This window comes from Cornus florida, unplaced genomic scaffold (assembly GCF_030987335.1).
Source record: "Cornus florida cultivar Cherokee Brave unplaced genomic scaffold, ASM3098733v1 CherokeeBrave_3.0.0_Hap2_Chr02, whole genome shotgun sequence".
NCBI lineage: Eukaryota > Viridiplantae > Streptophyta > Magnoliopsida > Cornales > Cornaceae > Cornus > Cornus florida.
In genome coordinates, this window is record NW_026775572.1 from 18,004,986 (window position 1) to 18,060,996 (window position 56,011).

General features: G+C 35.8%; 3 protein-coding genes across 3 annotated transcripts; 1 reads left to right on the forward strand and 2 right to left on the reverse strand.

The window, feature by feature from the left end:
* Positions 1-15,690: 15,690 nt before the first annotated feature.
* LOC132294005 (putative proline-rich receptor-like protein kinase PERK6) lies at positions 15,691-20,091 on the reverse strand. The gene is made up of 8 exons (XM_059791708.1): positions 19,555-20,091; positions 18,526-19,059; positions 17,841-17,927; positions 17,686-17,756; positions 17,505-17,581; positions 17,123-17,267; positions 16,808-16,969; positions 15,691-16,288 (listed from the first exon to the last, which is right to left on the reverse strand). Exons 1-8 carry the CDS (start codon positions 20,042-20,044, stop codon positions 16,004-16,006), a joined length of 1,851 nt encoding a protein of 616 aa, XP_059647691.1. The 5' UTR covers positions 20,045-20,091; the 3' UTR covers positions 15,691-16,003.
* A 4,147-nt stretch (positions 20,092-24,238) lies between these two features.
* On the forward strand, positions 24,239-29,863 carry LOC132294007 (ras-related protein Rab7). The gene is made up of 7 exons (XM_059791710.1): positions 24,239-24,415; positions 24,696-24,722; positions 24,875-24,974; positions 26,035-26,181; positions 26,655-26,735; positions 26,845-26,990; positions 29,480-29,863. The coding sequence occupies exons 1-7, from the start codon at positions 24,363-24,365 to the stop codon at positions 29,541-29,543; spliced, it is 618 nt and encodes a 205-aa protein (XP_059647693.1). The 5' UTR covers positions 24,239-24,362; the 3' UTR covers positions 29,544-29,863.
* Positions 29,864-30,702: 839 nt separating this feature from the next.
* Positions 30,703-42,067, reverse strand: LOC132294006 (SWI/SNF complex subunit SWI3D). The gene is made up of 8 exons (XM_059791709.1): positions 41,481-42,067; positions 40,586-41,109; positions 34,421-34,993; positions 33,970-34,136; positions 33,386-33,888; positions 32,703-33,103; positions 32,172-32,615; positions 30,703-31,241 (listed from the first exon to the last, which is right to left on the reverse strand). The coding sequence occupies exons 1-7, from the start codon at positions 42,010-42,012 to the stop codon at positions 32,241-32,243; spliced, it is 3,075 nt and encodes a 1,024-aa protein (XP_059647692.1). The 5' UTR covers positions 42,013-42,067; the 3' UTR covers positions 30,703-31,241; positions 32,172-32,240.
* Between the last annotated feature and the right edge of the window lie 13,944 nt (positions 42,068-56,011).

Here is a 56,011-nt window from a genome sequence, read left to right on the forward strand (position 1 = left end):
TTCAAGTATACGATGTTTCCCCACTTTATACAAGTATTGGGACCGGTTTAATGTCATTTACATTGTCGGGACATGGAAAGGGGTGAATGAGACAGCTTTAGGGAAGGGAATATATTTTTCTCACGTTTTGTTTGGTTAAATGAAATGGACAATAACCAACGGGCCAGTAGTCTAGCGGTATCAGCCCCTGACCTAACAGTAGAAATGATGGATGGGATGACACTTTTTTTTTTTTTTGTTTGATTAGAAGGAAGGAAAAGAGTTTATATTATTTTTACCAATATACCTTTATTATTTAAAAATCTAAAAATTCCATATCAATCCCAAATTTTTTGGAAGTTTAGAAATGAAAAATCCATATTAGTGTTAGTTATTACTTCTTTCTCTCTCCTCTTCCTCCCAATTTTGAGTGAAAAGACAAAATACAAAAAAACGAGGGATGAAGCATTTCTCCTTACTTCCTTCCCCTTTTCCCTTCCCTCTAGCCAAACACGAAAAATTTAGTGCATCCCCCATTTCATCCGTCCCCGCTTTCTCCCTCTTTTCACTTCCCTCTAGTCAAACATGAAAAATTCAGCTCATCCCCCATTTCATCCCTCCCCGCTTTCTCCCTCTTTTCCCTTCCTCCAACCAAACATAGCATAAATGGAATAGATAGAAGAATACACAAATTTTTTTGTTACTGAACATAGCATAAATGGATTAGATAGTGGAAGACACAATTTTTTTTGTTTGATTTGAAGGAAGGAAAAAAAAGTTTTTATATTATTTTACTAATATATACCTGCGTTATATAAAATTATAAAAAATAAGTGCTTTTTAGAAACGTCAAAATTAATATTTTAAATATTTAGGCAATTATTCACTATTTCTGTTCTTTTTTCTGCCTAATTTTGGACTAACAAGAAAACTTAAAACAAAGAGAGATGTTTCTGTTGGGATTTATATGCCCTGGCATAGCAAATTCCTGTTTGGATTAATTGACATATGTTCCTGACGTTTCTGAAATATTTATGTTTTATACAATTGGTGAATTTAATGTATTATATTTCGATTCACTATGAAATTGATAGTGTCCATGTAATTACAAGAAATATTTATATATATGTATGTGATGGCAATCAATGCATGATATATAAATAGTAATTATAAATTGTTCATAGTCGGTAATTATGGATGGACTCATAATTAATTAAGACTTGAACTGGATCCGCGTTAGGTTGAGATATATTGCGAGAGCCGTCGTATGCAATTACTCCCTATCACCGTCATGGTATTTGACTCTTAAGCATGAGAAAAGTATAGACTCTTTTATTAATTAATAATTACTTTGATTTGTTCGGCGGATTCTTCGGGATCCTTAGACCGACACTTCGGGTAGTTATGTAATTAATAGTTAGAGGGTTATATTTTTAATATTTGCATCATTGATACTTGTATTTATTTTGTATTGATTATGGTTGATCACAAAGTAAATTCGAAGGCCTTCGTATGATTTTAGACAAAATGATTTATTATATATTTATTTATTAAATTATTATTTTTGTCAAACAAATATTTTATTGTGATCGAGCCAGAAATAATCAAAGGTATCAAAATAAATATATTAATTAAGTAGTCGGATTGATGGCTATATTTATCCGATAACTAATTATGCATAGAGGGGTCAAAATGCAATATTGACTTAGAGGTTATTTATTATTTAATTGGAGTTCAATTAATTTCTTTTAGTGGAGTAGAAATTAATTTATGAATTAATTTAATTGGGTCCATGGACCGGGCCAATCATTAATTCGTTGTAGCCAATAAAATAATAGGCCCAATGGATTCTCACTCATAGCCCAACTTGATATTGGAATCATATTAGATTTGAGACATGTAAATTAGAGATTGAGAAGGATTCGTTGTTTCCTTTTCTTTACTTTTATGTTGCCTATAAATATACATGGTTTATGTATATTTTAGGGGTGATTTTTAGTAGAAGAAAAAAAGGAATATATTTTCTCTCTCTAGAAAATTAGGGTTTAGGTTCTCATCTAATGGAGGCTCCCACAAGCCTAGTTTTCCAAGGTCATTCATGGAGGCATATGAGTGATTCCTAAAGGCAAACCAATTACAAAGAAGATGGAGATCCAAGGAGAATGCATCTTGCTAAGGGATCTACAATAAGTGAGAACATTCACTTTAGAGGAGAGATCTAAGGTTTACTCAAACCTTGATGTAAGTATTCAATCTTTTAATTGAACGATACATCATGTTTTATTTTTGCATAAAACTTGTCTCTATGTGATGAATCAAGATCTATGAATTTAAATCCCTCGAAAAGTTTTTAAAACTAGCACGTTTTCCAACAGTGGTATCAGAGCATGGTTTGATTAATTACTAGAGATCATGATTTTATGAAAATCATCATTCATGGATCCAAAATTATATTCATATATATTTTTATTGATGTATGTTGATGTATGATTTAATATGTTGATATATATTGATACGGAATGATGTATGAATAATTGTGAATGAATGATGATGTATGGTTGGGCCATGGATGAAGCTTATAGGTTAAATTAATGTAATTTTATCTTTGGATGAATGTAATTAAGGCTTTGATTTAGCCGTTTGAAAGTTCAATGATGTAATTTAATTTTTTCCATTGTATTTCAAATTGTAAATATTTTTAAAGTCATGTAATCTTCGTCAAAGGATGCTATGAAGCTTCAAAAAGGTCCAAAAAGGTTAAATTATGCTTCAGTAATTTTCTGGAATTTTTCCGAATTTTTTGGAATTTTTCTGGAATTTTTTGAGGCTTAATTTAATTTTCTGGGAATTTTTCTGATTTTTCTGAAATTTTTCGGCGTTTTTCCGGTGGCCGGAGCATCACCGGCGGCGAGAAGAGACGTCGGAGGAGGCTAGAATCAAGTGCAGGTCTATGGTGGTGAGCCTGGCGCGTGAAAAGCACGCGCCAGGAGCTGGAGGCGTAGATGACATGCTGGCGCGTGGGTCTCACGCGCCAGCCAAATCCACCTTCCCTCCACGCGCGTGCAGGCGCGTGGAGGTGCGTCCCACGCGCGTGCCAGCGCTTGGGGGCGCGTCCCAAGCGCCCCAGGCGCGTGGGGGCGCGTGCCTTCACCTGCAGCATGCCCCAGGCGCGTGTAAGCGCGTGTGGGGCCCTTCAGGCGCGTTCCAAGCGGTGTTTTGCTTCTCCCGGTGCGTACCAGCCTTATGTGGGTGTTTGCAAGCCGATGGATGATCTTCCCGTAATACTTAGAGTAGTTAAATGTTAAAAGCTGATTCCATTGACCATTTTATTTGTTTTATCTGTCATTTGTTTATTTATGCGATGTATGAAATGCATGGAATATATAATTGTTAATTAATTATTATTCATGCATTGGATCCATGATATTTATTTAAATGGCTTGATTTATATTAATTAAGTTATGAAAATTAATTGGATTTGATTACTAATTAATTTGAGGGCACTTATTGGAAAACGCAAAATTATTTTTTTTGTAAATTAATTTTAAAAGTGTGCTTCAAATTAAATATTAGTGAATCGTTTAAAGTCCAAATATTTTCTAAATTTAATTGGATTAAAATCAAGACGTTTTGAATGCATTATATCATGTAAATAAATAAATTTAAAACCCTACTTATGAATAATTAAAAATTAAGTGGGAGCGGGGATTTTTATACATTACCCCATGGCCTTCGTTATTAAAACCATTGTAATTAGATCTTCAAACATAAGGCCCCACGCATGATTTGAAGAGTCTTAATATTACAAGAATGGTTGTCTCATGAAAATATAAATATTAAATGTTCATTGTAATTAGATCTTTAAAAATAAGGCCCTACGCATGATTTAAAGAGTCTAGATTATAATGACAACATATTTAATGTTTAATTTTTCGTTAGAATTTTAATAACGTTATACACTCAATCTAAAATCAATAGTGTTAGCTTCCCAACGAAGTGGTCTATACTAGGTGATTTTAGAAAGGCTAAATTAAATCGGGAATCATTTCATATGATAGACAAGGCATTATCTTAAGAGATATGAAAATGATGGGATTTGCCCGCCAATAGCAATAATGAATTTCGCCAACCGAATAAGTTATTGGCGCATTGGTTATTCGATTTTTCATGCAGTGGTTAAGGGACCCACATATTATTATTTTAATGGAAGTGCTCGCTTAATAGCAAATGCATCTCAATAATAGTAATAATGAACTCCTCTAACAGGATAAGTTATTGACGTATTGATTAGTTGATTTATTATGCTACAGAGTTGAGGGACCCGCATTAATTAAAAGGGATTGTTCACCAATAATGATAATGATCTCTTGTTCGATTGAGATTAATTGTATTATGTGGTTAACAAGCTCATTTTAATTTTAAATATGCATGACATTATTAATAGTTCACCTTGCATATTGTATGAATGCATTTATATTCAGATTAATTATGTCTAATCCAGTTTATCTGCTTGCTTACATATTCTATGATATTGGACATTATTTATAATGACTGGAAAATGAACTTAGATATTTTATTCACAACGTAAGGGTACAAAATGTGTTTATTACTCCTATACCTATCTCTTTTACTTTGAGATACCAAATTTGACATTAATGCTTTTAATAAATTAGATAAGGCAAATGATATGACTTGGTGCAATATTCTAGAGTTTAGCTCGAATACGCTCCAAAGCTAACATTTACATTATTTTATTTTCTTCAAGCATCATGTTAAAATTTAATAAGATGTTTTGGTGAGATTAAATAGAGAGTATGCCAAAGTACTATGTCAGACTTGAATAGCATCAAGATAGCCTAAGGAACTCCAGTATGAAATCGAATTTTGAAAAATGATTGTTTATTATTTAAAAATTAGCTGGAGATCAATAAGGCTGACTTGGGTGGTAAGTTTCAAGTTGACATGATTATTGCCTTGTTACCAAACTTGTTCGACTCTGTTAGAGTGAACTAAATAAGGAATCAGTTTGAGTTCACACTCGCTGATATTCTTATAGAATTGGTAACAGATGAAGGGATAATCAAGAGTTTGGGCGTTCCTATCAATCTAACCTAGTCTATACCATCTTCTTCTAGGCCCAAGTGGACGGGCAAAGCAAAGAAGAAGGATGATAATAGGACTAGGCTAGCACAAAACATAGGTATCTAAAAGGTTAAAGGGAATAAGGCAGTGTATGTTGAGGGCGAATGAAACTGTTTCTTTTGTCGCTAACTAAAACACTAAAGGACGAACTGTTTAAGCAATGACATGGCATAGGAAAATATATATTTAATCATTGAGCCATGTTATGTGGTTGCGTCTATTAATTCCTGATGGATAGATTCTGGAGCCACTAAGTATGTTTGCAATTTATTGTAAGGATTTCAGGAATCCAGAAGCCTTGATGATATGGGAATATATTTGAACTTGACCTGATGTCAAGGTTGTAGCTAAGTCAGTGGGAGTATTATATCTGAAATTAGAGAGTATAAGGATATTAGTATTAGAGAATTATCTTTATGCACAAAGGTTAGACGCTATCTAATTTTTGTTTCACTTGTGGTTTATAAAAACTGTGTTGTTATTTTCTAAAACTGGTTTTATAAAATTGAATAGATGTGCGATTGCTTCTGGTGCATTGAAAGATGGTTAATATACTATAATCATAAACTCTTAAGATTAGCAGGATGTAGAAACTAATGTTGCATCTTCTAGATTGAATGTTAAGAGAAAATTTGTTATTCCTAACTCATTGTATTTTTAATGTCTATTTTTGGGTGGTTATCAATCAAAATGAAATTCAAAGATTGGTCAAAGAAGGTTTATTACCTAGTGAGGCAGAGGAGCCTAAACCAAACTTGTGAACCCTGTTTTGAAGGATAGATAACTCTAAGGGCTTAATCAGCCAGATGAAATAGACATAAAGGACAATGGGAGTCGGTACACACGGACACGTGTGGTCTTGTGAACATCCAAGCAAGATTACTCACGTTTTGGATAAATTTACCTGTTGCGACACAAGTCTTATACTTTTGGTATATTCCGAGAGGGTCAAGACTGATGTGGAGCACAGATTAGGTAAACTTATCAAGACACTTCGATCTGATCGAGGATATGAGTATTTCTTGGGATAGTGCAAAGACTATATGGTCAATGAGGGTGTTGTGTACCAGTTTTCCGCAATTGACGCTAAATTAATTTAGGTGTCAAATAGGAATAACAGAATTCCACTTAACATGGTTAGATCTATGATCAGTTATGCCACATTATCTCTTTCATTTAAGAGTTTAGCGTTAATGACATCAATGCGCATTATGAACTGCATTCCATCTTAGTCTGTCTCAAGGATACCGTTGAGCTGTGTTTTTGACTAAATCTTAGTTTGAATCACATGCACATATGGGGTAGTCTTGCACATGTGCGCTTGATATGGACAAGTAAGTTGGAAACAGATCATATGCATGATAGATTTGATAGCTAATCTAAAATGTCACTAGGACTGATTATTTTATGATCTCAATGATAAAAGTTGATTGTTTATACTCACTGTTTATCTATAGGAGAATTATATTATGAATCACATACCTAGTAGCATAGTGTTAGAGAATATGGTAAGAGTACCAGATGTACCACATATAAACACACTTATTATAGAAATTGAGAATAATATATGAATTCCCTATTAATGCGTAAACATCATCGATTTCTGCATCGGTACATTGATGTAGTGGGAGGATTATCATCCAATTCGACAGAATCATGTTTTTAGGTGAGACCATTATGGACATCTTGGTTAAACATGAGTTGGACCCAGTAAGCTACACGGAAGCGTGAACCGATGTGGATACAGATCGTTTTGGTGAGTTACTATGAAATCAGAGTTGGAATCTATGTATTTTAATAAATTCTGGGATCTTGTAGAACTTTCTAGTAGGGTGATTCCTATGGAAGGCAAGTTAATCTACAAATAGATACCAGAAGATTTCTTAGTGAATAAATTATGATTGTACAAGGGAATGTCATTATTTTTCTAATTCTATATATATATTGATGACATCCTACTCATTTAGAATGATGTGGAAGTTTTGTCATTAATAAAGAGGTAGTTGTTCAATTACTTTGAAATGAAGGATTTTCAGGATGTAAGCTGGATTCCTAGGATCAAGCTTTTGCAAGATCAGGTTAAAAGGAAAATAGGCTTATCTTAATAATCCTACATTAATAAAGTTTTGACCAGGTTTGGTATGCATAACTCAAAGAATGAGTTCTTGCTTTATTGATATGGATGGCTCTCTCTAGTAAGTAGTTTTTCAAGACTATCAAAGGAGATTGAGCAAATGAGACTGGAACAATATGTTTCGGCATATGAGAGTCTCATATATGCCATGGTCTATACCAAACAGGACATCCGCTACATAGTAGGGATAGTCAGTAAAGATCAGTCCAATACTGGACTTGACAACTGGTCTATTGTGAAAAATATCATTAAGTACCTAAGGAGAATCAATGATATCATACTCATTTATGGATATGATGATATGGTCCTAGTTAGGTATGCTAGTTCTGATTTTCAATCAGAAGTAGATACTATGAGGTTCATGACTTAGTGTATGTTCACTTAATGGAAGGGAAATCAGTTGGTAGATTGTCAAGCAGATTTCAACTGTTGACTCAAACCTGCAAGTGGTGTATATTGCAGCCTTAAAGGTGGCAATATAAGCCTATTGGTTTGATCTCACTGATTTAGAGGTTGTGGAGCATACTAGCCTGCCTATCGAGCTATATTGCGACAATAGTGCAGAAGTAGTCCAAACCAATTACCCAAGGTTCCATAGATGAACAAAATACACTGATAGGAAGTATCATGTTCTACATGATATTGTCCGGCAAGAAAATGTACTTATAGCTAGAACATTGCATTGGAACACAACTTTGTTGATCCATTATCAAAGGTGTCATTGATCAATAATTTTGATCATCATCTGGATAACATTGGAGTTAGGTGCAATTTGAATTGGCTATGAGGGCAGGTGGGAGCTGTTGGGATTTATATGCCCTGGCATAGCAAATTCCTGTTTGGATTAATTGACATATGTTCCTGACGTTTCTGAAATATTTATGTTTTATACAATTGGTGAATTTAATGTATTATATTTCGATTCACTATGAAATTGATTGTGTCCATGTAATTACAAGAAATATTTATATATATGTATGTGATGGCAATCAATGCATGATATATAAATAGTAATTATAAATTGTTCATAGTCGGTAATTATGGATGGACTCATAATTAATTAAGACTTGAACTGGATCCGCGTTAGGTTGAGATATATTGCGAGAGCCGTCGTATGCAATTACTCCCTATCACCGTCATGGTATTTGACTCTTAAGCATGAGAAAAGTATAGACTCTTTTATTAATTAATAATTACTTTGATTTGTTCGGCGGATTCTTCGGGATCCTTAGACCGACACTTCGGGTAGTTATGTAATTAATAGTTAGAGGGTTATATTTTCAATATTTGCATCATTGATACTTGTATTTATTTTGTATTGATTATGGTTGATCACAAAGTAAATTCGAAGGCCTTCGTATGATTTTAGACAAAATGATTTATTATATATTTATTTATTAAATTATTATTTTTGTCAAACAAATATTTTATTGTGATCGAGCCAGAAATAATCAAATGTATCAAAATAAATATATTAATTAAGTAGTCGGATTGATGGCTATATTTATCCGATAACTAATTATGCATAGAGGGGTCAAAGTGCAATATTGACTTAGAGGTTATTTATTATTTAATTGGAGTTCAATTAATTTCTTTTAGTGGAGTAGAAATTAATTTATGAATTAATTTAATTGGGTCCATGGACCGGGCCAATCATTAATTCGTTGTAACCAATAAAATAATAGGCCCAATGGATTCTCACTCATAGCCCAACTTGATATTGGAATCATATTAGATTTGAGACATGTAAATTAGAGATTGAGAAGGATTCGTTGTTTCCTTTTCTTTACTTTTATGTTGCCTATAAATATACATGGTTTATGTATATTTTAGGGGTGATTTTTAGTAGAAGAAAAAAAGGAATATATTTTCTCTCTCTAGAAAATTAGGGTTTAGGTTCTCATCTAATGGAGGCTCCCACAAGCCTAGTTTTCCAAGGTCATTCATGGAGGCATATGAGTGATTCCTAAAGGCAAACCAATTACCAAGAAGATGGAGATCCAAGGAGAATGCATCTTGCTAAGGGATCTACAATAAGTGAGAACATTCACTTTAGAGGAGAGATCTAAGGTTTACTCAAACCTTGATGTAAGTATTCAATCTTTTAATTGAACGATACATCATGTTTTATTTTTGCATAAAACTTGTCTCTATGTGATGAATCAAGATCTATGAATTTAAATCCCTCGAAATTTTTTTAAAATTAGCACGTTTTCCAACAGTTTCATCATCATCCCTCACTCCTTCCACTTTTTCCTTCCATTCGACCAGCACATGAGAAGGCTCATCCATCACTTTTCTCTTCCATCCTTCCTCAGTCTATCCCTCCAATCAAATATGACATTAAACTATTTTTCATTTTCCTTTAACTCCCCTTTATTCATTTTTGGAGGAATACAAAACTTTCCCAAAACATGAGCTAAGAGGAATACTTCATCCCTCCTTTCTTCTTTCTCCTTATCTTTCCTTCATTATTTCAAATCAAAAATAGCATTAAAGAAACAAGTTATCTTTTGAAAACAAACGAAATGTAATAAAAAATTTCCTTTACAAATTTTGTTCAAGGTTTATGGACTTGGATCCTCTAAGTTAAAATTATCTAAATTATCGCAAGTTGAATTTCTTATAAAATGACATGTAATATTAAAAACATATCTACTGCTGGTGTTAAACCACGTTAACTAATTTAAATAAACTTTGAAAACTGCACCGGTCCTCTCTCGCTCTCCTCTTTATTCTTTGCCATGCTTTTTGGCGCCTAGAAGCTCTGGAAATATTTCACGCTAAAAATGAATGTTAATTGCCACGTTTTTTGGTGGGAATATTTTGTGCCAAAAATAATGTTTTTTGCCACGTTTTTTGGCGCCTAGAAGCTCTGGTTCACTCTTTTTTATAAAATCTAAATTACCAAATTTCTCTATTTTTTTGAAATTTAAACTGCAAAATCCATTACAAAGGCTTTTAATTTGCAGTTTGGCAGGCCATCAATTTTTGAAGTTCTGGCTAGGTTAACTCTTTGCCGCTTGCGAGGCTTGCTTTAAGTGACTCAATATAGTGCATCAATCTCTACTGCGCTTGTTACATTGACACTCGGGTGCCAATCGAAGTCGTAGTATGTCAAGTATGTATTATGTGTGTGTGTGTGTATATATATACATGTGATATGTGTATATTTATGATCATGTTTCTTTGTTTGAAAATAATGGCTCATTCTGTTTCTTTTGTATTTATTCTCCCATCTACATTTTTTTGGATGTATCTATCTAGATTATCCATGTATTGCCAATCCAACACAAGTACTTTTTTTTCGGTTATTAATTCAAAACAAATACTTCTTTTTAATATTTTTTAAATTTCATGTTAGAAAAGAGCATGTTAATAGAACATTACTGATAGTTTCTTTTTCTTCCTTTAGTGGTTGACGATCATATGAATGGATTAAGGGGTTACAATGATTGGAAACCAAGACTCGACATGGAATTTGATTCGGAAGAATCAGCATATAATTTTTATAATGAGTATGGGCGTAGAATTGGATTTAGTGTCCGAAAAGATCATGTTAATAGAAGTACTATAAATGGGGAAGTTACTTCTAGATTATATATTTGTTGCAAGACAGGTTTACGAGTAAAAGACAAGCGAGACAACTTGACAAAGACACCGAGAGCGGAAACAAGGACAGGTTGTTATGCTCATATGCATATTAAATTAAATAAAAAGATTAAAAAATATTTCGTGTATAAGTTTGAAGAAGAGCATAACCATTGCTTGGTTGTACAAGAATGCGCCAACATGATGCCATCATAGCGTAAAATATCTGCGTCTTAAGCAATTGGGGTGGACTTGGCAAATGCATCTGGAATATCTATGAAGTTCTCATATGAACTAATGGGAAGGCAAGTAGGTGGAAGAGCATGTCTTGGTTACACAAAATTAGATCAGAAGAATTACTTGTGTTCTAAAAGACAAAGTAGTTTGGCCTTTGGAGAGGCAGTTAGTTTGCTAAAATATTTTCAGAAACAAGCATTGGAAAATCCATCTTTCTTCCATGTGGTGCAGTTGGATAGTGAGCAACAAATAACGAATATTTTTTGGGCCGATGCAAAGATGATAATTGACTATAGTCAATTCGCAGATGTTGTCTCTTTCGACACTACTTACAAAACAAATAGAGCGAATCGGCCGTTTGCAATATTTGTTGGGTTAAATCACCACCGAGAGATGATAATATTTGGGGCTGCCTTGATGTACGACGAAACAATAGATTCTTTTGTGTGGTTATTTGAGACATTTTTGAAGGCTATGTCAAAGAAAAAACCCAAAACGATATTTGCTGATCAAGACGCAGCAATGGCAAAAGATTTACAAATTGTGATGCCCAAAACATATCATCGACTTTGTTCTTGGCATATCATGCAAAATGCCATAAAACATTTGAATGCCTTGCATGTTTAAGGAAAATTCATGTGGAATTAAAGATGTTTTAGGAAAATTCATGAATTATTATGAGGACGAAGACGAGTTCTTAAGTGCTTGGGATGCTATGATCATCGCCAAGTATGATGCTGGTGAGAATACTTGGTTGTGTAGTATGTTTGAACTTTGAGAAAACGGGCTAAGCCATATGTCAAACAAGCATGGTCTGCGGGAATGAAGAGCACACAACTTAGTGAAAGTTTCAATGCTAGTTTGAAAGGCTATCTAAAGTCTGACGATGACTTAGTGCAATTTTTTACACATTTTTGAGAGGATGCTTCATGACAAGAGATATAAGGAGCTTGAAGCTGAATATGCATTATGCCACAAATTGCCAAAGGTTAAAATGCATATGAAGATGTTAATACATGTGGGTAATATATATACCACTGCAATATTTGATAAGTTCCACAGACAATATGAAAACTCAGTAGATGCTGATATAAAAGGCTGCACTAATGATGGTGAATGTTTTGTATATATAGTTGTAAATGGTAGAGAATGTAGAGAACATCAAGTTAAAAACAGCTCACATGACTTTGTATCATGTAGTTGTAGAAACTATGAGATGAAGGGTGTGTTATGTAGCCATCCAATAAAGATTCTTAGAGAAATTTTGCATGCTAAGGAAATACCAAGTGAATATATTTTAAAAAGATGAACGAAAGATGCAAGAGTGGGGGTAGTGCAAGATTGCCATGGGCGCAATATTCAAGGAGATGTTAATTTGGAGGTGAATTCTCGTTATAGGAACTTGTGTTCTATATTCACTAGAATTGCATCTAGTGCGGCTGAAACTGTTGAATCATATGAGGTGAGTCTCAAGCATGCTAATGAGTAAAGTAATGTGGTTGAAAATTTTTTAAGATTGCAAGCCAGTGTAAAGAATGTGAATTTGGTGCATCTGATAGCTTTGGTGGAAATAAGGAAGGACATTTCATAGATATATCAAATGATATAATTGCAAAGGGCTTTAAGAAAAGAGAGTCCTCTCGAGGAAGACGATGGATTCCAAGTAAGCTTGAGATTGCATTACAAAAAAGAAAAAAGAGAAGAACAAAGTCGACTCAGGTACTTATTTTTAGTGCATGTGTACAATTTTATATTTTTCATTTACAATGTCAAGACTATTACACTTCAAATGCATTATAAGGCTACGGAAACACCAACCAACTTATCTCAAATTGAAACCAATATTGAAGCCTCAAGAACGATGTACCAAACAATTAATGTGAGTGGCTATAGATCTATAATTTTTTTTTTTCCAATCATTTGTCTTTTCTATTATATTGATTAAAATATATGATTTGCTAGGGTGCTGAAATACCAAACACTTATGCATGGATGAGTTATGAATTTATGCGATCTCCATCTTCAAATCATGGTTTCCCATATCAGGACCTTCAAGTTTCGAATAGCACACAATGCAGTCAGGTAAGCATTGTTTTGGATAGGTTTTTATTTTTTTATTTTACTGGTGATCAGCTTAATGTTACTTTAATTACATGCGTTGATATTTTTAAGTCTTGACATTTGTTATGTTATGTTTTAAGGACATTGATCTAAATGAAAATGAGAATTTAAGATCTTCAATTCCCGAAGACCTTCAATTGGTGGTTTCAGAATTGATCGATATTAGGTATTTATGGCTTTTTCTTTAGTAATATTTAAATTGTTTGGTAATATTTTTTCAGTCACTCATTTTATGTAGCTACGCTTGTCTATGTTTCTCAAGTGGCTGGAATGGTGGTGGTGTTTGTTCTCTTGGTTCTTCAACTGGCTACAAATATCTTTTTTTTTTTTTGGGTGTGTGTGTGTTTGTGTTGCAGTCCTAAAGTCATTATGCTATTTAAAACTTCCTTGAAGTACAATTGCTAATTGAAATTGTGGTAGATTAAATTGTGCTGTTATTAAGTTAGTTGAAAACAATTATGATTTCCATTATAAATAAATTAGCTTTTATTGCTACAGTTTTTGAGGCTTGGAAGGAGATGAATCTCAAAATATTTCAAAATGAATGCAGATATGTTGATACTTTGATCAAACATATTACTCTATTAGTCAGATGAAGAATGCTCTATGTTAAAAATATGTAGATAAATCTGGTTAAAGACAGGCTGTGTGATGAATGGTGCTTACCTGAATCTGTATTTGGGCTTCTGAATTCATAGTTCAATATTCTGATTCATATATTGAATAACCTGTTAATGTACAGTCTATATATATATGCATCAGGTGAAGTGCAAGTAGGACAATTACAGCTGTTGTTGGAGCTGCTTGTTCAATTGTTATTGCGAAAACGATGAGGGAGAGATAACGATGTTAAACGTCATTAGAGAGTGAATTTTTCTTAATTCAAAACGGTGCAGTTTTTAAACTTTGATTAAATTTTCCTTATTTCAAAACGGTACAGTTTTCAAAATTTCTTAAAATTAGTTGACGTGATTTAACACTAGTAGTAGATAGGTTTTTAATGTTACGTGTCATTGTGTAAAGAATTCAACTTACGATAACTTTGAGAATCTTTATGTTAGAGGATACAACTTCTTTACATTTGTATCTTGAACTCAATTCAATAATCTTTTTTTTTTTAATAGTAGTTTTTTCTATAGCGTTCTATCTAAAGTCGTTGCCTTTATTAAATCACATCTCACTGTATCCTCCTTTCTCAGTTCCAATCTTAGTTTTTTTTATTATTATTATTATTATTAAAATTTACAAAAGTACGCATATATAATGAGAAAAAAATAAATAAAAAATCCCAGTGGGGCGGCGGGGCCGATGCACCCACTGGATTTATGGTAAGACCATTGCCTGTCTAATAGTGTGACGTAAGTCTCATAGAGCATGAGCGAGATCCACTACGAGGGTGGGAGGAATAAAATAGCAAACTCTAAAATTTGATTACTCTAGAATATTTGTACATTTATGTGCTACTAAATATACATGTGTATGTATCAAAATTTTCAATATTTGTACACATGTTAAAGCTCATTATATACTTTGTGAAATATTAAAAATGCAATTTGATTAGCGCGAGAAAATGTGTTTTTATAATAATCTTATTTCTTCTATGTTAAGAGATTGTACATAATATTAGTAATACATAAAATACAAAAATTATGGTATATATTTTATTTTTAAGGTAATATGACATGATAAATCTATATATTTATTATAAAATTTAAAAGATATATTGTTTAAAAAATAAATCATTATGAATTCGATGGTTCACAAATTGAGTTTGTGGATTGACAAATAGAATTCGCAAATTGACAAAGGATTTATTCTCATAGTGCTAATTTGCGTACAAAACGTGAAAATGACGTCCATGTGTTTCCAAGAGAATGACAATGAAAACCAAATATGACATATATTCTTTTATTGCCCTTTTTTTTTTTCTTTTTCTTTTTTTTTTTAGTTTTTAGATTTAAAGCATATCAATACATTCAATAGGTGATGTTTGTCGGTTGTCCATGGTTGGTGAATTCCTCTCTAACTCTACAGATGGCTTTATGTTAAGTGTGTGGATAAACTAATAGCTGATTATGAACTCTTTCAACTAAAAAAGCGTTTTGTTGCTGGAACAACTAATAAGCTATAAACTAGTTTTTTTTTTTTTAAAAAAAAAAAGAAAGAAAAAAACACAAAACATAAATAGATAAATCAACTTGCATAGTTGCATGCAATTTTATTGTTTTCCGTTCCCCAATTGGATATAGAGAATTTGTTCAAGTCTACATATATTTACAAGCTAGTTCTTATATATTCAATTGTAACAATAAGTGAGAATGAACAACTAAGAGTTGTTCTAACATAATGAAAATCAATGAATAAGAATAAAAAATTTGATTCTCCTTTTTCTTTTTCTTCATATAATACCTCCCACAAAGTATATAATACCCCCCATAAATTTTTCAACAAATAAAAATATGAACAAACCCCGACAGTGTTTAGAATGACTCCACTAATGAATATAGTTACAAAACAAGAAATTTCAATGTCATCATAATTCATCCTGGCATGTGCATGCATGAGTTTTTTTTTCTTTTATTTTTTTTTTCTTTCCAACCACAACCTATTTTAATCTAAGCACATTTAGGGTGTGAGATCCACTCAACATTGGAATTCCCCTGAAATCAGAGAGTGCATAGTGATGAAGGTTTTGTAGCCTTTTTTTGATCTATGCTTCTCTGGACTGAGCACAAAAAAAAAAGAACAAGCTTTATATATATTTCTTCATTTATTTGCAAGTAAAAACAGCTTGTTTGCTCAAAGGGTGTGCTTGTTGATCTTTTCATTTGAGTCTTTGATCTTTTCATTTGAGTCTTTGCCTTTCACAATTTTAGGGTTGATGGTGAACTCTCCGGTGAGTCCATGCTCGCCACTGCTCGAGAAATCCTGGCTTGACTCTCTCACCTTCTTGAACTTCTTCATGTCCACGCCAGTTCCGTTCCCATCATAATCAGAGCCGGAGCCATAGATCTTGCTATGCCCCGGTTTCACCCCCTCGTTCAAGTCATCCAACGACACATCTCCTTCCAGTGCACGCACAACCTAGTATGGTAGTATCAATGACGGACCAGAAAATTGTATGAGAGGGGTAGCCTTGAACAACAATAATATATAGAAATTGAGTGGGGCATTCTTACGATTTTCCCAAAAAAAATAGGCACATTTTTTAAAAATTTACAAATTTATAGGTAATTTTGTAAATTATTATTATTATTATTATTATTATTATTATTATTATTATTATTTCGGTGGGGGCAGTTAAGACTCAATCTAGACCAGGCCATTATTTAATTTTACTACCCTAAGAAACCAATAAATGTAATATGATGTCAAGGTAGATTGTATTACTGACAAGGAGCTTAGGCATGGCATTTTAATAACAATAACCTTATACTGCTGTCAGAAAATGCGGAATGAAAATATAAGATTCATGTAGCGGATGTCAAATAGTTGGGAAAAGACTTAGGTGGTTGTTACTGTGATAAAATGTTAATACCAAAGCACCAATACCATGCATGTAAGAACAACAACAACAATAAACTTATAGAAAGAGTTTCCTACCTGGCTCATTTTCGGACGCCGCCTAGCAGAATGCCTAATGCAAGCAGCAGCACTCACTACCATACACAGCATCTCATGGTGCTTGTAGCTGTCCTTCAACCGCGGATCCACCATCTCTTCGTAGTCTCCAGTATCTACAGCGCGCAATAGAAGAGGCCTAGCCTGTTCATGCATAAACCACAAATTGGATTATCAATAGAGCAGAGCTAGGTGGTTCTCCAATGCATACATACATACACGACTTATGCATACAAGTGTGTGTGAGTTGCTGAAGTAAATGAAAAGCAACTGATAGATCAAAGTGAGGATTCAAACCCAGTCTACTAAGGTGTCATCCATATCAGATTCAATATCCACAGGTCTTCGACCGGTAATTAGTTCCAAGAGCATAATACCATAGGAATAAACATCAGACTTCTCAGTTAGCTTGCCACTTGATGCATACTCAGGTGCCAAATACCTGTACTCGCATACCAAAAAAAAAAAATCCAATACATTTGCATCAAATTTTCGTCTACTTGATTTCTTAATGCTGCAAAATTACAACCCAAAGTCGGTTTTCAAAGGAAATTTGCGCCAAAACAATTTTTTAAGTTTTTAAAATTTGAAAAGAGAAGGAAAAATGGCTACGGAGAATTACTAGCCTAATTAACTTTTTTGCCTGTAAATTATAATATATTGGGCTTGATTTTCCTACCCAAATGTTCCCATAATACGTGTTGACACATGAGTGCTGTTGTCATTAGAAAGCTTGGCCAGTCCGAAATCTGCCACCTGATAAAAAATGGTAGAGAACATCATCAATTATCTTATGAAACTGAGAGAAGACTAAACATATCCAATTATTGCAGTGCTGCAGTGACCCTGCAAATTAATACCTTGGCTTCATATTGATCATCAAGTAAAATATTAGCAGCCTTGATGTCTCGGTGGATAATTTTAGGGTGGCCTGCACATAGTGATTAAAAAGAATGTTAAGAGACAGACAGAGACAGAAATGGATAGATAGAGAGAGAGGGTCTGAATTACGTACAATCTTCATGAAGGTAAGCAAACCCTCTAGCCGCTCCAATCGCAATCTTGAGTCTTGCTTGAAACTCCATTGTCGGACGATCCTTTCCTGCAAATTTGAACGTGCAAGTGACATTGATGAATATGAAGGAACACTCTAGCTAGTGTGATAAAAGTACGTTCACTTGAGCTATGTTTGGTAGCATGGAATTAGTGCTTTGAAATTATAATTGAAGAAAATTTTGGATTTGGAGAAAAATTAGTTCAAACTTTAAATAAAAATTTCTTCAATTCCAATTTCAAGGCACCAGTTCCATGTTACCAAACATAAAAGTTAATAAATTAGAATTTCAATCCTTTAACTAAAAGATCTCAGCCACATTTCCACATTTTCTGTGAGCTAGGGAAGTGCACAAATGTATTATAAATGCAATGACCAAAAGTTTACTTACAAGAAGGCAACAGTTGTACTAGTCATGAAATACAAATATTATCAAACAACAATACTAATTAAGAGTGTGTAGCCAGAGAGGTTTTTATCAATGGGATAAAAACCCCATTGACTAAACACATCGATTTGGAAAATCGGGTTAGAATTTAAAAAATAGCATTGGTTAGGGAATAATTTTTCAAGTCAGGATGTGAAATACAAATATTATCCAAGAGTTTATATGGTTAGAGAATTAATTTGACAGTGTAAATCATACCATGCAGATGGTATTCAAGTGTGTTATTTGAAACAAATTCATAAGCCAACATCCTCTGAGCCCCTGCAATGCAGTACCCAATAAGCGACACAAGATGGCGATGATGGACACGACTGATAATATCAACTTCGGCCTGAAATTCTCGCTCTCCCTGTCCGCTACCATTTTTGAGACTCTTCACAGCAATCTCCCTCCCATCTGGCAACACTCCTTTGTGAACATACCCAAACCCGCCTTGTCCCAAGAGGTTAGACTTGGCAAACCCTCCGGTTGCAGTTGCTAGGTCCTCATAGCTGAAGGAGCTTGTGTTGAACCCAAGAGCCATGGCAGGGTGTGGAGGCGGCACGGCTTGGTATGGAGCAGAGAAATTAGAGGATGCCATGTCAGCGCTCATCAATGGCGGTGGTGGCGGCGGTTGCCCCCAAACTCCGTGTTCACTTGGCGGTGGATGATGCATGTTATGATGATATTGTTCAGAATATTGGGGTGGTTTGTTGTTCCAATTCCCATGTTGTGCACTATTGTAATAGTCATCTGCATGAAACCATTTATTAGAAATTATTAGAAAAATAGTCATCTGTTACATTTATTGAAAATTGCGACAACCCATTTATGCCATGAACTAATGCCCTAAACTCTTTAATTAAAGTTGTCCAACTTAAATAAATTCAAGTTTTGTGTTCAAGTATATATTGATGATTGGTAGTAAAAAAAAAAAAAAAAAACCATTTTTTTTTTTTTATAATTTTTTTATATCAAATTAGGACAATCGACATTTTGTTTAAAATTAAAGGAAAACATATGGTAATTAGTTAGAATTGGACACAGGAGATTGCATGTAACTAAGGCGAGTCTAGTATAGGAGTGAATTTAATAGCATGTTACTAGAAAATTTTATATGTACGCGTCTTTACGTGTGTGTGTGTGTAAACTTTTATTTGATGTGGATAGGAAAAATAAACTCTTTAGAAAAAAAAAATATATATATATATATATATATAAAACAAAGAGTAAGGTTTGATTGTGTACTTCTGTTTCCTGCAGGAGCACTATAGTACTGCATTGGAGGAGGCTGCTGTCTCTTCTTCCTCCTACAGCAACAGAACAGGCAGATTATAACCAAAAGGAGCAATATTCCGCCCCCTACCACGGCTCCTCCAATCAATTCTTTTGTTGCGGTTGGACTTAATGATTTGTTGTGATCTTGTGACGATGGTGACGAACGGTGCGATGGTGGAGGTGGAGAATGGTGATTATTATGACCAGTCGGGGGAGGTGAATGGTTTGGCGTAGTGCTGTTATGGTTAGAAGATGAAGGAGGTGTAGAGGAGGAGTTTGAACTTTTGGAAGTAGAATTTACATTTTGGTGTGGAGATGGTGGTGGCGGGGTGGATTTTGATGGTGGCGACGATGATGATCCGGAAGAGGGTGGTGAAAGTGAAGGAGGTGGTGATAAAGAAGGAGAATCCGATGACTCAGAAGCCTCAGTGGACGTTTCTTTCTTGGCACTTTTGGTCATGATTTAAGTCACAATATTGATTAACGTACCCGCCACTCCACCAAACAATGACCCCTAATCAAAATTAAACAAACAAAGTGAAATATGAAAATAGCTTACATTAATACCAATCATATCACAATAACCCAATGCAAGCATATAACATGGCATGATCATCATCCTAGCTGGTTAGCCATGAATTGAAGAAAACAGAGAACAAGCCCAGTTATGGTAATTTCTAATCAATACTTTTCCTTTGGGAGAAAAGTAATGAAATTTATTCACAATAGGATTCTTGTTTATTAAAGAGAGACGTAGAGAGAAGAAGGAAGAGGAGAGAGAGGGAGAGGAGGGAAATATTTACCTTTGGGAGAGGGGGCAGGGGGATTCTCAAAGAAAGCAAACAAAAGGGATTTTACATGGTAATGTTTCACCAAAGAAACTGCAAGCCATCCTTACATCCCCATTAACCTCCTACAAAATAGGGAAATTAACTCTCCAAAATCTATTTTGGGCTGTGTTTCCTATTATTGGCTGTTGTGTGCTACACCCTTCATTCAAGGGCACTAATGTCTTTTCTTAAAATATCAAGGTTCTGCCGGTAATTTAACTTAGCGAAAGTAGGGTCAATTTCCTTTCTCACATAAATTTGGCATGCAGCAATTGGACACCCAAGGAACTGTAAAAAAGGTACAGAATGAGGTGATCCTAACCCAGAGTCAAAACAACATCTGTTACCTATTTTCGTTGTGCTTTGTTGGGCACCTTAGTTCTAACTCGAACCTATTTTCGCTTTGCATATCTGGGCATCTTAGCTTTTTGGGTTGGAATTGCTTAAACAATTTCACCTATTCTTGGCATGTGGATTTCCATTGTATATACCATAATACCAATTTCCACCTCAGTTGTTAATGGCCTAACAAATGGCTTCACTTCCACCCTTAAAGCTCTTAAAACAAGTGTCACAAGTATGACCGTACAGTCTAGTCATCCATTAGACATAATGTCATACAAACAAAAATTTTGTATAAACCTTTTATACAAAATGGTATCCCTAGATATGAGGCTTTTTGTATTAACTGTTGTAAGTATGTCAAGTTTTCAACTTTCAAGGGAATAAGCAACCCACAAACTTACTTTTCTCCTCCTTTTTCTGTCTTCTTCTTTGGTCACTGGGCTGTGCAATGCAAAGGAGGACCATTCACTCGCTCAAACACAGGGTTACAACTTACAAGTCCAACAGAGTCTTGAGCTCAAGTTTGATTGTCGAGTTTGAACTCGAGCGTTAGCATAAAACGAACCCACAAAAAAGTGTTCAAGCTTGTCAATTTCGAGCTGTTTTTTTAATCAATTTTGGCCTCATTGACCTCAACCTCTAGTTTGAGATAAAGATTCTTAAGGAGAAAAAAAAAAAAAAAAAAAAAAACTACAAATTTAAACAATTCTTCATAAATGAGTCTTATCGAGATCATTCACCTAATTTTATTAAGGTAATGTACATTTCATGTTGGAACCAACTATTAATTAGTTATATCTATAATTTATAATAACACTCTATAGTGTTATTAAGCAAAATCAATTTTCATCAAAACTAAACAAAAATTAATCGTTTTACTACGTATTTAACAAAGGCTGACCAGCTTAACTGGGTTATGGACGAGTTGCACCAAATCAACTTAAATCCCCATTAAAATCTAAAAATATTTTGACGCAGCTGGGCTTTCATTAACAGCATTGATCAATTAAGTGTCATTGTTAAAGAATAAAATTAATTGATTATCATTATCATTGAATATCTAGGCCTTTGCACCCATTTTGGTTCTGAAACGGATGGCCTTGATTTGGCTGTGTAAAATCTTATGGAAATGATTCCTGAGAAAGATGTTGAGAAAATTTTGAATTTTTCTAAGTGTTTCTGGCTGTTTATCATCCTAAAGATTGATATCACCATGTTTTTCCAAGTGTTAGTTATGGTTATTTCTCAAAAATTACTTATGTACTAACTACTAAGTATAGATATTTTCCTCTAATTTTCCGGCTTCTTCTTTCTACCATCTATATTCTATTTCTCTACTCTTATCTCTATAGTCTCTATTTATATTTATCTAAGTTTAGTAATTAGGATGCTGGGAAATCACTCATGCTCAGTCCCATACTGTCACTTATCTTTATTGCGTCCCTCTTCCTCCTTTGTGAATGACATTTTGAAGACACATTCTAACAAAAACAAGTCACTTCTCAGTTCCCACAATCCACTATAGCTCTCAAAATCATGCTACTATCCTCAATAGTTGGAACCCATTAACTACTTAATCACGATATATGGGTTTGTTTGGTTTGTCACTCAAAAAATAGTTCTCGAAAACTAAAAAAATAAAAAATTATTTTCAGAAAATTATAAAAGAAAGTGACTTGAAAATTGGTTTTTATAATTGAACTCTCAGAAACTAGTTCTCAGAAACCGTCAACCAAACAGGTTTTTGTACAGTTCTCGATTCTGAGAAAACCGAACCAAGCAAACCCTATAACTTGTCAGCATCAAAATTAGTTTAAAATTGCCCTTCAATTATTCGTAGAACAACATCAAGATTCCCAATTTGAGTATTGAGTATGCATAAATATACATATATGTATGAGTCTAATATAAAAATAAATAAAAAAAATAACAAATAAAGAAATGGATGTGTCTAAACAGAGAACAGAAATGGGAGAAAAGGAGCAGACCTTGACCGTATTGAAGCGACGACTGGTGATAACAGACGCAACACCGGTGAGAGGACCCAAAGGGTTTAAGGTAACCCTTTTTCAGCATCAAATTGGAACTGTGTTGTTTCCAAGTTACATGGGTTTTTAACTCAGACACTTGTGTGGTAATTTATCACAATCTCTCTTGCACAGGCTCGAATAACTACTTTTTTATGATTTACATGGATTTTATAGAGATTACTCCTTCTCTGGATGTGCGATGAGTTGGAGTGAGCTAGAGAGAGAGAGATGAGAGAGAACATGGTTCGACGCAGAGAGAGAAGAGACAGAGGTGGTACAGGGGTAGTGGAGGAGGTTTATAAAGGCTAACCAAAACGGCGACATTTTTTGTAATGTCCTTTTGACACTCACAGAATAGTTATAGAGACTCGTAAAAATAAAGACAATTCACTAAAAGGAAGAATTTTTATTTAATTTTTTTCCTTTTAATTTGAATTTTCAAAAAACAGTTTTAAATAAACATCAATCAAACAAATTTTTGTTGCAATTTTTTAATTTTTGAATACCTACTGCCCATAGTTACCGATGAGTTTTATTTTTTTTAAATCAATGGTGCTCAAACATTGACTTAAAATCACACTATTAATTTTATATCAAAATACGTTATGATACTCTAATCAAACTTTTATTATTTAAAAAAAAAATTTATATTTAAGTAAAATGTTTTGTAAGATTGAGAAACAAAATGTCTTAGTTAAAAAGGCCACTTAAAGGTTTTTTTTTTTTTTTTTTTTTTTTTTTGAATACTATTAATATTAACAGATAAAGCAAAAAAATTATTTGATGTTTTTTACTGACCTTTTGGACAACATAATATTATTCAAATCACAACTAAAGTTACAAAATATTTTGGTAACACCACCGTGGCACTAAAAATTTAATTTTAACAAATAAGCCTTTGGGTTTGAGTCCAAATCATTATTGATTTACTGTAAGGTGGACATTTGAACACGTGAACAATCATAATTGTTTGGTGAGCACAATACTGTACCAAATTTATTCATAACTTGTGTTTGAAGCACAGAGTGTTTTAAATTTAGAATTAGAAAAAAATTAATTTAAAATTTTAATAATTTTTTAAATTAAAATCTTCCAAACATAGCCAGTCAAATTCAATATAAAACTTGCATTACTCTTTAGTTAATTTGTTTTAATTATAAACCATTTTGACATCGATTTTTTTTTTTCCCCGAAATACTTCCTCACAAATTTTTAAATAAAAATAAATAAAAAGTTGAGAATTCAAGTATCGGTGAAAGTGTAATTTGTGTGCGTAATTTGCTGTGACGAAAAAGAAAAAAAAACAAAAAAGAAAAAAGAAAAAAAAGAAAGGAGTCAAATTGACTGGTGTCTGATGGGAGAGATATATGACTAGAAATGTCTTCAAAACTGCGTCCAACTTTGAAGGGAAAAAAATTTATATATATATATATATATATATTTGGATTATAGACCATTACAAACCCGATTCAATACCCCCACAGCTTTCTCGGGTCCTCTGAAGTCTGCTCCATCTTTCTGACACTCTCTCTCTCCTTTTCTTTCTCTCTCTACACAGATTCTCACCCGTACGATGCCTTCCCGGAGAAGAACGCTTTTGAAGGTCATAATCCTCGGGGACAGCGGGTGAGTGATATATATATATATATATATATATACACACAAAAACAATCAAGAACATATATATATGTGTGTGTGAGTGAGCGCAAGCTGGTTTTGATCTTCAATTCTAGGGTTTTTGCCATCGCTTTTTGTGATCTTCAATGAATTTGGTTTAGTCGATGTTGATCTAATCATTGATCTCTCTCTATACACATAGACTATTGCACAATTATTATGTATGGACATTGTTTAGAATATTGCAGTCTGTTGAGTATGAGCTGTTCGCTTTGTCTGTGATGTGCAGGGTGGGAAAGACCTCTTTGATGAATCAGTATCTTTCGAAATTTGTTTAGTGGTTCATTTACTGGAAATTAATGTTCCATGTTCACTGAAAAAGAAAAGAAAATTTGAATTCTGTGATTTTTTCTGTATAAAACGATTTCTCTGGTTCTGGTGTTGTTTGCCTTGAATATTTGATTTTAGATATGTAAATAAGAAATTTAGCAACCAATACAAGGCGACTATTGGAGCTGATTTCTTGACAAAGGAAGTGCAGTTTGAAGATAGGCTCTTTACTTTGCAGGTTAGTGGTAATGCTTATTTTTTATTTATTTATTTTTATTTTTATCAAGATTTGTAGTCGAGTGTGTATGTGCACGCACATTTGCTTTGATTTTTAGTGTTGAGGAACTTTGATTTACTATGTTCTGTTGCCTGTTGATGGAATAATGCCAAAAAATAAAAATGGCACATTGGGAAAAAAAAGAAAGAAAAATTGATACAATCAAATTTTTATTTAGATAGATTTAGGATATTGTTTCGGTGGTCTTCTTGGTATAGGTGCTATTCCAGGTCGACGTTGAACATTTTGTAATGATATGCAATTGAAATCATTTTGTAATTTTGCTTTATCCCCAAATTCAGCTTTGCTGCAAATTCCTTAATGGAAAGTATCCAATTTGTGTAATAACTGTTGCATAATTGCTATTGAAAAGTGATGGTTAACCATAGTTTGCTCAGCATCAACTGAATTTTTGTGAGATTGTGGTTATTTTGGTATGACTGAACTACATAATTGGGATGCGCCTTCCTCTCATCGTTAACTGCTACCTCCTATACCAGGTCTCTCATACAGTTATCTCAACAATTTATTTGCTAGGCTACTTGGCTATGTTGATTGTTTAGTGCTCATTTTTTGAAATATGAGGCAATAAAGCTAGTTCTTTATTTTTTAATTTTTTATGGTTAACACTATACACTTAAGATTGAAAGCCATTGGAAGTTCATTACGTGGTTTAGGCAGGTTCCCCTCTTGTGGTGACTGTTCACATGATTTGCTAGAAATATCAACTGATATTCCTCCAATTGCAAGTGATACCTTTTATTATTGGTTGAGGCGCTTATGCTATTGTATGCTTGGAAGAGGCATACCTTACCATTTCTCTCAATCAGAAATTTTTGTTGCCTCTCCAGTCCCTTCTTAGTTGTAGCATAAACCTTAATTCTAGCTTTTTTTATTGCAGTGGAGTTGTTTGGCTTCCACTTCTTTCATTAGACTTCTAAGGTTTTTTTTTTTTAGGTTTCTTAAACACTTGTTAACTGACTGAGTTGTTGCAATCTAAGCTGATCTTTTATTTTGCCAGATCTGGGATACAGCAGGCCAAGAAAGATTTCAAAGCCTAGGTGTTGCTTTCTATCGTGGTGCTGATTGCTGTGTTCTTGTATATGATGTTAATGTGATGAAGTCATTTGACAATCTAAACAATTGGAGGGAAGAGTTCCTTATACAGGTATTATTTATTTTTTTTGTTAGGAATTCGTGATTTTGCCCAAAAGAGGATCTACATTATCTTAGTCTTTGTTTTCGTCTATCTGTTGTTTGATTTTATCTTCATGGTGAAAATTCACATCTTCTTTCTTGTAGGAGTTTTGTTTTTGTTCTTTTATTTTTATATTTTTCATTTTTCCTTTTTCCTTTCATCAAGTATACTGCTCTGCAAAGAGCTGGATGGAAAAAGGAGGTTTCCTAGGCCAACCCAAATTGGGATTTTCTGTTGAGTTGAGTTCCTGTTTTGCTTTTCATCCCTGTCAACAATTATTTAATGCACTGGTACATGAAGTCTAATTTATTCCTCCCCCCCCCCCCCCCCCCCCCCCCTAAATGCACTGATTAAGAAATTGCTCAGTTGTGTGTGAAGTTAATATTATAAATGGAACGATAACGTGGAATATGCCAGTGATTGATTTAAGAATTTTCATGCAGGCCAGCCCTTCAGATCCAGAAAATTTCCCATTTGTTGTTCTGGGAAACAAGGTTGATGTGGATGGTGGAAACAGTAGAGTGGTAATAATTTACTTTGATTTTTTGTTATAATTAATTAATTACCTTTTGAAATGATATGATTTTCTTTTGCTGTTGATATTGACTTGCTTCTTTTTTTGAATGGCTACAGGTTTCTGAGAAGAAGGCACGGGCTTGGTGTGCCTCAAAAGGGAATATTCCATACTTTGAGACCTCTGCCAAGGAGGGTGTCAATGTGGAAGAAGCCTTCCAGCTCATTGCAAAGAATGCCCTTAAGAGTGGGGAGGAAGAAGAATTGTAAGTTGGAACAAGCAAACCATTCTTAGCATGCATGGACATTATAAATTCCCACTACTTTTTTGTATAGTTAAGGAACATACAACTATACGGAGGCTAGATGATTAAAAGGCTCTGGTTGGCATTAGAGGGATACATAAAAGGTATTCGGGCTCCTTAGCCCGCTTCGAAGTTGAGGTTCTTATGTGTGGTCAGAAGTGCATGGAGAGATTCTCATTGTTCTTCCTAAATGGTGTTGTGTGTGTAAGCAGGTGGGATATTTTGTGGATTGCATGTTGATTTGTTGTGCCGTTGTAAAAGGTGATGTGGGTTCGGTTTTGGCCTTGTTTGGAGAGGCTCGGGTGCCAGATCATGGCATATATTTATTGTTGGAATTTTGACAGGATTAATAGGAGAGAAAAAACAGGACTTTGATTCCTGCCCCTTTATGTTTAATGTGATGGATTAGGGAGAGTAATAGGGAGGCTTCTTGGAGGTGATCCATAAGTGTGAAAGCAATTTTTTTGGTGTTTTGTTTAGCTGGGTAACGAGAGGTTTGGCCTTCTCTAGAAATTTTACAACTTTTTTGAAACGCTAGATTCTGCTAGGAATATGAGTCACTTGTTGGCAATTACTTGCTCAAAACTTAGGTTGTAATATATTACTTTCACAAGTCATTTGAGTACAACCGTCAACGATAATGGAGACAGATTTTGCAAAAACACGCCCAAAATATGTATGCTCAATCACATATCTAAGGCACAGGTAAGTAGACCTTAGAAAGACCTTAAGTGACCTAGATTTAATCTTAGAGAGGGTGAAAATACTTATTTAAATGTGTTCTTTAAATAAGTTTTTCAAATTCATGATTTCTAAACGAGTTTTAAACTTATGTTTTTACTGAAAGACACTGTACGTTGATCAGTGGGCTGATCGACGAGTGCTCTTCAGTAAGCCTCGATTGACATGTGGATTGACCAAAACTTTTCTAGAAAATTATATTTTAACAGTATTCCACAATTGAAGACTCAATCGGTTGAGGGAACTCGAGTGTGCTGAGATTGATAACTTGATTAATTGAATCCTGCGCTTTTTGGTAACCCTCTCAAAATAGGTTTCTAAAAGGATTTAACTTATGAGTTTAAGTCAGTTTAGAAAATTATCTTTTCGAATCTGCAGGCATTGTCTATTCGAATCTACAGGCATTGTATATTCAAGTCTGTAAGTATTGTAGAGAGAATCCTTATTTTAGAGAGAAAAATCCTTCTCTACTCGATCTATTTCCCTTGAATACAATTATATGTGATTGAGTCATTAATTACAAGGAGATCATCAGACAAGTGACGAAGAACAAGTCAACCGATCAAAGCATAGAGCAGAAGGATTAAACAACCATGGAGATGCGGATGGCATGAGGAGAAATGTTATTGATGGAGCGGACTAGGGGCTGAAGACTTGGTGTGAATTTGGCTATGGTCTGTGTCAAGAGGTTACTTGGGGTTCTAGGGTGTGGGAATTGTTAACCTGGTTGCAACCTTTTTCGCATACAGTGGATTGTTCATAGCTGGATTAGGTCCCTTGGATTTCCTCTCTAACATTTTTCATGTAAATCTTTTCTGTCCCCTGCTCTTGTGACTTACATTTGTGGGAATGAAATTGATCAGTAAACCTAACTAGTACAACTGAAATTTACATCACAGTCAACAATACTTTAAAAAGAATAACAATGACTGCTGACTGGTTCCACTCAGCATTAGAAACATCCCGTCTCTTATCCTATCAGATGATCCTAACAAGTATCAGATACAAAATTATTATTTTTTTATTTCCTTAGAAAACATTTCATCTCCTTCTTTCAGACTGCTGTCATTTGATGACTAATTATTTCCTCTATAGAGATTTGTTTGTTGGGACGTCTAATCTCAATGAATGTAGTTCAGATGGATGAAAATAGTCAATATTGCTGCTAAAGTCACATGGAGCTTCTTAATTACTAATTTGGCTTAAATATTTCAAGTTCTTAAATACAATCTACTAGAATGTATTATTTTCCTTTTGACCCTGTGCATCTATATATATGTCTATATGTGTGTGTGTGTGTGTGTGTGTCTAAAATATCTTTTCTAAGGAATTAGTAAATCACTGACCATAACTTTACTGGAAGATTATTTTAGCAACTATTTACACTCTACAAATATAAAGATTTGCATAGGATAAAAATCAATATCTAGGTTCTCTTAAACAAGTATATTTGGTGCCGCAGAATGTTTTTGTGTTCGTGCTCAATATTTTCATGGCAGTATGCTCATTTTGTGCCCAAATATTATGGAAAGAATTCCGTTTTAAGTACTTCCCTATGTTATTTGGTATCATGCAATTAGCAAGTGAATGTAATTGCAAATTCTGTTGGATATTACTGTCTTAACCTTTCAGAATATTGCAGCGCCAATTGATACTAACACCACTCTTTATATTGTCATTTTCTGGTGGGAATTTTTAATGGCATGAAGATACTTTCCGGACACCATTGATGTTGCAAACAGCAGTCAGCAGAGATCCACTGGATGTTGCTAAACATATCATATATTCTTTTGAGCAATAACAAATATCTGCAGAGGCGCGACACAAGCAATATGGCTGCAATTTGTCATTTCTATTTGTTTGTAAGATACTACATCTGAATGTCAGTAGTGTCTACATGAGTAGTGTCTTTGAAGTGGTTGAGCTTGATTGTATGGTTGCTTTTTGTAAGTACTGCTTTTGATCCGATAAATTGCATTTGCATTTGATTTAGCCCCAGGCACAATTCGATTGTTGTTGAAAGTTAAACTAGATTGTATGCTTCCGTATTGTAGCTACTGGTTGATCTCTGATAAAGTTGCATTTGATTTAAACCCAAGGCATTAATTGGTTAGTGCTCTCCATGTTCGCTCATTGCTTCCCATTATCAAACCTTTTGAGGGCATGGTAAAGTTGCGAAGTCAGGTTGGAGGTGATTTGTGCATGGAAAATTTCAGCATTAACATGCTAGCCAACAATTTAATTTTTATTTTTATTTTTTTGGCCTTCCTGTGAAATGAAATAATAAGAGAACAATTTTTATGCACATGTGCTATGGAGATGGAGGCGAGTGGGAGCCATTCTCACTACCAATGTGGTACAATGATAAAATGAAGTGTATTCATTTTGAATTTAAAACATGCAAAAATAAGTCTTAATTTTCTCTTAAATTTAAAATTTAAAATACATATGTATCATTGAATTTAGTAGGCAAGTACTGTTCTTCTGTTTGGTTAATTAAATGTACATTCTTTTTTTCTCTTCTTTAATTATTTGTTTTAACAAATGTAAATTGTGTCTTCTTTATTTATTATTATTTTTATTCTCCTCGCATAAATTTTGAGGCCTCACACGAGGTCACAAAGCAGCCAAAAAGTCAAACTCATAGTAGTGTTTACAATCATGGGTTGCTTCCATCTAAAGAACTTGTCCCGATGGAGCCCTAAAAAATTCACTTCAATAAGCATTAAGATCCTCCAAATACTTTGCATGACCAGTTAATCACAAACATTTATTTTATATGCCTGACCAAGGTGACCCAGCTTCATTTGGAATAATTGTTTAGTCCTGCCAATTTTTTTCAATTTAACTGTCAACTTTGGAACGCCAAAACATTCATCAAATATATTGTACAATTCAGTTCCCCAATTTTCAGAAGAAATGGAGTGGAAAATTAACAAATAAAGGCCAAATGTCCTGTTAGAATCTACTACTATCAAATTCAGCAAAAAGACATACAATTTCTGTTCACCTAGACATGCATAAAGCATCTGAATATTCAAACCATTGATGAACCAGAGTAGCGGCGAAATCAACTTTAACACTAACTATCTATATGCATCTGTAGCCCCAATTTAATTTCTTACATCTTGAGGCAGCAAATAATACTAATACAGAAAACAGAGCATTGAATTGCACAGATTTTGGTGAGAGGTTGCGAGAGATACAGAGTTTCGCACAGATATCGTTTCAGCCAACAACAAATACCTTCTCGATGGCTCAGAAAATGGTCAGACATCATCTGTAACCCAAGCCATGAGTTGCAAAATTTGGCCTTCCCTGACTATTCATCACCTTAAAAAAGTGGCTTCTGCGAGGAGGGCTCCAATCAGATGCCAACCGCATTTGCTGGTATAGATCGTCAGTCTTTAGGTGCCACATACGAAGAAAATGCTTTCACCTGTGATCTTCAGGACTTAATCCAAGATGTGTCTGTATAAAGTAGCAGAGACCAAAGTAAAGAAGCTAAGCTCTTGATTAATCATTAAGAACAAAAAAGGAAAAATAACTTTCTATTACCCTGAAGGAAAAAAAGGTCAACCATCCTTTCCTTAAAATTAGGGACCAAAAAAAAAAAAAGGCAACGGGCAAAATTTTAATCACATATACCCTATACAAAAAAGAAGAGCCTTTATTTTTGCTGGGTATTTTGATGCCAGGGTAAAGACAGGGAGGGGCCTTTCCAAATTCTGTGCAATTGTAAATAAATATGTGATTAGTCTACAAGGAAAAAAAAATGACCCACGTCCAAATGGCATGTAACCAAAGTGCAGTGATTTAATTTTGACTAAAGATGTAGAATTCCCCAAGTTGATACACATGATGATCAAACAGAACCATAAGATAAATGCATCTTATACCAGTACCATATGCTTGGTCCCCAAATAACTGGTTCAGCACCCAGCACCTGAACGTTTCCACTTGTAGCCCAAGAGATTTACAAATTCGAAAGGTAAAAAAAATGAATAAGTTCTATATAGATATACCTTATATATAGCCATGTATTTCACCATCCCAAGAATAAGAATTTTGGGTGCACAGGACTTTTTCAACAATAACTGACATTTAACCTACAAGATGCATGTGAAAATGAAAAACCAATTCTTTCAGGCTATAATGCCAAATGGGTTCAAGCTCATCAGAAAGGAATCCATCTTTTTAGTTCTTTCACCAACATAGTTTTATTGTCTTAACTTCTTGTGTGAAACCAGCTTTTCTTTCCTTGTCAACAATTACAACTTAAGCAAATTGGACCAAGTTGTATTCAGCTGGCTGATTTTTTAAGTTTCCCAAACAGCACTTTAAGGGCTACTTCCAACTTCAGAAACAATGATACTAACCATTATAATAAACGATACTCACCTGGTAAAATTAATTGCGAAGCACCACTGTAAAAGCATCAATGAGGTTGTACATGTTCTCAACTAAAGATCACTTCATTCCAATTGATGAAAGTTTGTCCTGATTTGAAGGCCGAACTGAATTTGCCGCCGTTGCAGCAGGAACAAATGGATTTAGAGTGGGAGGACCTGATGTCATTATAGGCCTTGAAACTGGTGGCCTTTGAGAGGTCATGCTCATTGGGGGTCTTGGTGCTGCATTAGCAAAACCCATTGCAACTCTGTTGATGGGTAAAGATTGTTGCATGGGTCTGGACGAGGAAGCTGGTAAGCCAAGTCTAGTTGCGATTATCTGTGCCCGCTCATGGTACAGCCTCTGCCTAGACCTGTCCAATTGTTCCCTTCCCCTCATTACCAGATTTTCCATTTCAGAAAAGAAAGCCAACTTGTTCTCCAACTTGAGCAACTGCAATAAATGCAAACTTCTGAAAACATGACTCCTAAAACCAACAAGAGACTTGAACGATCAAAGCCTGGTTGACTATGAAAATACCTGCTTTTCGATCAACAATGTAGCAAGTTGTCGAATTTGATCTTCTTCTTGGTTTGCAAGAATCTTCGCCTTTACTGCAGCAGCGGAGATTGCACTAACTGCAGCACGCTTTATCTTATCAATACCGTGATCATTTTTGGTCTCCGAAGGGTCTTCATTTGCATTCTTACTGTCCGAAGGGTCTTCATTTGCATTCTTATTGTCCGAAGGATCTTCATTTGCATTCTTACGGTCCGAAGGGTCTTCATTTGCATTTTCACTTTTAGAAGGGTCTGCATTTGCATTCTTACTTTCCAAAGGGTCTAAATTTGCATTCTTATTGTTCGGAGGGTCTTCTTTTGCATTCTTACTGTCCGAAGGGTCTTCATTTGCATTCTTACTGTCTTTTGCTTCTTCCTCGCCTGCACCAAATAAAAATTAATGAGTCAAGCAGAAAGAGAAGGCATTACCCGCACCCCAACACACAAATAACAAGTGACAAACTCCAAATTTATCTCAGTTGTCTGTGTATAACTAAAATTCACAAATGTGCATGCATTTTACCATTATTCCGAAAATCCACACTTCCAGCCAATAATGATTAAAACTCTTCAACGAGCCGAATTATTCTCCTTTTATTACATAATTCAAAACCATTTACAAGAAAATGTTTCATAGCTAGAAGAAACATCTGAAAACAAAACCTGTGATTGCTCCACTGTCAACCATTGAATTTGATGTCACCAGTTCCTTGGGCTCTTCGTTTTCCAAGGGTACTGCATCTGCATCCTTTGGAGCCTCTGCACATGGAGAGGACCTACCCCCTGAAGCTTCCGACTCCTTTACAGAACTTGGAAGCAGCTCATCCTTGGATATTAAATCATTCGATTCTTCCATAGCACTCAGTGCCTGGTCTTTTGACAAATCCACATTATCTGTTTCATTCAAAGGAACAGGTGCAACATCCTCACTAGTATCTACTATATTGGGTTCTTTTACAGCATGGTCATCGTCTATACATTCGCCACTAGGGGAAACCAACTGTCCGTTTTCTTCTGTTACAGAATCCTTATCTTTTTCATGGTTGTTATCATTTGACATATCACAGCCATCCAAAACTGAGTCAGACTTTTTCTCTTTCTGCTTTCCATCATTCTGGTTATCATCTTCCTCAGCATCCTGCTGCTCAACCATTTGCACGACAGATCTGAATATAATATATTTTTACGTCAGACACATCAACGTTGATGAACTCTTGCAACTTTAAACTACATATAACTGAACAAACCTCTCAGAATCAACTGATTTTTTCTTGTCCTCAGGTGGATCTTCCAGAAGAAAACAGTGCCTTGCAGCCAGATGCATGCCAGAGGAATTGCTAGAAATGGTTTTTAAAGAATTACGGGTTGAGGCAGTAGCAACACTAGGGTCCACCAATCCTACCAGGAATGCTGCCTGCAGAAGAGAGGAGATCAACATGTAGCACATCAAAGATGCAAGAAAGTTTCATGGGTGTTCAACACTAACTTCGAAGAATAATAACCAGATTTAGGAATTCATATAAAAGTGTAGAGTAAGAATTTATTTAGCATGTCTTTTGACCATGGACATTGTCAGGGAACAAAATCATCCAATCATGCTATACCAAGGAAAAAAGAGAGTTCCTTTTCATAAGTTTAAAATGCAACTTCAATTAACTGATTGTATATCATTTTTCACGAACTTAGAATCCAACTAACCAACGCCATGACAGGGTTTGCAGCTTCAGCAAATGATAGCTGATCTCCAACCGTAGGAAAAGAACCCACAGCTTCAAATGCTTCTGTGAGTGCCTTGAGTGCAAAGTTCTCACTAGTTTCCTTACTAACTTCCAGTTCAGCATCTTCTGACTTTGAAATATCCATTGGGGAGGACAGCATCTGATTTTCATTTGCAACAACTTTACTCTCTGTTGTTTCAAGCGCATCTTTAGGAGCCAAAGAATCATTATTGGTTGAAACTGGATCAGCATTTTCTTTGGAACTTGCATCAATTTCATCATCACAGTCCAGAAAAGTATCCTCAATTGGCATTTGAACAAAGTGCAAGATACATTGAGCTTTGGTTTTTGTGGCAACATGCTCAGCAATCTCATTCCAGTTTTCTTTATAAAGTTCCAATGCTTCAAGGAGGAGGAGGGTTTCCTGATCTGTCCACTTTCCACCACTTACACCAGGAACCTCAGCAGGCTCCATAAGAATGAAATCCGATGGAGACATATCAGAGCCAAACTTCCCATTATTGAAGCACTCAGTACATAAATCAAAATCTGCCTGTGTAACACGAGCAAAATTAGCAAAAAGAGTACACTTCAATGAGAAACTAAGATTAGGGGAAAACATATCAATGTATAATCAAATTCAAGCCCAACACTTCCTTAAATGAACATTTATTCAACACAAAACATGCAAAAAGTTTATGTAAGTGACAGACAATTGCTTTATCCATGTTTTACAAGCCCTGCAGAATGATTCATCATACCTTTCTTCCCCTCGCCTTTTCAGTTTATGCTAGTATAATCTACAGGAATTCTTTATTAACAGAAATAAAAATAAAAATAAAATGCTTCTTGTGTAATGAGTAGTCAGCTTCAGGGTTAAGTCATATGGCAGAAGCATATACTTTAAGATGGCAGATACAATATAACAAGCCAGTGCAACTAAGTAAGAGTTGGAGATAGAGTAGGTAAAAACTCATCTCGAGGCTTCACATATTCAAAAATCGTGCGTAACTGCACGCAACACTCATTGTGCATTTTTTTCATAGATATTGAACACTGTACTGTAAAATACAGATTGTGAAAGAAATTTGCTGACTTTATAAACTTGCAAGACAATCCTTGTAGAAAAAATATATGAAATTCAAATATAATGATCTCAAAGGACAAATATTTGTGAAGTATTCCTCATTATTCCCTCACTTCCTCCAACTTTCCTTTAACACCTGTGCAGATTATACCAGGCAGTGTAGCAGCTTTTTAAACAATGTTCATTGTTCTTCAAAGAAAAGGGTCAACAACAGAGAAGGGTGTCAGAGAGGGAGCAATAAAATCTACATAACAAACAAATCACATTACACAAATAACTTGTCTTTGGAATAAGTTTTGGCCAGTGCAACAAGGACAATGCTATTCAAGCATCAAATGTCCGACACTTCAGCGTGTGAGGCATGTTCCAGCCACCAGGATATGTCATTCAGATCTCAAGATTGCCATTGACATCTTAATCCTTGTCAAAGGTCCACATTTTTGCCAGAGTCCTACTTGGACTTTTTCTAATCAATACTCAAGGTGCAAATATTTGATAATGATGCATCATAAAAAAGAAAGCATTACTGTAAAATTATAAATATAGGCAGTATATTTTATTGAATCATAGGTCGCAGTGTCTTTTCTTACAGACCTATCCAACATTTGATTTACCTTGTCCATCTAGTGCCTTCAGACCTTAACTTGGACTATATCACTTCAGCTCGGTGCTCCACATAGCCTCAATTGACTTGTAGTTGTCTCTGTGTGTTCACTGGAGACAGTATCCTTGAATCTCTTGGAACAAATCTATTCAGTATCCTTATTTAACCCAGAGTATGGATGTCCCTTTAGAGCCAGTTATTTGATACCATACACCATGACCATCCTTGTACAGTTAACCTTCTTAAAAGATTTATCCTACATTACAGCAAGCTTTTGTCAATCAGAATAGCTCCAATATATCCAAAAGCTTTTCATGGAATATCTCTTTATTGCCAGAGATTTGATACCACCATAAACCATGACTATCCTTGTACAATTATACCTATCTTATAAGATTTCTCATTTATAACAGCAACTTATTTTGTCAATCAAGAAGGCTTCAATAATATATCCAAAAGTTTTTTAAACCTTCTCGTCCTTGATGCCCAATTGTAAGAAACCAAATAATATCACTCTTAATTATCCATTGATGTTTTACTTTCAACTAATCCTTCATGTTTATTACAAAAATTAATTCCACATATACTGTCTTAAGTTTGATAGCACTAGTACCACCTTCTAATTTAGTGTTTTATCCCACATTTTTCTTATCAACTTAATCTGTGCCATCAGCTAAATGCATAGACCATGAGATCTACCTTGTATACCCCTTTCAAAATGTTTCATTAATTGAAAGACCTGACGTTAATTACTGAACTTTCAACGAAAGCCAATAAAAACAGGATTTTTTCTTTTTCTTTTTTTGTTCCCTCCTTCCATTGTTTTCTCGACAACCTCATAAATAAAGTACTACAGAGTAACAGATAGTTCATTCCTATTAGCCACTAGATATCACAACTTCAGACTTACATTACATTCATACAGCTTTGTTGCCATGTAATATTTTAATATAACCAAGAAACACATCACACCTTTGTCACCACCATTGTTCAAAGGTAGCAATTGATCATGCCAAGCAGTATGACAATCAACAGCCAGAAAGTCTAGTTCAATTTCTCAACTGCCAACCACAGTAGGCTACATGTCTAGGCTTACAAAACCCACATTCTTAAATTCCATGCACCCTAATACCTTTCTGCATATACTAAACTTAATCACTAAACTCGCTTTAACATATGACAGGTCCCAAGGCTTACCTGTAATCACCAACTGCAACTATGCTGCTTTTACCAATATGGCTAGCTCGAATCATTTTCAACAGTTAACCTGATACTATATCGTACTAAAACTCCTCTTAAAGTATGTTAAAGCATGCATAATAACATGCAAATTCTCCATGCCACATGTAGTGCTATTTCTGGAAGAAGTTCTTCAATACTTCAATGTTTATGTTTCCATAGCACTAGACTATAACCATCCATTCCACTTTGAAAAAGTTGGTTTTAACAATTAAAATATAAGTTTGGAAAAAGGAGAGGGAGTCATATAATGGGGAAATGGTTTCGCACTTGAATGTTCCTAAACCACAATAGAAACTGAAGAACTTAACAATAAAGCCTAATTGCTTGGAGTTGGCTATATCATTACAAAAACTGAAGAACATAATAATAAAGCATAATTGCTTGGAGTTGGCTATATCATTACAAGGATGTAAGGAATTATATCACATTGAAACATCAGAAAATTAAAATATTATTAACTTCTTAAAGTACCAGCAATAATTTCACAACAAAAACAAAAGAAGCTAATAGCATATTTAAAAAAGAAAACAAACAACTCTGAGAACCTGCTTTCAATCTTCCTGTGTTCCTTTGATTTCAGGAAGATTGAAAGCAGATGATTGTAAAGAGCTAGTCAATAAGGTTAATAAGAGTAGAGCTAGAATTCAGTTTTGGAGTAGCAAAATTTCTCTCATTTGCAGGCAGAATACAATTGATTTCAGCAGTGCTTTTCTCAATACAAGTCTACCGGGCTTCTGTTTTTATCCTCCCAAAAAAGGAAATTAAAATGGTGAATGACATTCTGATAAAAGTTTTTATGGAAGGATTCAGATCTTGAATCTGGGGGAAACAAAGAAGCATGGGATCAAGTCTGTTTACTTAAGGAATAAGGAGGATTGGGGATCAAGAATATGGAAGATTGGAACAAAGCAGCCATGATGAAACACATATGGAACTTGATGCAGCCAAATTCTGATTGCCTATGGGTTGTTTGGGTAAGGAAATACCTGTTAAAGAGGAAGAACTTGGCAGTTGGCTTCTTCTCAGAACGGTACCCAGTGTCAGAAGCAGATCCTAAAGCTGAGAGATGTAATGAAGGTGATTTTAAATCTCAGGTGGGAAATGAAAAGAGTATCTCACTGTGGAGTGATTACTGGTTACCATTTGGCTCAATTCTAGATTATTATGGCCAGAGAATTATTGATGATTCTGGTCTAACTTAGAAGGCTGTGGTTGCAGATGTTATTGCTTGGAATAGATGGATTTGGCCTACTGTAAATACATGGGAGTTTATGGAAATAAGAGAACTGACAGTGAACTGGCATCTTAACAGTGAAACAGAGGATTCTGTTGTACTGTCATCATCTAAGGGTGCATTCTCTAATTAATCTACCTGGGATAAATACAGACATAGAGGTCTGCAAATTTCATGGTATGAGGTTATCTGGTTCAAGAACCACATACCCAAACATGTTTTCATAACATGACTATCTATTAAAAATAGACTGCTCACAAACAAAGAATGATGCAGATGGAATTGGTCAGTAGAGCTCAGTGTGTCCTATGTAAAAATTGTATTGAGGACAGGAACCATCTATATTTTGAATGTGAGTTCTCCAACAGGATATGGAATTACATTTCAGATAAGGGTGCGATACAATGGCCTAGTTTCCCTTGGAGTTATCTGATTGAATGGGTTAACTTAGCTTTAAAGGGTCAATATTTTCTTGCTATGTTGAATAAGATGGCCTTCTCAGCTACTATATGGCTGCTTCGGAGAGAGAGGAACAAAAGGATCTATAAAAATGAATACAGGGATTTGCAATCTATCCAGAAAGACATAATCAATGATGTTAAGTACAGAGTTATGGGGCTGCAGAACGTTGTGTTTTCTCAAACCAATAGGTGTTTATGTCAAGAATGGAACATACCTGATATTGCAAAATGTTATGCAAGCTAAAATGCTTGAAGCCAGATTGTTATGTCAATTTATATGTATCTGGTTGATCATGGTTGTTAAGAAATGCAATCTGATTTTGTTGGGTAATCCTGTTCTGTTTTCAGTCAGGCATTTGCTGTGTGCTGACATTAAAGTTGATACACTGTTATAGACCTGAGGAGTGTTGCTGCTGCTATCGTTACTCTTGGTGCTGCATTGACTGTGTTTATTTTTGCCGTAGTTTTTGTTGTAATTGCTGGAACTTTGCTGTTAGTGATTTGGTGTTATTTCTTTTTGCCTACTTGAACGACTGTTGCAATTATTGTTGGGTCCTAGAGCTTTTCCATGTTCTCTTTCTGGATCATGGATGTTGTAGGGGCATTGGTGATAAGTTTCAGGAGTTTTCTGGTTAGTTTGCACTATACCTTTATTTATTTTTTTTTTTTGATAAGTAAAAAAAAGGGTTAGAAGTTACACATTAGTTGATGTAGAGAGTCATTGGTTAGTTTGCACTATGTTACCCTGTTGTATTCTTGGTTTATCTTTCTGTTCCTTAGGGTTTGGTGGATTTGGGATTTTCATATTGTATTTGTTTCTTGGGGTATACCCAAAGTATGGATGTAAGGCTATAGCCTATTTTGTGGAATGATATACCAGTATACCACTGCTTACCTATCCACAAAAAAAAAAAAAAAAAAAAAAAAACAAAACAAATCGGAACCTTTTTATTAATCATATTTTGCTACAGATTAACAAAAACACTAATAATTGAGGGAATTCCTTTTCATTTGTTAGTGCAGCTTCCCTTCTACATTTTGTAACTTTCTTTGTAATTGTCTATTCTCTTATAGTAAAATCAAGATTTATCTGTGACTCCCTATAGTTGCATGATGTATCTCTGACTGATGAATTCATAAATTGCATACTAGTTCTCCAATTTTGCTAATTTTATCCATCAGATAATCATATATATTATACACATATTTCCAAAGTAAAAACTTAGTTCTAATAATCTTCACCTAGAATAAATTCTTCGTCGGTGGATAATACATGCACCCATTTTTCAAGGCTTCATACAACAAGAGATATTTTTCCAAGATGCTTTCTTCTTTTAAAAATGTATTTTTATTTGAATAACAATATAGAAATCTACATTCAAAAGCACATGAACAAACACCAAGTTTTGGTTGCACAATGCTGAGGTGCATCTTTAAACCATATAAAATTGAATTTAGAAAGATTTTCTATATCCAAATAAATAATTCAATAAGCAAATTCCTGTAACACAACAAACCTGCTTCTGGCAATGGTAGCGCTTGCGAGAGCAGTCAGCTGAACAAGAATTGCAATGGTACTCAACCGATGGCCCCTCAGGCTTCATCAACTCTTCAGCAACAGCGGACTCCGGAAAAAACCTCGATGGAATGACTGGTGTTGCCACATTAGTCCTAGGAACTGGTGCGCATGATTGTTCCGTTTCAAAGCAATACAATTTTTCAACCAAAGAATCCATCTTTGCTGCTCCATTGGCATCAGCATTCTCCATTACAGAATCAGTCTCTTGTAACGGGTGGAAATTAATCAAACCCCAATGGTCCAAAAAATCCATCACCTCTTGCCTGGCATCCAACTCTCCAACTGAGAGCTCTGACAAATCTTTCAATTCAATTTGTGTGTTTGGATTTGCGTGAAATTTATTCATAATCCAATTACGTATCTCCATGTATATTTCGGGAGTCTGATTCTGTGACTTCCCATTAAAAAAAGAAGGCAATGCCCGCTCCTCCAGTGGATGAACTTTCGTCCAGGAAAACCAACCTACAAATCAGGAGGCAAGGGAAGAGAGTTATTTAGTCAGATAAATCTTAAATCAAAGATTCTGCATTTTTTATGCTCTCCCTCTCTCAGTGTGCGTGTGTGTGTGAGAGAGAAGGGGACAGGAGAGTTGAAACTGTAAGTGATGAGTTGTAGAGAGAGAAAAATCTGGAATTGGAGCGGTATTCATCTTGAATTGACACCCTTGTTTCATTTCAAGAAGCTTGAGAAAGAGTGAAATTGTTCTCTTACTTCGAATCAAAACCAAAAGTTCAAGAAATTAACAATCATCCACTCAAAAGACTAGACGTCTTATGTCTAAGCTCAACCAAATGCACAAAAACTAGGGTTTTATAAGGTACATTTCAACTCACCACAGTGAATCGGAACCACATGAGCATTAGTACCACGCGATCTAATAATTTCATATTCGGCTTCAATCTTCCCCTCCAACGCCTCCAAATCCTCCTTTGCGGCTTTCAATTCTTCCTCCGCCGCCTTCGCCGTTTTTCCTCCACCAAACTCCAGCGGCACCACCGCCCCCTGCTCATTTTTCACCACCGCTGACGACGACGAGGCGAACGAAGCCGCTGCCGCTGCTGCGGCGGCAGTGTTGGGGGATTGGCGAGCTCTGGTGCACGGACCGTTGTGGATCGGAGGGAATGGAACCGCAGAGAGCTTCTCTCGTGCTTGCCGCTTCGACGACGTCGCTCCGGAGTTCGATGTGTTACCACTACTATTGTTGTACCCTTTCCTCTTTTGGCCTCTACGCCTTGAAGAAGGTTGCTCAGACGCCGCCGTATCCGACTGTTTCGGTGGTGTAGCGGTGACTGTGGCGGTGGCGGAAGCGGCGGCGGCTGAGCTAGCCGCCGGTTGGTTTCCGGTGTCTTTGCGCTTTTCCTCCATCAAGGGCTTTCTTTGGAGACTCAGATCATCGTCTTCGAAGATATATCATATGCATACTCAGTTTCTGTATCTATGCATCGGCGGTCTATATTGATTAGCATGAACATGCATGCTTTGACTGATATTATTCGTATCTAACGGATTAAAAGATCTATTTCATTTTCTACGGCTTTGATTGGAGATTGTAAATCGCGTGATGAACTGACGGTTTCTTTTTATCCGATCTCACGCATTATGTACCAAATGATATTGCCAAGGAGATAATCAATTTGGTACAAGTAAGAAATTTTCACTCAAACGGTCTTGTTTTAAATTACTTCTAACGAGAAAAAATTAACGCAAATATGTAATTCTAAAAATAATTTTTTTAAAATTTAAAGAAAAAATAATAATTTTCAGATGATAATAAAATATAATTATTTGAAAACAAATATTTTTATAATTGACTTTTCAAAAAATAATAAATTAAATCAAACAGAATTTTTTGTTCTAGAGTTACAAACTAAAAAAAACATGTTTGGGTGAGCTTTCTGGAAACTTGAAACGGTTTCCAAGCCCAATAAAGTCTTTTTAAAAAAATGATAGTGTTTGAGGAAATAAAAGAAAAGGAATTCTAACCAACATCAAAGTCTCGCGAAGTCCGTTCTAGTGAAGCGTCAAAAACTAGCTTTTGAAATTCATCTCTTGGGAAGCCAACGTAATTTTAAGTAACAAATTTTATAGACAAATTTGACCACTTTTATTTCATAAAACTTGTTGAACTAGTGCTCTGTAAACTATAAACAAAAACCAGAGAGTTGTTAGGTGTCTTTTACTCAGATTCAAATTCCAATACTAAAATATTTTTCCTATTTAAACTAATCTTTGAGAATTCTTGATAGGTCACAATTCTTCAAATATTCTATTTTTATAATTTTTAAGTTAACTTTAAACTTTTAATTTTCAATTTCGACCTTTTGACTTCAGGTATTTTTCTCTGTGAATTGGTGCACACTGAAGTGCATTTTGAGAATAAAAAGTGATTTCATAATGAAAAGATATTTGGTTTCTCAAGTATGTAATTAACATTCCATCTTCAATAATTGATTAGCACGACAACAATGGAAGCATAAACATAAGCTTCATCATCTGCTTTTTTTTTCTTTTTTCTTTTTTTTTTTTCCGGCTATCTTCACTTCATCACTTTTATTATCTCTTTTTCTATTTTTATAATTTTCTTTATTCATGTTGTATGTCAATTCTTTTTTCTTCTTTTTTCATGCCATATGTCAATTAAACTACAGATAGATTTGTAGTCTTTCTGTAATTATTAAGGATAAAATTGTCAAGTTAAAACTATATTAATTGTTGAAAGGAATTTTAAAAAAATACATACCAAAACAACTTTTATCTTCTAAATTCATTCTATTGAAATGCATTCTTCAAAGGCCTTTAAATGGAAGGAATTTTGTAATCAAGAAGGTCCTCCAAACAGGGCCTGCATCAGCTTTCCTTATAACTAGGGAATAAATTCAAAGACAAAATAAAAATTTGTGTAATTTATTTAAAATAGGGTGAAGTACATCAAACTCCACTTGATAGCGTTTTGCAGTAAGTTTCATTTTAAAATAAAATAAAATTGGCCCCAAGGGTCAGTTTTTGACTTATTGTCAAAAACAAAAACAAAAAAACAAATTCTTTTACCTAAATTTAAACAATTTGTCTAATTGCATAAACCTCTTTACTTTGTGGGGCTATTTTAGTAAAAGTAATTCCTTTGTTTGGTTGGGAAGCTTTTTGGGAAAAAGAAAATTTATTACCAAAAAAAAAAACCTAGTAAGTTTTATGCAATTAACAATACATCCAAAATATTAAATAACTATTAAACATAAAATTAAATTTCTTGAAATTCAAGTTATTTGTCAAGGAATATTGAAAATAAAGCCAAATATAATACGTGACAATATTTAAAATTTTAGAGGAAAAAGGAAAAGTATTAATGATTTTTTTCCTCGCCACTGTGAAGTAAATGAATATTGTTTTAGAGACTTGTTTTAAAAGTGAAGGAAACCACATGAAATTTTAACACTTTCTAATGTTATAACATGTACCATATGGTTATAGATCAAAAAGGAGAAAAAGAGAGTGATAAACAAATTTCAACAAGATTGGAGTTGTGATTAAGTTTTCTTTGATTACATAGTACTTATAAAGAAATACTCCGTATAAAATTAATGGTAGGGTGGAATATTGTAGTTGGCTTTATAAGAAGTAATTGCTTGTTGGTAGCTGGAGTGACAAAATTTGATACGACTCGCCAATACAGTTCGAACACAACACGAGTAAAAAAAGTTTGGGATGACCTTAAACGGGTTCGGGTCGTAAACGGGTCGATACAATTAATCCGTTTAATTAATTGTGTCGTATTTGAGTTGAGGGATTCAACCCGTGTAACTCTTTTATACCCGTTTAACTATATGTGTCATAAGTAAATTTCTATTTAAGTTCCAAAATGACTATCTAAACTTGTATCTTATAATTATATATTATTTAGTAATTTTGTTAGATTGAAACTTATATTTTTCTAGTATTTAATGTTTGATCGAGTATTATTAATAATTTAAATAATAAAATATTTGATTTTATTAAACAGATCATTAAACAGGTTACACATGTAACCCGTTTAATAAACAGGTCGGGTTAGTATTGAGGGTTCCTGACACGATTATTAAATGGGTCGTGTTCGGATTAAGCTGTTTTATATAATACCCTTAAATTAACACGACACGATTACAGCCCACAAATACAAATTGTCACCCCTATTGGTAACACAAAATTAATTATAGGCATATTATTATAACATTTTGCTTTTGCCGAAGCTTTTGCAGTGCGTTTTCCATCTTTTAATAAGGCGGTCAACTCGAGTCTGTTACATCAATACTGTGACCATAACTGATACTGCTATTGACGGTGAAATTCACACGGTCCGATACGACACCGTTTTTCTGTAAGGAAGAGAGGAAAAGATCGATGAACCTTGATGGCACCGGTGTGGTGCCTGTCAAGAGCTCTCTGACGGCTAAGTTAGTCACCGGAGGTCTAAAAAGAAGGCAGGAATTTAATAATAGTTTTTTCGTCGTACCTTATTCCCGAGTCGTCGTTCTATTTATCGTCGCTTCCCTTATTCTCGATAAAGGAATTTCATCATCCTCGTCCCATGGGACTTATCCCATGGAAATCTTATCCTTGATAAGATTTGTCATGGAAATCTTATCCTGCATAAGATTTGTCATCATTCTTATCCATGGAAATTGTTACCTCTAATAATAAAATATTATCGTTAATCACCGAAAAGATCTGGCGACCGGTCAACACTTTGTTGCCTCTATTGTTATGTCAAGATAGGTTTATTTTTCCCTATCAGTTGCCCCCCATTCCCAAACTTCTTCGTTTAGCTTTGGGAATGTAAGTTTTTTTATTTTTTTTCCTACCCTGGAAACAGTACCCGCGGGTACTATTCATATGAACAGTAGAATAATTTTATTTTTTTTTTTCCCTACCCTAGGAACAGTACCTGCGGGTACTGTTCATATGAACAGTAGAATAATAATATTTTTTCTGCCCTGGGAACAGCACCCGCGAGTATTATTCATATCTACAGTAACTCTTTTTACTCTGCTCTAGGTACTATTCTTAGTACCTTTGGGTACTCTGCCCCTGGGTTTTTTTAATACCCTTGGGTAATCTTCCCCTGGGGTGCTCTGCCTCTGGGTACTATTTTTAGTACCCTTGGGTACTCTGCCCCTGGGTACTAGTTTTACTCAGATCGTAACTCATTTAATAAGGGAATTGAACTTTACGAGCTTTACTCAGCTTACCCCTTTAGTAAGGGATTTTTATTTACTATCCCTTATTGTAAGGGGATATTAATTACGAAATTCATTCAGCCCGGATCCTTGTAGTACAGGACACTCATTTATTATCCCTTATATTACGGGGATATGGATTACGGGATTTATTCAACCCGGGTCCTTATAATACTGGATACTCATTTACTATCCTTTATAGTACGGGGATACGGATTACGGGATTCACTCAGCCCGGGTCCTTATAATACAGGACACTCATTTACTATCCCTTATAATACAGGGATACGGATTACAGGATCTACTCAACCCGGGTCCTTGTAATACAGGACATTCATTTAATATCCCTTATAATACGGGGATACGGATTACAGGATTCACTCAGCCTGGGTCCTTGTAAGACAGGACACTCATTTACTTTCCCTTATAGTACAGGGATACGGATTACGGGATTCACTCAGCCCGGGTCCTTGTAATACAGGACACTCATTTAGTATCCCTTATAGTACGGGGATACTGCACGTATAAAGATAATTGACCAAGAGTCAAGGCAACTGAAAAGAATTTTATTAAAGACCATCATTGCCTCAAGGCTTATTAAAAACAAGATAACATGTGAGGGAGCTACCCTCCATTTAAAATGATTAACTAAAATGCCCCCAGTCTTTATTGTGAATGACTTGATAAGGCTAATTCCAGCCGTGAGACAATTTCTAGTCGGTATACTCATCTGAATCCTTCTCATGATATGTGCTATCGCTCTGGTTGAAGAACGATCTTTTATATTTGGTATTATTTTCATCCCTGGCGAGAGAGGCTGGCCTCTTCTTATCCTCTCCTTCCTTCCGTGCACTCATGGTGTCTTCAGCGTTGATATGTTTTTGCGCTCTAATCAGCAACTCTATCATACTGGTGGGAGATTCTTTTGATAAGGAGAACAAGAATCTGAAGGTTTAGAGTCCTCCTATGAAAGCGGTCAAAGCTACCTTGTCGTCCACCTCTTCTACCTGTAACATCTCTGCATTGAATCGGGTGATGTATTCCTGAATCGACTCTTTCTTTTGTTGCTCCACGGTAAATAGGTAGGTAGCCGGCCTCCTATGCCTCTGACCTGCAATGAAGTGGCTCACAAACTGTTTACTCAGTTCTTCGAAGGTGTTGATGGTTCCTGGCTTCAGCTTGTTGAATCAAACTCTTGCTTATTCCTTAAGTGTAGTGGGAAAAGCTCGGCACATGATTTTGTCTAGCACAGCGTGTAAATGCATAAGAGCTTGAAAAGTTTCCAGGTGATCAAGGGGATCTTTGGTCCTATCGAAGCTTTCAAACGAGGGCATCCTGAACTTGCTAGGTAGTGGACATTTCATAACGGCGGGGCTGAACGGCAAGCTAGTCTTTTGTACCAGGTCATCTACGGCGGTAGGACCTTTCCCTTTCAGAGCCTGCATTACATCTTCCATTTTCCCCTTAAGATCCTCGATCTGCAGGTCGAGATAGGTAACTTTCTTTGTCTTTTCCTTAAAACAGAAGGCTATGCTTTCAGGAGGTCGGGAACTCCGTGGGAGAGATGGGTGGACCACCTCTCTATGTCGGGTTCCCACCTAGCTTTGTTCCACTTCAGTCTCATTTTAGGGGGGATGATTATCTTGCTCTTCAAGATTCCCATTCCCTCCGTTTGGATTTGAGAGATCTTGTCGTGGCAAGTTTTGTTGAACCGGTGGAACAAGATGTTGCAGGAGTGCTGCATTTTGCTGGATCAACTAGTCCATACCCTGACTCAGAGTTTAGACCTGCAGTTCCAACACTGCACGCCGTGTCTGGTCGTTTGGGACGTCTAGGTTTTCACCCGACTCTATCATTTGACCAGATCCCTGCGACGGTGTTCCTTCGGTAACCATACCGGACTGCAAACGTATATACCCAACCGAGTAATTAATTGATTCAAGGGAATCGTCGTTCCCACAGACAGCGCCAACTATTGAGGGTGAAATTTACGCGGTCCGATACGACACCATTTTCTTGCAAAGAAGAGAGGAGAAGATCGATGAACCTTGACGGCACCGGTGTGGTGTCTGCCAAGAGTTCTCCGGCAGTCAAGTTAGTCACCGGAGGTCTAAAAAGAAGGCAGAAATTTAATAATAGTTTTTTCGTCGTACCTTATTCCCGAGTCGTCGTTCTATTTATCGTCGCTTCCCTTATTCTCGATAAGGGAATTTCATCATCTTCATCCCATGGGACTTATCCCATGGAAATCTTATCCTTGATAAGATTTGTCATCATTTCTTTTCCATAGAAATTGTTAACTCTAATAATAAAATATTATCGTTGATCACCGACAAGATCTGGTGGCTGGTCAACACTTGGTTGCCTCTATCGTTATGTCAAGATAGGTTTATTTTTCCCTATCAACTGCGAACCATAATTTCCATAATTTGTGGTAAAAGTTGGTTTCACATCTGCATTCCAAAATATTAGAATTAAAAAAATTCAGATATGTCTTACATTTGTGCATAATTGTAATACCCCTGATTTTAAAAGGATAGTCTCGGTATTTTTTAAAAAAAATTATTTTAATTGCATTTAATTATTTAGTTGATTTCTTGGCTAATTGTTTACTTGTTTAATTGATTTAATTATTTGTTAAATGTGTTAATTGATTTAATTGTTTAAATGAAATTGTGTGTGATGATGTGTATTTATTTAGGAATTTAATTGTTTTATTTTAATATTTTTAGGGAATTGGATATGGATAGTAGTAATGGACCAACTAATTGGGCTCCATGGACTACTTGGATAAGGGGTTTAATGGGTACGGATAATTACCCATGTATATGTATATTTAATAAATAAATAAATATATATATATATAAGGAAAGTCATATATATTTATATATTACATATAAAAAGGATTACACATAGATTATACGTACCATATATTTTAGTTACCTTTTTAGTATTTAGATTTTATTTTATTTTTATTATTAGTTTGGCTTGGATTGGGAAAAGGATTAGTGTTATTTTATTTGACTATAAATATATAATTATAGGGTTGTGAAAGAGGTTAGAAAATATATTACGTACTATATTTTAGAGAGAGAAAGAAGGAAGATGAAGGAAGAGAAAAGGAAGAAGGAGGTTAGGGTTTTTTATCTAATCCCTAAAGGCAAGTTTTAATTCTTCTCTTCTCCTTTGATTCATACCTTATGCATGCTAGATTAATTCTAGGTTCTTTAAATAAATTAATTGAATCTAATTATATGAATTTATGTGGAAATTTCAGTTCATCTGTTTTAATAATGGGTTTGTATTAAATTTCATATTTTAATAAATTAAATTTGCATGAGTTGTATTATATTATGTGTTCTAATCATGAGTTGTAATATATATTATGGGGTGTTAGTCTGAAACAGTTTTATATTTTTTTGTGAAATCATAATTGTATTTTTCTTCATGTGCGTGGAACGAGGAATGACTTGTAGGATTAACATGAACCAAATTAGCATAAACCCATTTATGACCATGTACGAAATCTGGGAGTGTTTTATTCAATGCTGGGATTTAAACATGAATCCATTATTGTGAGGGAAATCAGAAGATTGTATGTATATGTATAGGCACGCTGAACGAGACAACTTTGTTTCCACGAATCAATTTTAGGAATAAGATGTGTGATGAATTCAAAACTAACTTTTCAGTGTAAAAGGTGCACGCCGAACGAGGCTTTAAGAATGCATTATATAGTTAAATTTGTAATTTAAATTTAGTTTCTTCCTAAGGCATACACAGTTGGTAGGAATAATCTTGTGTACATAAAAAAAAAAAACAATAGTAATAATAATTAGTTATGCATTAAATATTTTTTAAATATTATTTTGATTAATGCTAGGATATTAAATTGATAATTGTTATTTTTGATTGATGAATCTAAATTTAAATATTTATTTAATTTAAATAGATTCATTAAGAGTTGGAATGCATGATTTAAGTTTACATGCTAAGTATGGAATTTGATTAAACTTTAAAAAAAAAAAAAATTAATTAATTAAATATTGTTGGATTACATTATTTTAATCAATTGTTTAGATTTAAATTAATTTAATCAGAACATGGAGATGTACAATTTAATTGAGATGTATGTTAATTTCTTGTGATGTAAATTAAATGCATGCTACTTAGAATTGATATTTTTGCTCAATTAAATGCAAAGGATGTGTATATGATTTATATCATATTTATTTTGATTGTTAGATGTAAATAACATTTATATTGTCCCTGGATTGGAAACTTTTATTTGATTATGGTATAGATTAATGCACCATTATGGGATGGGGGCATATTAGGGACGGATTAACTTACGAGTTAAGTCCTACCTATTTTTAATAAGGGAACGGATTAACCATAGTGTTAAGTCCTACTTATTCGTGTCAGGTCAACGGAATAGTTGGATGACATAGTATTGAAATAATAATTGGATAGTTTATTTTTGATGGTTGGATAGGACGGATTTTAAATATATAATTATACACCATGATATGAGCTTAAGTCTCAGGATCAGTGGTTAGGGTGCGTATATTGCCAGGGATGTGTAGCTAGATATAGCGTAGTTGTGTACCCTGGTAGGTCTAGGTACTCATGCCCACTATATGTGCGTTTTGCATGTTGCCTACTATTCAGGTTGAGACAACTCTATAGTCTAGTGAGGTTCCTTTAGTGTGTGTATATATCTATATATGGACTATTTAGTTATTGTTGAATTAATTAGGATGTGTACGTGTATCGGGTCTCTATTTGGGATGTAGTAGATTAGAACTTGTATGTGGGCCTGACCCACCATTATTTTTCAGGTGTTCGTCAGTTCCAGTCTTAGAGATTGTTCGTGCCGAGCAGAGACAGTCATTCATTCTTCCGACTCTACGTAGGACTCTTCTTCACTAGTAACTTATTATTTTTTTCGATTCAGTTATGTCAGTTAGGATATTATTAGGGGTCCACAGTATGGATTCCCGAGTTGTAGTTTAATTAATTACTGGTATCAGAAGATTGGAGGATTTTTATTATGGGATTTTAATCATTATTTATTTGAGGATTTTTAAATAAGAATTTATTATTTAGTTTTCCGTTCAGCTTATCTGTTTATTTTTAATTCATCTTGTATTCCAATGCTTGTTTAAATATTAATTGTTTGATATCCCTTGTATTCTGTGCTCGGACTTGATCACCCGTTGCTCTAGAATCGAGGGGTATCACAGTTGGTATCAGAGCACTCCAGGTTCAAGTGTCTCTAGGGATCTATCGTTTTAAGACTTCCGCGTAGCGTATTCTTTTATTTAGAGCCTAAGATTAGGATTCGTTGTATTCTTTACGGTTCGGTTAAATCGTACTAATGTCTGTCTTTCTATGTTAACAGAATGGTTAACGCTAGAAGAAGACGGGACAATCAGAGAAACAGGCAACGAAGGGAGGCGGCTCGTAGGCAGCGTCAGGAGGATGAGGGTCAGTTCTATGAGGAGCATGAGGAAGTTCAGCAGACTCGGGATCAGGGAGGAGATCCAGAGTTTCCTCCTCACATCAATGACCTTATTGCTCGGGCTATAGAAGCAGGGGTAACCGCTGCACTTCGGAATCAGCCTCAAGTACAGCCGGCACCGTTACCGGCACCGGTTGTTCGGATTGATACTTGGGAGAAGGCTAGGAGTTCTTTCACAAAGGGGAGCCCACCTGAGTTCACAGGCTCCACCGATGCGAGAGCAGCTCATCAGTGGAAACAGGACATCGAGCGACATCTTCGCTTGGTTCAGTGCACGGAGGTTCAGAAGCAGATGCTTGCTACTTTCAAGCTAGTTGGGGATGCACTACAGTGGTGGGAGTCAGTTACCACCGCAGCGGAGAGGATGGCATTGACTTACGATCAGTTCAGTGCACGCTTTGATGAAAAGTATTTCCCTTATGCAATCAGGGCAGCCATGAAGACTGAGTTTCTTAATCTGCAGCAGGGGAACATGACAGTAGCGGAGTATGAGCAGCAGTTCACACGCTTGTCTCTCTTTGCACCGGAGGAGGTGGATACAGAGGAGAAGAAGCGCAACAGTTTCGTCAAGGGACTGATGTGGTCTATCAAGAGAGCTATTACGGGTAGTCCAGCCTATACTACTTATGCTCAGGTGGTAGACGCCGCTCTACAGCAGTATCAGTTGACCGTGGATTTTAAACAGGCCAAGGGTGAGAAGCGGGGTGATCGAGACTCTACTAATCAGTCAGCTGAAAAAGGGAATGGGAACGGACACCGACAGAATGACAAGGGTAAATTCCAGGGACATCAGCCTTGGAAGAAGCACAAGGGTGGTTCAGATGCTCAGCAGAATGGGGCACCTATTCAGAGGCAGCAGAATGGGGGACCACAGGCAGGACAGGGTCAGCCACAGGCTAACCGACAGAGGAGGCCATTTGGTACTTTCCAGGGTAGTTGCTATACTTGTGGAGAGTATGGTCACACTTCCAGGCAATGTCCTACAGTAAGACAGGGACAGAGACAGGGACAACATGTGCAGCAGGGGCAGAGGGCACCAGTGCCTTTACCAGCTCCACAGGTTCCACGGATTCAGGGACAGACATATCCAGCTTTACCAGCGCCGCCGCAGCCTCAGGGACAGGCATCGCAGCAGTTACATTATGGCAGGGTGTACAACCTCATGCCACAGGATGTTCGGGCACCTCAGGCTATTGAGGGTAAGTTTCCTATTCATGGTTTACATGGACGTGTTTTATTTGATACGGGTGCTACACACTCATTTGTAGCTAGGACTTTTGTTGCTTTATCTGGGATGAGGACGAGGGTATGCACTAAACCTCAAGGTATTTCTACACCATTGGGCGATACAGCCATTTTATATGAGAGTGATGGGCCTGTGACACTAGATATTGGTAGACTCAGATTTCTAGCCAATCTATTGGTCCTGGACATGCACACTTATGACGTGATACTTGGGATGGATTGGTTATCGCATTACCATGCCCAAGTTAATTGTTATGATAGATCAGTTATTTTCACTATACCTGGTCAGGACATGTACGTCGTCGCTATGCCGCGTTCTAAGGGGATCACTAGCACCTATTTGTTTCATATGGAGGAGGAAACGGATGAGGGGACTACTGTATTATTGGATAACATACCAATTGTACAGGATTACCCGGATGTATTTCAGGAGATTCCAGGGTTGCCGCCTAGTCGCGAGATCGACTTTGTGATAGACTTAGCTCCAGGCACTACGCCTATTGCTAGGGCACCATATAGGATGGCACCAGTGGAGATGCGCGAGCTGAGGGATCAGATTCAGCAGCTACTCAGCCAGGGTTTCATTCGCAGGAGTACTTTACCCTGGGGAGCACCGGTTTTATTTGTGAAGAAGAAGGATGGTTCGCTCCGCTTGTGTATAGATTACAGGGAGTTGAACAAGGTTACTATTCGTAACAAGTATCCTTTGCCCAGGATTGATGACTTGTTTGATCAGTTGAAGGGAGCTACTTATTTCTCTAAGATTGATCTGCGGTCTGGATATCATCAACTTCGGGTTCGGGAGCAGGATGTCCCGAGGACAGCGTTTCTCACTAGATATGGATCTTATGAGTTTCGGGTGATGCCGTTCGGGTTGACTAATGCACCAGCGGTTTTCATGGATTTAATGAATAGAGTCTTCAGAGCTTACTTGGATCAATTTGTCATTGTCTTCATAGATGACATTTTGATTTACTCGAGGTCAGAGGACGATCATGCTAGACATCTTCGGATAGTCTTACAGACGCTTCGTGAGCATCAGTTGTATGCCAAGTTTGAGAAGTGTGAATTTTGGCAGCGGGAAGTGAAATTTCTGGGTCACGTGGTGTCAGAAAGGGGAATAGCGGTGGATCCAGCCAAGGTTTCAGCGGTGGTTGAGTGGGGACAGCCTACATCACCTACCGAGATTCGGAGTTTTCTCGGTTTGGCAGGTTATTATAGAAGGTTCATCCAGGGGTTCTCAAAGATAGCGGGACCACTCACTCATCTGACTAAGAAGGGTGTACAGTTCGTGTGGGATGAACATTGTCAAAAAGCTTTTGATGAACTGAAGACTAAGGTGACTTCTGCACCGGTTTTGTCTACCCCACAGAGCGGGATTGAGTATCTTGTCTACACAGATGCTTCTTTCCAGGGTCTGGGATGTGTCTTGATGCAGGAGAAGCGACCAATTTCGTATGGATCTCGGAAACTTAAGCCTCATGAGCTTAATTATCCAACACATGATTTGGAGTTGGCAGCGGTGGTCTTTGCCTTACGTATTTGGAGGCATTATCTGTCGGGTGAATCCTTCAGATTATTTAGTGATCACAAGAGTCTGCAGTACTTGTTCACTCAACGAGAACTGAATATGAGACAGCGCCGATGGTTGGAGTTTGTGAAAGATTATCATTTCTCTATCCAGTATCATCCAGGGAAAGCGAATGTGGTGGCAGATGCACTCAGTCGTCGACCTGTTGGTAGTCTTTCCACTCTGTTCATTACTGAGTGGAATGCGTTGAAGAGGGTGGATGAATTGTCGGATACTTTCTTGGATTCCATGGTAGTTACACCTTCTATCATTCACAAAGTTTTAAAGGCACAACTCACGGATCAGCAGTGCATTGATAAAGTTGCAGAGATAGCTTCCGGAGAGGTTCCATTCTACTATGTTGGGGCTGATGGAGGTTTGAGGTACAAGGGACGGTTAGTGGTACCTTCTGCTGATGAGTTGAGGAAGGATGTGATGACTGAGACTCACCACTCTGAGTTTTCGGTTCATCCTGGAGGTGACAAAATGTATCAGGATATGAAGCGGCAGTTTTGGTGGGCAGGTATGAAGAGGGACATTGCTCTATTTGTCTCACGATGTAGTACTTGTCAGATGGTCAAGATTGATCATCAGAGGCCGCCAGGAGCTCTACAGCCACTGCCGATACCGGAGTGGAAATGGGAGAGCATTTCTATGGATTTTGTAGAGGGATTACCTAACTCGTTTAAGAATCACAATTCCATTTGGGTCATCGTTGATAGGTTGACTAAATCTGCTCATTTTTTGCCTATTCGCACTGATTACACTTCGGAACAGTTGGCGAAACTTTACATTACAGAGATTGTGAAGTTGCATGGCATTCCGTTATCTATTATATCGGATAGGGATTCGAGCTTTGTATCAGGGTTTTGGAAGAGTTTTCAGCAGGCTTTGGGTACAGAGTTGCATCTTAGCACTGCTTATCATCCTCAAACTGATGGACAGACCGAGAGGGTTAATCAGATACTGGAGGATATGTTTCGTTCTTGTGTCCTTGACTTTAAGGGCCATTGGGAGGAGTATTTGTCACTTGTGGAGTTCGCATATAACAATAGTTTTCAGAAGACTATTGGTATGGCACCGTTTGAGGCATTATATGGACGACCATGTAGATCTCCTGTTTGTTGGATGGAGGTTGGCGAGAGTCGTTTTTTGGGTCCTGAGTTCATTAAGGATACTTCTGAGAAGATTGCTCTTATTAGGGATCGCATGCGCACTGCCCAGAGTAGGCAGAAGAGTTATGCGGATCGTCGTACTCGTGTTTTGGAGTTTCAGGTTGGGGATCAGGTTCTACTCCAAGTGTCTCCTATGAAAGGTTTAATGCGCTTTGGAAAGAAAGGGAAGTTATCACCACGGTTTGTGGGTCCATTCATGATTACCGATCGCGTGGGAGCTGTAGCTTATCGGTTGGCACTTCCGGATCATTTGGATCGCATCCACAACGTGTTTCATGTTTCCATGTTGCGGAAATTTCTGCGTGATGAGGATAGGTATCAGCACATAGATGTAGGTGAGATTGAGTTGCAACCGGATGCAACTTATGTGGAGCCACCGTGTCGCATTATAGACCGTAAGGATCATGTTCTTCGCAATAAAGTCATATCGTTAGTGCGTGTCCAGTGGAGTCACCATAATGAGGCTGAGTCTACTTGGGAGCAAGAGGATGTCGTTCGCTCACAGTTTCCAGATATAATGGAAGAAGGTAAGGGCGAATTCCGAGGACGGAATTCCTTTTGTTAGGGGGGAAGAATGTAATACCCCTGATTTTAAAAGGATAGTCTCGGTATTTTTAAAAAAAATTATTTTAATTGCATT

Bases quoted from the DNA above. Each gene is read 5' to 3' on its own strand.
- LOC132294007 (XM_059791710.1), top strand. From the start codon at position 24,363: ATGCCTTCCCGGAGAAGAACGCTTTTGAAGGTCATAATCCTCGGGGAC. The intron at 24,723-24,874 runs GTATCTTTCGAA...ATTTGATTTTAG, and splicing joins AAGACCTCTTTGATGAATCA to ATATGTAAATAAGAAATTTA. The intron at 24,975-26,034 runs GTTAGTGGTAAT...TTATTTTGCCAG, and splicing joins ATAGGCTCTTTACTTTGCAG to ATCTGGGATACAGCAGGCCA.
- LOC132294006 (XM_059791709.1), bottom strand. From the start codon at position 42,012: ATGGAGGAAAAGCGCAAAGACACCGGAAACCAACCGGCGGCTAGCTCA. The intron at 41,110-41,480 runs GTGAGTTGAAAT...CCTGATTTGTAG, and splicing joins TGTGGTTCCGATTCACTGTG to GTTGGTTTTCCTGGACGAAA. The intron at 33,104-33,385 runs GTTTTGTTTTCA...TATTTGGTGCAG, and splicing joins TGACAGTGGAGCAATCACAG to GCGAGGAAGAAGCAAAAGAC.
- LOC132294005 (XM_059791708.1), bottom strand. From the start codon at position 20,044: ATGACCAAAAGTGCCAAGAAAGAAACGTCCACTGAGGCTTCTGAGTCA. The intron at 17,757-17,840 runs GTACGTAATTCA...CACTATGTGCAG, and splicing joins TGCTTACCTTCATGAAGATT to GCCACCCTAAAATTATCCAC. The intron at 17,268-17,504 runs GTAGGAAAATCA...ATGCGAGTACAG, and splicing joins CGTATTATGGGAACATTTGG to GTATTTGGCACCTGAGTATG.